This window comes from Chenopodium album, chromosome 10 (assembly GCF_948465745.1).
Source record: "Chenopodium album chromosome 10, dcCheAlbu1.1, whole genome shotgun sequence".
NCBI lineage: Eukaryota > Viridiplantae > Streptophyta > Magnoliopsida > Caryophyllales > Amaranthaceae > Chenopodium > Chenopodium album.
In genome coordinates this window covers 58345164-58415417 of record NC_137843.1, presented here as the reverse complement: position 1 = coordinate 58415417, position 70254 = coordinate 58345164, and the positions used below count along the sequence as shown (strand labels likewise).

At 35.3% G+C, this 70254-nt stretch overlaps 9 protein-coding genes across 10 annotated transcripts; 4 read left to right on the top strand and 5 right to left on the bottom strand.

Annotated features, from left to right (window-relative positions):
* Window positions 1–2730: 2730 nt before the first annotated feature.
* LOC145564329 (protein BOBBER 1-like) lies at window positions 2731–6569 on the bottom strand. The gene is made up of 6 exons (XM_081624644.1): window positions 6049–6569; window positions 4613–4785; window positions 4476–4524; window positions 3557–3723; window positions 3298–3381; window positions 2731–3178 (listed from the first exon to the last, which is right to left on the bottom strand). The coding sequence occupies exons 1-6, from the start codon at window positions 6422–6424 to the stop codon at window positions 3140–3142; spliced, it is 888 nt and encodes a 295-aa protein (XP_081480770.1). The 5' UTR covers window positions 6425–6569; the 3' UTR covers window positions 2731–3139.
* A 1254-nt stretch (window positions 6570–7823) lies between these two features.
* Window positions 7824–12051, bottom strand: LOC145564328 (wax ester synthase/diacylglycerol acyltransferase 5-like). The gene is made up of 7 exons (XM_081624643.1): window positions 11704–12051; window positions 9239–9832; window positions 9002–9068; window positions 8783–8886; window positions 8440–8661; window positions 8212–8349; window positions 7824–7985 (listed from the first exon to the last, which is right to left on the bottom strand). Exons 1-7 carry the CDS (start codon window positions 11932–11934, stop codon window positions 7824–7826), a joined length of 1518 nt encoding a protein of 505 aa, XP_081480769.1. The 5' UTR covers window positions 11935–12051.
* Window positions 12052–12653: 602 nt separating this feature from the next.
* On the bottom strand, window positions 12654–15385 carry LOC145565559 (wax ester synthase/diacylglycerol acyltransferase 11-like). Its single transcript, XM_081625522.1, has 7 exons — window positions 15170–15385; window positions 14452–15045; window positions 14272–14338; window positions 14076–14179; window positions 13743–13964; window positions 12925–13062; window positions 12654–12815 (listed from the first exon to the last, which is right to left on the bottom strand). The coding sequence occupies exons 1-7, from the start codon at window positions 15383–15385 to the stop codon at window positions 12654–12656; spliced, it is 1503 nt and encodes a 500-aa protein (XP_081481648.1).
* Window positions 15386–16837: 1452 nt separating this feature from the next.
* LOC145564327 (F-box/kelch-repeat protein At3g23880-like) lies at window positions 16838–18307 on the bottom strand. Its single transcript, XM_081624642.1, has 2 exons — window positions 17078–18307; window positions 16838–16988 (listed from the first exon to the last, which is right to left on the bottom strand). Exon 1 carries the CDS (start codon window positions 18290–18292, stop codon window positions 17192–17194), a length of 1101 nt encoding a protein of 366 aa, XP_081480768.1. The 5' UTR covers window positions 18293–18307; the 3' UTR covers window positions 16838–16988; window positions 17078–17191.
* Window positions 18308–30565: 12258 nt separating this feature from the next.
* LOC145564325 (serine/threonine-protein kinase TIO-like) lies at window positions 30566–43103 on the top strand. The gene is made up of 22 exons (XM_081624641.1): window positions 30566–30884; window positions 30981–31055; window positions 32122–32214; window positions 32456–32530; window positions 32695–32787; window positions 33289–33352; window positions 33614–33698; window positions 33850–33922; window positions 34013–34081; window positions 34179–34259; window positions 34344–34449; window positions 34556–34666; window positions 35225–35363; window positions 35810–35978; window positions 36556–36654; window positions 37853–38380; window positions 38474–39622; window positions 40178–40411; window positions 41267–41410; window positions 41599–41679; window positions 41812–42000; window positions 42627–43103. Exons 1-22 carry the CDS (start codon window positions 30795–30797, stop codon window positions 42870–42872), a joined length of 3993 nt encoding a protein of 1330 aa, XP_081480767.1. The 5' UTR covers window positions 30566–30794; the 3' UTR covers window positions 42873–43103.
* Window positions 43104–43566: 463 nt separating this feature from the next.
* Window positions 43567–47699, bottom strand: LOC145564324 (uncharacterized). The gene is made up of 8 exons (XM_081624640.1): window positions 47585–47699; window positions 46591–46672; window positions 46414–46493; window positions 45614–45694; window positions 45355–45405; window positions 44664–44741; window positions 44396–44449; window positions 43567–44033 (listed from the first exon to the last, which is right to left on the bottom strand). The coding sequence occupies exons 2-8, from the start codon at window positions 46643–46645 to the stop codon at window positions 43824–43826; spliced, it is 609 nt and encodes a 202-aa protein (XP_081480766.1). The 5' UTR covers window positions 46646–46672; window positions 47585–47699; the 3' UTR covers window positions 43567–43823.
* Window positions 47700–50014: 2315 nt separating this feature from the next.
* On the top strand, window positions 50015–51824 carry LOC145564323 (GDSL esterase/lipase At4g10955-like). 2 transcript variants are annotated; one of them, XM_081624639.1, is made up of 3 exons: window positions 50015–50127; window positions 50367–50488; window positions 50722–51824. In XM_081624639.1, exons 2-3 carry the CDS (start codon window positions 50397–50399, stop codon window positions 51713–51715), a joined length of 1086 nt encoding a protein of 361 aa, XP_081480765.1. In that variant the 5' UTR covers window positions 50015–50127; window positions 50367–50396; the 3' UTR covers window positions 51716–51824. The 2 variants fall into 2 exon arrangements, with proteins under 2 accessions (XP_081480765.1, XP_081480764.1); XM_081624638.1 differs by lacking the exon at window positions 50015–50127 and having other exon boundaries at window positions 50260–50488.
* A 2089-nt stretch (window positions 51825–53913) lies between these two features.
* LOC145564322 (GDSL esterase/lipase At4g10955-like) lies at window positions 53914–55882 on the top strand. Its single transcript, XM_081624637.1, has 2 exons — window positions 53914–54008; window positions 54476–55882. The coding sequence occupies exons 1-2, from the start codon at window positions 53914–53916 to the stop codon at window positions 55464–55466; spliced, it is 1086 nt and encodes a 361-aa protein (XP_081480763.1). The 3' UTR covers window positions 55467–55882.
* Window positions 55883–56395: 513 nt separating this feature from the next.
* Window positions 56396–58725, top strand: LOC145564321 (GDSL esterase/lipase At4g10955-like). The gene is made up of 3 exons (XM_081624636.1): window positions 56396–56669; window positions 57003–57123; window positions 57661–58725. The coding sequence occupies exons 2-3, from the start codon at window positions 57035–57037 to the stop codon at window positions 58640–58642; spliced, it is 1071 nt and encodes a 356-aa protein (XP_081480762.1). The 5' UTR covers window positions 56396–56669; window positions 57003–57034; the 3' UTR covers window positions 58643–58725.
* Window positions 58726–70254: the final 11529 nt, after the last annotated feature.

The window sequence follows — 70254 nt, the reverse complement described above, 5'->3', positions numbered from 1 at the left end:
AAATAATTTTCTTATTAGTTGTGGAAAGGTAAAGTATTGTGTAGAACGGATTCACGTGAGTCCAATCATACAAATTTAAAAAAAGAAATAAATAAATAATTGTCAGAAATTAGATAATAATGGTTAGATATTAGATTGTAAATATCAGAAATTAGATTATAAGTGTCAGAAATTAGATAATAATGGTCATATATTAGATTTCTTTTGTTTGATAATAAGTTACGTTGGTCAGATATTATATTTCTTTTGTTTGATAATATGTTAGTATGGTCAGGTATTAGATTTATTTTGTTCGATAATAGATTTAATTGGTCGGGTATTAGATTCTTTTTGTTTGATAATAGGTTATATTAGTTAGGTATTAGATTATAACAATGACGACGAACTTGTTGAACCTTCATTAGAGAGATGAGCAGAGAAGAGGGAAGAAGAACAGACCAATTAACGAACAGATCATGGAACTTAATTTCAAAACTAGTTTAGTTCAGGAAACAAAATTGTTTTTAGCAATACTATATAACTACCCATTGAGAACCATCAGATAGCCTGCTATATAACTGCAGAACCAAACATACATGAGTGCAAGGCATGAACGTATAACCTCCTTCCTGGTCATCCTCCCCTCAGAGATTACCATAATTGATTCAAAACTAGTTTACTTGCTACATACCGCAAAAGGAAACATACATGTAAGGAATGAACATTATTTACCACCCTCGGGTCTACTACCCTCTAGACGATATAATTCCATAGAAAACCGAAAAATTAATTTTACCTGCTCGTGTTCTGGTAGATGGGGAAGAAGACGAAGAGACGACTCGAAGACGTCGCCATTAGAGAGAGATGAGCAGAGGAGAGAGAAAGAGAAGTGGAGGGAAGAAAGAGATGGTGAGTTGGCAAAGGATTTGGGAATGGCGACGAAAAGCGGGTGGTGGAATTGGCTGACTTGGGTGGTAGTGGATGGGGGATGAATATGTGCATTATAAACCGGACTCACGTGAGTCCGTTCTACACAAAACCTTCTCTTGTGGAAAAGATTACAATGAACGTATTTTGGTGACTATAAAATTAGAGCAAGAAATATTATAAAATATTACTTTATTGGTTAACATAATTACATAAACTTATGATTTAGGTAGATTAATACTAATCTTGCAAGTGTATATGATGCATGTTTTATATATATATAAAAAATCTTAAAACTTACAATATTTAGATAATAATAAAGATAGGATTATAAAAAACAAACTTTGCTTTCATATTAATTTTATTTAATTATTTAATATTCTTTGAACATATCTCTCTAATTTATTTCAAAATCAAATTCATTTGTATAATGAATTAACAAGTAAATTTACAACCGATATTTTAAATTTTTACGAAAACTAAACTTATTGCTTCATCTCTCCTTTTATTCTCAAAATCAAATTCATTTCACTGATTTGTAATCAAATCATCTGAAACAATATTACGACACACACCCTTTCTTAAGTTTGTCGATTGCCATCAAAAAAATTTTGTTGAGTTTTTCCATTTACATAATTAAGAAACAGTTTAACAAAATGGTTTCTAATATCACTCACCCACTTTTAAATGGAATATTAAACAGTTTATTTTCATCATATGAATATTACTCCGTATATCTTAAATTTTCATATTTTATAGATAAAATTTTTTAAAAATTAAGATTTTTTTTTTTTTTTTCCAATTGAGTTTAAGCATCCACAAGCCTATTTGTTACACACGCCAGTGTGGTTTGATGTTAATTTCCCTACCACACTCTTATTAAAGGAATTACATACTAGTATATTAAATTGGACGAGGACATAAGTGTTTTATGGGAGTGTTTACTTGTATTGAACTCTCAATTTCAATGTACAAATGATCCTTGATGCCTATTAATAGGCCGCGTCCGTCCTACTTACATAGAATAGAAAGTCCCCTTACCTCCTCAAGAAGTCTCATAGGTACATTTTAAGTATATTAACGTATGTACAAGAAGTCACATGAGCATTCTATAGTCACTTATGGTAGATTACTTCTCCAGTATGCCTTGGGAACGCTCTATTAACTTTTGGAGAGAACTAAGCTAGTTGTTGCACCGTCAATGATTTTAGGTACTTAACTCATAAATCCATCATCTTCATTAAGCTAAAATACTACGGTCTCTCAAATCCCGGCCTAGTTCGCATATATTTGTGCCAGGCCACCAAATGTCCTATTATTATACTATTGCAACTTGGCTGATCACTAACAATATTTACCTTTTCCTAAATAATGCTCTACAGAGGAAGGTATTCTTAGCAGCCCCCTGAGCATCCCCTAGGCAAACAAGTGCAAGAGTTGTGATTTGATTAATGTTTATTTATTTAATAGAGGTTCATTACAATACTAATATGTTCATTCATATATTTATAAATATAATCATTAAAAACTACTTCGTATATACCTACTTATTCGTATTTTATTACAAGTTCATTATCCTAGTGGAAAGATGCACACGGATTGTATTACAATTCGTAATGCTAATTTCACTTTTTATTATTACTCATTATTACCTAAGAATCAAATATTGGCAAAATATAATGTGTAAAATTTATTTGTAGTATACTTGATAATTCCCAAGCAATTACAATTATAGAAGTCTTTAGAATTATGCAAGTCAAAAATCTATCATAACAATAAACAATTACATAATAAAGTTCGTAGGCAAATTAATAAGTCATTGCCATATTGATGACATGATATAAGTTTGTAAATGAAAAGTTGTCATGATATTTCCATACAACCCCACAGATGACACCACTTTCAGGTGTTAAGTTACCACCTCAATCAACAAATCATGGGAAAGTTATAATTTCCAAATGTAGCAATCTGCAGCACAAATATGATTGCACAGCCACAAAACAAGAGCTGGAGTCACGCTAGGCAATTAAGCTTTGTTAGCAAACCAAAGATTGCTGGAATGTATCTATACCCAGTAATAACAGATTCTACCCTAGATATCGAAACTAGTATAAACAAGTTCAGCATCAGACAAAAAAAAACCTGTTTCAACTCCAGCTGCTGGTTCTCCAATTTCATGACTACAGTAATCAACCCAAAAAACTGAATCATATTCCATCATCACCATCACCATCTAGTTGAACTTTGCCTTTGAGAAGTCCATCTCTGGATGCTGCATGATTTCACAAGTGAATTTTAGATATGAGATCCTTGATTAATATAATTTCATTTGTAAAAATGTACATTTCACTCCTGGTATAAATTACAGGGGTATCAAAACAACGTATTTACCTCAGCCATAAACTTCTTCAACAGCTCTTGCTTCTGCATGTCATCACTTGTTGGCAAGCCCATTTGTTTCTGCCTTTGGTCAAACTGCACAACCAAAACATGATTTTTCATCAGTAAATATACTGTGTAAAACGCAGATCTTCACAAAAAATTCATGCAAGGAAATTAGGAATCACAATTCCTAGATTACTATACACATGCCAAGATAAGTAGGCCAGTATTTTTATTTTTTTTTACTAAAAAAGTCATCTAGTCTTACCATCATCTTCTCCACAGTTGATCTTGTTTCAGGATCCAAGTCAGAGAGCTTGCTGCTTTCAGGTTCAACTTTCTGTGTATCAATTTCAGGCTCACCTTTAATCAGACATCTCCACCAATCCATTTGGTCGTGCTTTGTCAAGAGAATTGAGATAGACTTTTGATCCTCTGAAGAAAAACCAGAATAAGCGTCAGAAAGATAACAATCCAAGCATTGTGTTTTATGCTCACAATGTGTGCTAGGCTATGTGTGTGTACATACATGTATTGTGGCATTGAGACCTAGAGCTTTAGAACAAAATGTAACTCTGGCCTAGTGGAGATAAGTAAACCAAAATTCAAATTGGGGAGTACACCACTAGTTCCCCACCAAGCATAAATGGCAATCCATTTCATATATCCCAAAAAATGAGCCATGATCTTCCCCAACAAGTAACCTTTTAATCATAGCAACACACTTTATCACCATTAGCTAGACTTACCTCAATCATTAAACTACAAACCCTTTCTTTCCCCTTCCTTAGACAAGCCCTATTTGGGAGGTTGAAACATTGAGCAAGGGGGTTGGGGAAAGTAGGGCTCTCATGAAAAAAATTTACATGAAAGAGGTGAACAACAAACCTAAGCTCCAGGCTAGAAAATTCATGAATAACAGATACAGGCAAACAAAGAAACAGTTATAAATCATTTTAAACTTCAACACGACTCTCTAATTTCTACTTGCCAGCCATCAAAGCAATTATGATATGGGTGAATTATCTGGGGTGATTTTAGGAGTATAAAACTGTAGAAAAGAGCTTCCGTATAAAGTTTTATGTAAGAAAAGGAAATCAATAGATAACTACAATAGTTGGGTAGCCATTATATTTCAAAGGCATGATTATTTCAAAGATATACAGGTTCACAACCACAGAACATACCCAAGCTCCAAAAACAGTCATCTGGCTTCACAGGCTTATAAAGATCACCCTGTAACAAAAAATACTACAGGTCAGAAAAGAAGATTTAAATTGTTACAAGGAAAACAAGTGGCTCAATTTGATAAGAGAGAGCTTACATCAATAATAGGAGGCTGGCCCTTGAGACCAACTTTCAAGTGATTCTTTTTAATCTCGCAAGTGATGGACCTTGACTTTGTCCCAGGTGGAACGGGTACGCTTACAGTAACTTCTGGCAAGGACTGTACCCATGAGTAGTTCTCCAAATCTTGACCATTCCCTTTGTTTGGTTCTGCACCGACGTATTCCAAAGAATAAATAAGAATGGTTTATTTAAAAAAACCATATCAACTCCTTACAAAAACACAGCAATATTACACATGAAAAACATCATTCTACCATCTTGGAAGTGGCCTCTCAAAAAGAGCCATCGCAAATGAAAGGTAAAATAGAAAAAAAAAAAAAAAAAAAAAAAAAAAAAGGAATCCGAAGAGTAATTCATGCTTTAGTTGTTAAAAATGAGCCATTATCTGAAACTACAATTTATGCAAAGATTGGCAGCTAAATTTCTCTTTTGGGTAGCTAACTAGCTACTAGGAATAACACATCAATTAATCAATTATGATAGCCAGCTCCCAACTAGAAATACGCTGCATATTTTCTTTTGGGTAGCTACATTTTTTAATGCAGTATCTTAATTACTCTGTACTTCATAATCTTGGGATTTGATTTCATGTTTGTTGTATTTAGCATTGGACCTTATGAGTTGAAGCATAACAGCAGTGCTACATAATAAATTAAAAATACCAAGCGCAAGACCATGAAATAAGTTACCTAGTACCAAAGCTGCTAATAATCAGTCCCTCCTAATTGTTATCCCCTTAAATTAGTTTGCCTTGGCAATTTCCCTCATCATTCTAATAGCTCCTCTAAATCTAGAGGATTCAATCTAGTCCACCCCAAGCCACCACCACCCTGCCCTGATTAAAATTTGGGAGCACATGCTTCTTTGATTAAGAAATTAAGCAGAAGGTGCTCATAAACTAGCTTTAATTTCCCAGTATGTTTCTACACTAATTTGTTTGATTGAGTACAATTCTCAAAGGATGCTTTAGCATTATTATCTTAACAGCTAGAGATTAATCAAAAAGATTAATTAACATTAATCAACTAGAATCATGAATCAACAATCACTCATTAAAAATCAGATTAATTAACGCTCATTCATCAACAATTACAGATAAATCAATGTTATCAACAAAAACGCTCTAACCAAATCAATACTTCGGTCCCAAAGATCCACAGTCATATACTCACCAAGCACCAAATACATAATCACTAAACAGAACAATACTTAGAATAAACTATATTAATTCTTCCTTAATTAAGCAAAACTTAGGGCAAATCATAATCATATATTAAAATCAACAACAAAAATTAATTAGGTCAGATTCTATTCATCAAAAAGTCAAAATGAAGAGTAAAATCACCAACATTGCGCAATAAATCAATACAAAATTCAAAAACTCAAAGATGAAAGGAATAGATGATAAACCTATATACTTAGATTTCTCTGTCTCCTTCTCATCATCATCGTCGACATCCATAGAAGACGCATCCTTCTTCTCCGAAGCAGAAGACGACGCAACAGCAGCAGCAGCTGCTTCCTCCTCCTCCTTCTTCTTCTTCTTCTCAGCTTCAACCTTAAGCTTCTCCCTCACATTCGTAACCAAAGTAACAACCTCCTTCTCAGACGAATCATCGGCGAAGAAATCCGTCTCTTTCGCAACGAAATCAATGGCGGATTGAAGAAACCCTAGCGGATTCGAAGGATCGAGAATTGTAGAAAACGGCTTCGGAGTAGGCGGTGGTTGTTGTGGTTGTTCTTGAGGTTTGTGCTCTTCTTCGACGTAATCTGAGAGAATCGCCATTGTTGTCGGATTTTGAGGAGAGAGAGAGAGAAAAACAGGGGTTTTCTTGGAGGAAGATGAAATGAAAAGAAAAAGGGAAGAATCGAGATGAATCAGTAATAACGAGGGTTTTAGAGGGATATTTATATGGAGAGAGAAAGAAGTTGAAGGGGCGATGAAGTGTAAAGTGGAGGGATTTCTTGAAAAGTTTGAGAGAGTAGATCAGTAGATGATTCCAGAAGGTCTGTCTATCTATCTGTCTTTGGCCTCTCTGGCTCTTTGCATCTCTTGGATAGTCCTAGACTCCTAGAGGTGTCAATAGGTATTACTAGTACAAATATCCGAATATATTGTACACTCGTAAATATTTTGTTCTCATTTTTATGGTTGTTTTTCATTTAATTATCTAACCTTGAGTTAAATGGGTGTACGATACACTCGAGAGTATATAACAATCTCTCTATTATATGTAACAACTATTTTTAGTAAATGTTGCACGTAATATGAAACAGATGTAGTAATATAAGAAGTTAAATTAAGCTGAATTATTGTGTCAATACAAGTCAAAATACAGATTGAGAGAGTTTTTTTTACACCTTTAATCTTATTTGAGATATGTTTTGTAAAAAAAAAATGACATAAATTTCAAAAAATATACTCTATAACAATTTCACAACCTTTATATATTCTATAAGTCAAGCCTCTAGTAGCAAGTTTTTTCTTTTGTAATGTGTCTTGTAAACTCTGATTTATTTATGTTAATTCAGCCTTTGTTAAAAAAAAATCACAATCTTTTTGACATTAATATTATGATTAGCTTGTTTACTGTGTTTTATTACGAATCTTATTATCTACGAAATATTGGGTGAAGGTAATATTTTATGAGTACAAGATTAATGGTATGAAGAATTGAGTTGAGATTTTGGCTTGATAAAATATTTGTTTGAGAATTTGAACAAGTTGTTACCCTTAAATTTGATGTTGTTGCATTGGCTTGTTGCCATTAAGTTCAATCTAAAGCCATGTCTTCTGAATTCTCACACCTTGTTGGCTTGTACCCGTCAAAGTATTAATTAACATTGGCAACAAAGTACTACTATTTCATACTTGCTAACTTGGAAAAGTCGTTCAAATCACAATTTATATGAAGCAGTCAATACACTTGAGTACTTAAGAGTTAGACATAGCCAATTAGAAAAGTGCTAATTTTTTTTATCACTGGAATAATATTTGAATTATTTCATTTAAGTGAAAGGAACATGTAACATTTCATTGTGTGTGTATATATATATATATATATATATATATATATATATATATATATATATATATATATATATATATATATATATATATATATATATATATATCAATGAGTATTGCTCCAAGGGGGAAAAAATGGGTAAATAGAACATGGAAACTAAATATTGAAGTTTTTTTTCTTCTGGACTGCTTGCTTTACAACTTCAAGTGATTCCGCAACATCATCACATAGTTGTTGTGGTTCAGGGATCACATTTTGATCAACTGCTAGAACCAAAGTCATTTTATCCATGTAACTCTGAAAATGGACGGTTAAAGCCTGCACCAGGTAAAGTTAACCACATCAAATTGAAAACAACATAATTTGACCTATATACATCACATAAACGATCTCAATCTTACAAGATTCATCTTATTACTCGTACACACAATGATTGCATGTATAACACATGGGATCAATATAATATTTGACTATTTCGTGATTTATACATATAACTATAATACTACAATGTATTTGGATAATAAACCTTATTCAGGCTACATACTTGTGGGTGTCCATAAACACTAGGAGCAAGGAAAGTTATGGGATGACCATAGAAGCTTATTTCTTCATTTGGACCGACCACATTTGACAAGGAAAATGTAGTATTGGATAGAACTCTGTATACTATAGCAGCAGCCACCTGTAAAACTATGTACTTAGTAAATATTGCTTCCACAAATTTAGGAATTTATATTATCAAGTTGATTTTGAACAGGGTAGAGATGCATACCCTTAGGCCGAAAATCTTGAGAACAATTTTACCGCTTATGAATGTGGCAATCGCTTCAAGAGATTGTTTCTTCTTGTCAATGGTGGCTTTAGCACTGCGTATGTAATCCAATGGATCTTCTCTTAGCGCGATGTGGAAGGGAACGAGGATGTAACCTATCGAGTTCCCCCATTGCCAGTTTCTCGAATTGGGATCATCTGTTTCCATTTGTTCTGCTAAATCCTATACACTTATGTTAATGATCATGTATATATGCTGCGTATGTGAAAATAAATAAAGTCTTTTCAATAAGATTTTGGGCACAAATTAATGTAGAAAATAATTGTTATTGTTATACTCAAACCTCAAGCGTGGAAGTTGGTCTGATATTTACAAGGAGTGTTGATCTAAGACGAATATGCTTTGGCAAATTATTCTGTTGCACCTTTTCATTTCCCTTGGACTCACCTGAATTTATATATGGATCGGACATACGCATTAGCTATCCTTAGCAATGTAAATTTTTCATAAAATCATAACTTTACAAAATTAAACGATCATGTAGTAAAGATGAAGGACTAACCATACTTCCTATTAAGGTAACGTGATAGCCCTGCTTCAGTAATACCCAAAACAACATCGTTTATTGTCTGAAAAAAATCAATATCACCCCAAATTGTGTAATGAACTTAAGATTATCATACAAATGTTAGTCACGCCAAATAAGTTTGAAAGCTAACAAGATATCAATCTATAAGAACTTATGAAAGATGCATTACAACATCCTAATTTATTTTTTTGTAACTGAAAGAAAACGTACCACATTCATGTCGTTCTTCACAAACTTGATGTCATCAAAACTAAGAGTTCTATAAACAAACTTCTTAGGAGCCTTTCCGGTCCCAGAAGAGCCTTTTAAATGAGTCATGGTGTCCTTAAGAAACACCATTGTGGCAAAAAACATGCATAAATCTATGATAGTGTACCAAAACATCTTGAAAGCAAGCAACAACCACATCAAGCAGCCCCATAAACAAAATGATGAGCTATTTGTTGTGTCATCTGACTTCTTCGTATCCTTTGTATGAAGTGTAGGCAATGCATTAGGATCAGAGGTTTTTCGAGTACAAGCAAGTACAAGGGACATAAGAGAGATACCATCTCCTACGGAATGGTGTATTCTGAATACAGCAATCGAATTAGCATCCTTTGTTTTGATGCTTAGAATGTGGATCTCCCATAATGGCTTGGTTAAGTCCATAGGAGTTTGAGCAAGGCTTGAAACATAGTCTTCAACAAATTCATCGGGTGAGTCCATGTATGAATCTAAGCTTGGAACAATAATGTGGTTGTCCACGTCCACCTTGGTTCGGGTCCATCCAACCGGTCTACTAGGTTTTTTGGGATCAAATACCTAATTGTCAATCAAGATGGATTAGTCTAGCTCCTGAAGGTAATCGTTAATGTGAATTCAAATATTAGTTAACCGATAAACAAATAAATTAGTTAAGACTTAACTCCCAATGTCTCCAATTGCCGTATTTTCTCTACTTATACTACAATGCTTAACTAGATAATAGATTGTTGACATATATCATGCATAAATTTGTAAATGCACTCGAGTGTATGAGTGTATCAGAATATACATTGCACTTGGAACGTTAACCACCATATGGTCCATATCAAATTGGAAAGCCTTCGGGAATTCTGCCCTCTAGTACAATTCGGAAGGCCAACACACTACCTAATGATAAGAAGGCCAATAGACATCATGGTAAATCTATCTGCTTCATGGACAAGCTAACATTTGTAATTATTGTAACACAAGTCCTCTATTTTCGCCCTCACTTTCAAAGTAACTAGCGCTCGAATTTTGGACTGAACTGATCTAAGTGAGACTCTAAATCAGTAGATTGGTTCTTCTTATCATTTTCTTACAAAATAAAATAAAAATGCTTACTATGATAAAGCTAAATTATGGTGGTTGTACGCTTTATCTAACCCAAGCCGTCATCTATTGGACTATGGGTCACCAAGGCCAACAAATAGAGGATCATGAATTCATGATTAGCCCATTCCAATTTAAATGGATTTGTCGTTAAATAGAATCCCATTTCAATCGAGGGCAATTTTGACATTTCATCAATTGATTGTAAAAAGAAAGAACCAGCTTAGCTGATTGACTGATTGTAGCTTACTTTGACTAACCCTCCAAATAAATAAATAAAAAAAGAGCTTACTTTGACTAACCCAAGGGTCACAATGTCACATAGTCTTTCCCGCAGCCCAACACTTTGACTAGCATATTCCATATTTCCATTAATCTCCATAATTAACAAATTGTTTGATACGGAGTACAATTCAAACTCTTCATGAAGTTTTAGTTTATGAGTTATGACTCTTATGACTAAGGGTGTATTTGGTAAAGAGTTTTTTAAAGAGCTTTTAGCTTGTTTTGTCCAATTAGATGTTTGATCAATTAAAAAAGCTAATTTGGGTGTTGGTAAATAGCTTATTAAAAGAGCTTTTTGGGCTAGAAAACCTCTTTTAGAGAAAGCTCATTATAAGAGCTTTTTAAAATTAGCTTATTATGCAATTAGGTTTTTGTCTCTTAATAGCTATTTACCAGACATTTTTACACAATCAGCTAATCATAATTAGCTAGTCAAACCATTTAATATAACTAGCTAGTCAAACCAGCTAGTACAATCAGTTATATCAATCAGCTACCAACTAATTACCAATCAAGCCCTAATATTCAAAATTTGGAATCAAATTTTGTATATACCACTCTACTCAGGGCTTCCAACAACATGGCAATATGTAATTCGTCATTTTTTTGTTTTAAAAAATATTACATAATTCAAATTTACTGTACTTAAACCAATTTTAAAATTAAATACGTAGTAATTTGCAATTAAGCCTAAATAAAATAAACTCGATCTAGTTCAAACTTATTTAAAAGTCCCCGTATACTTATCCAAATGGATCCGAGTAAAAAACCTACCGACTTGAATATGATCCTACCATAAAGGACCCAGATCATAACTCCATACCCGAAGCAATCTATCCGTTAGCCTGATTAGCCACCTCTAGAGCACTCGTATATCAATTATTGATCTAACTTAATCATGCATTCTTGCCAGATATGAAAAGCTAAAAAAAATAGTAAAAAGAAATTAAAGAATGTTGACTTCTTTATAGTGCTAACAAAAATAAGCAACGTGTAAGCACGAAAAACCAGCAATAAGATGAAGAAAAAATTAAATTAAGCAATAATGTTACCAGTTTGCTAGAGAAACGAGGGTGCTTAACAATAGTTTGATAAATCCCTTGTTTAAGAACTTCAACGTTGATCAACGTCTTACACCCAACCACCGCCACTATGCAGCAGTTCATCTGCGGCGCATGGAACAAACGTGTCGCCGGACTAAGTGGCTCCTCCACCTCCTCTTTCACCCCCGTCGTCGTCCTAGTTGTGTTGATGGGGACTAACCACTTATTAACACATGCCATCTCTTATTTTAGTTAGTTAGTAGCGTAGAAGATAGAGAGAAAATCATTCAAAATTTCTTCTTTGCTTTTTTATTGGGTTTTGAATTTTTGATTGAAGGGTTTTTAGTTGGTAGAGGGGAGAGTTTTTTCTTTATGAATACATGTTTTAATACAACAACTATACAAAAGTTGTACTTTTATTATTGATTTGGAGAGAGTCTTTCTCTCTATGAATCCCACCTAATTTGGTCTTTAAAAAAAAAATACTTGGTCCATACTCTATGGTAAGATCTTGTTAAATTTGTCATAAAAATGTGCACTTTTGTTATTTTCATTATTTTTATATAAATTTTTTTATTTGAATTATTGTTTGGAAGTCTAGATGTTAAATTTTATTTTTTTTCTCAAACTTCTCACTACCTTAATGTTAATAATGTTTAGAAGTCTGGCTGTTACGAAATCAAAACAATAATCTACCAAAAAATAAATAAAAATCTAGTACTCCGTAACTTATAATATTTTTCATTATATCTTCTAACTTAATACGAAGTAGGAAATATAGTCATAAGCAAATTTAATCACCTTGAAATTTCAACCATATTGGCCAATAACCAATATGCAAAATGAATATAGAATACATCATTATTCATTTCAATGTATATTACTTCCAAAGAAAAATCAATGGGTATAGCTCTTCAATTACTTTAGCTTGTACGTTGTAATAAACTAGAACATGGATGCTAAATCTTGAAGATCTTTTTCTTTTGAGCTGCTTTCTTTACAAGTTCAAGTGATTCCGCAATATCATCACAAAGTAGTTGTGGTTCAGGGATCACATTTTGATCAACTGCAATAACCAAAGTCATCTTATCCATGTAACTCTGAAAATGGATTGTCAAAGCCTGCACAAAATAGACAAACTACATCGATTAAGCACAAAATAATAACTTGATCAACGTACTTCGCATATATGTACTATAAGATCCCAATCGTAAAGGATAGTGAGCATACTTGTGGATGTTCATAAACACTAGGAGCGAGGAACGTCATGGGATGACCATAGAAGCTTATTTCTTCCATTGGACCGACCACATTTGAGAAGTATAAGGTAGTGTTGGATAGAACTCTGTATGTAATAGCAGCAGCAACCTGTAAAACTATGAAGTTAATACTCCCTCCGTCCCTTTATTACATGTCCATTTCTCATTTTGCACGGGAATTACCTTTTTTGTTAAATTGGTATAAATCACCTTTTTTGTCCAACTTTTTTGAAAAACCACCTTTTATGTTTTCTTTTTACTAAATCACCTTTAAACTACCTAAGTTTTTGATTGCACCACCCCTAATTCAAATTTAACATATTGCATCTCAATTATCCACTTCTAAATCAACAACCACAACAAAACCTTCCCTTCCATCTCAACCATCCACTTCAATTACCTGAGTTTAGGGTTTGAGAATGAACAAAGACTACAATTAAATTTGTGAAGCAAAATTACGTTTGGTTTTTTTAAAGCTTTACTCAATTTAGTTGTGCATTTATATAGAGGGAAGGGTCGAATGTTTTTGGGATGGAAAAAATAAATGATTTAAGGAGAGAAAAACACAAGTTGTGGGTCCATTTGACATCTCAATTAAATTTTTCGTTAAAATTTAAAATAGAGGTGGTGCAATAAAAAACTTAGGTACTTAAAAGGTGGTTTAGTAAAAAAGGAAAAAACATAAAAGGAGGTTTTTTCAAAAAAGTTGGTCAAAAAAGGTGATTTATACCAATTTTGCCTTTTTCTTGTAATGCTATAAGCCTAGGTTACTATAAGTTGCATGCATACCCCAAGGCCTAGAAACTTGAGAACAATTTCAGCACATATATATGTGACAATTGCTTCAAGAGAATGTTTCTTTTTGCCAATGTTGGCTTTAGCACTGCGTATGTAGTCTGATGGGTCTTCTCTTAGCGCGATGTGGAAGGGAAGGAAGATGTGACCAATTGCGTTCCCCCATTCCCACCTTTTCGTATTGGGATCATTTGTTTTCATTTGTTCTGCTAAATCCTGTTGAGTACCCATGTCAATGATCTTAGACAATTTTAAAGCCTTTTTTGAACAAAATTTTGGTTGCAAAATGCAAATAGATGATAGAAATGAGCAATGTTGTACTTAAACCTGAAGCTTGGAAGTTGGTCTGATACTGATAGGGATTGATGATCTTATACGAATATGCTTAGGTAAACTATTCTTCTGCACCCTTTCATCTCCTTTCGACTCACCTGAATGTAAGAACGTATTACTATACTTCATAAATTCATTCAATTGAAATAATATGAACATTACTGATCATGTAAGAAAGTGGGAGACTGACTGTATTTCCTGTTAAGGTAGCGTGATAGGCCTGCCTGAGTTATCCCTAAAACCACATCATTAATCGTCTGAAACAAATCATCAATGTCCCCATTTAGATGTATAACAAACTTAAATTTAATTATACTTGTATTAGTAATATCAATTAATTTTGAACAATTTATAGACAAATAAAACGTACCACATTCATGATATTCTTGACAAACTTGATGTCATCAAGGCTTAGAATCCTATAAACAAATTTTTTAGGAGACTTTTCTGTTCCAGAAGAGCCTTTAAGATGAGTCTTGGTGTCCTTAAGAAAAACTATTGTGCCCAAAAACATGCAAACATCTATAAAAGTGTTCCACAACATGTTGAAAGCAAACAATAGCCACAAAAAGCAGTCCCATAAACTAAATGAGCTTCTTGTGTTAACCAATTTCTTCTTCTCATTTTCGGTAGGGAGTGTAGGAAATGCATTAGGATCAGAGGTTTTTCGAGTACACGAGAGTACGAGGGACATAATTGAGATACCATCTCCTATGAAATGGTGAGTTCGGAATACAGCAATCGAGTTAGCATCCTTTGTTTTGATGTTGAGGATGTGAATTTCCCATAATGGCTTGGTTAAGTCCATTGGAGTTTGAGCAAGATTTGAAACATAGTCTTTAACAAATTCATCTGGTGAGTCCATATTTGAATAATCCAAATTTGGGACTATAATGTGGATGTTCACGTCCACTTTGGTTTTGATCCATCCAATTGGTCTCCCGGGGTCCTTGGGATCAAATACCTAGATGATTTGAAAAGACAGAAAATTTAGCCTCATAGGTTATTGTTGAAGCCAATTCAAAGACTTCTAATATAAAGTCTTTGTTACAATTAAAAAAAGAACGGATGAAGTAATATATATTTACCAGTTTGCTAGAGATGTGAGGGTGCTTAAGAAGAGTTTGGTTAAGTCCTTCCTTAACAATGTCAACATTGATCGCGGTCTTAAACCCAGCCACTGCTACTATGCAGCAGTTCAGCCGTGGCACGTGGAACAAGCGTGTCGCCAGGCTTAGTGGCTTCTCCACCTCCTCCTTTGCCGTCCTGGTTGTGCTGATGGGCTTCAGCCACTGATGTTCCATTTGACGTTAATTAATAGTGTAGAAATATCAAGTTTCTTTTTCTCCTTATGAAGAATAATCTTACTCTCCCACCAAATTTGGGTCTTTTCTTTAATCTTGCCTATTGAATATGCATTTTCTATTATCTTAAATAACTGTACAAAAGATTTTAAGCATCCCAAGTGTGAATGTGAACACTAAACAGTTAGTTAACCATTAAAACCTACACCACTTTTGGTACGAGTAGTATTTAAGCACCATTTTCCTTAATTTATTAAAAAATAAAAATAGTTTTGGCAAAGATAAAATACTTGTATAAATCTAACAAAGGAGCAATTACAAACTTTTTCAGGGTGTATTCCTCATCCTAACTCTTAAAAATCTTTAACACATAAAAAGTACTTTGTTGTTCGTACAAAAACCAATTTGACACAATTAAAGTTTCAATTTAACAAATAAAGAGGAACGAAGAGAGTATTGAGTAATATATCTACTCATGCAAGTTACTAGAAAACTAAAGCATCCTCTCAAATTAGAATAAACAAGTACAAGAAGTAGCTGACTCCTAATTTAAAATTTGTGAATTGTAAAAATTAAGTACGAACATCAGAGATAAAATTGCAATTAACGCTTAATTATTACAAGTACATAGCTTAAATTCATCAGGGGAAAAACAGAGTAGAAGAAAATGCATACCCATGCAAAGGTGAAGGCTGCCAGGTCGATTAGCTTTCTTTGATCCAAAGTACTAAATGGTATTTTCATTTCTCAAATTAAATTCTTTGATTTTCAATTAGCACACAATAATGTGTATTTTGTAATGAATAATGGACAAAAGTTGCACACAACAACTAATTTCATTACTTTGCCTCTTCTATTTACAGAGTAATTACTTAAATTAAGCATAAATTTCTACTCACAATTTATGCACCTCGCTCTCTAATTGCATATTTGCATGACAAGTAAATTGCATTGTTGCCGGGGATTAGTTGTATAGTTTGTGAGAAAATTAGGGTTCTAGTAACCAAACCTACTCCTTTTGTTTCATATGATCATACTATGTAGCTTTTCCGAAGTATGTATAGTATTGTGGAGTTTTGATTGTATTTACTGGTAATAGGCATGTTGTTTATAATAAAAGTTAGCATTATTAATGATATACTTTATACAATATTATACAGTGCATACTTCGTATTTGTTATAATCCTTATTACAAAGAATAATTCATTTTTCCGAATATATAGAGTTTAGTCATTTTAAAATGAGGTGGTCAGTGTGTGGCATTCTTTAAGCAACAATTTCTTATTTTTCATGAGTGGTTAGATTGTTACTTAGTAGATATGTGAATATGTGATGCAACATTAATATAGTAGGCAAACTCAGCTTTCAAAGTCTGTAAAAACCTCTAGCTTTCAATAGTGCACCACAATAAACAGAAACAAAGGAATATGCCCATATACCCAAGTTCTAGTTTACAAATAAACCAGTTAACAAACCACTTAACATTAAGCACAGAAATTAAAGTTATGCTCTTTATTCTCTGCAGTCAGTATCTTCTATGTCAGTTCAACAATCTCAGGTTCAACTCCAAATCTCCAATTTCTTTCGATACAGCTACGCTTTCCTGAAACACAACAGCACAGCTATATCAGCTGCAGATCAATTACAGGAAGCTAAAATGTCTAGCAGCAACAAAGGAAAATGAGAAGCTACCTGTCTTATTCTTTACTCTTTAGGCATCTCAGCAAAAGCCAAAGGGGAGATCAGGCTCGGAGTATAACTCAAGACGCGAGTGCTGCCTTGTTCTCCAAATGTGACAAGCCGAGTCTACTTCTTAGGCGAAGAGGTTGGATCAACCAGTCCTAGTTCGTGATCACCTAATTGTATGAAAAACTTGCCAGCCATAGCGACTCCAACCACATCACAACAAGAACTTAGATTCATGTCCCTATATAATCCAATGTATTCAATCTGTCCCTTTTGCTTTAAAATCGATATGCTCACATCACCTGCACTTGTAAACCGGCCCATGGCCAAGGATCCTCCCATACAGCCTAGGAAGCGAAAGCCACTTAAGTACGAGTCACCAGGAATCAGACCGCGGATTTCATCAAACCTTTCATGGACTAAATCAAAACCCAAAATGCATTGTTTCTCACCACGCCCTCGCTCATACATGATCCAATATAAAGTCTCATTGACCAAAACTCCAGCTAAACTAGGCCTCCCATGTAGGGAATACCCATGAAGCCTCTCATCATGAATTTGCTCCCATTTTCGACTTCTCAATGAGAAAACATGAGCTATGATAACTCTGCTCTCTTCGGCCACACTTATTCTAACAACCTTATAATCATCACTCGAATGTACATACCCAAACCCCCAAGTAAAATTTCGAAAACCTTGCAATAAAGGGTACGAAAATTTAGTCCATTGGTGTATAACAGGATTCCAAATGATCAAATAACCCAACATAGAATACAAGCACACTAACCCATTACATGATCCTACAAGAATAATCTCATCTTTCGACGACAAACCATCAAAATCAATGCTGAACTTAAACAAACCCTTTTCACAGTTAGTATCCAATAATTCACCCTTATCATCATCATCAAAAGAATATAAAAAATAATTACTTCCAGAACAGATAAGAACACAATTTACAGGGGAAAATGAATGTTTAAATGAAGATAACTTGAAATAAGCATTACCAAAATATGAAGAGGAAATAGAAGAATACCATTGTTTAGAAATGGACTTATATTGAAGTATAGATTTGATTGGCAACCTTGTAACAATATCATATACTATAAGATCATGAGGGAGGTCCATTTTTTGAAAAAATGCAACACCATTTATTTCATCAATATAATTTTCTAAATTTTGCTGCATTTCTATTGGCTCATCGTCGCTCATTACTTCCATTGGCAGCTACATGAACATGCTCCACTATTTTGTCTCACTTTTAACTCAAAGATTCACTTTCTCTCTCCGTTATCTTGCGCAACTTGTCCACTAGATAGATTAAATATTTTATCCTAGTTCAAATTCAGGATTTTTGTTATGTGCTTGAAATTTTAAAATTATAAGTCATAAAGGTTCCATAAAATTATTTGCTCTAGATACAATGAACAATTTTTTGTGTGTTGACATTATGACATGAATTGATGTTACTTATTAAAATAAGTAAATTGCATACATGATGATTTCTTAAATTTATTTTGCACGAATTAAAATTAAAAAAAAAAAAAAAAAAAAAAAAAAAAAAAAAAAAAAAAAAAAAAAACTATGCTAAACACTTGGATTAGATGTAAATGTTTTATCTGTACCTTTTTTTTTTTTTTTAAAATGTAAAAAACCATTTGTCTATACTTATATAGTCATACGCAAAGTTGACAACTAAATCAACATAAACCCATGCCTGAACAATGTGTGATTTTGGTATGATATATAACATGAATCAAACTTGATAGTAATCGATAATTGATTTAACCCAATACTATAATTCAAGCCTAAACCTGCATGTAACAACTAATTTGACCCAAATCAAGTATGATTGAAACATCCTTTTTTTTTAAAAAAACTATGTTTGAAACATAATCCAATTAGAACATGAAACCTGTTTGGGCTAAGTCCATTGTCCTAAGCCCATTGACCTGGAATTACGAAAATACCCCTCCATTATCCAGCCCATCATTAGTCAGCACCAAGTACGGATTTACCCCTAATCAATCCAACTAAGTACAACTTCTGCCACCAGAAAGTACATCTATAAATAGCTCTCCAATCATTAGCAATGGTAACTTTTTCCTAATTCTCGAATTCTCTCTCTACTTTCTCTCTCTACTTTCTCTCTCTAAAGTACGATCGCTGACTTAAGCATCGGAGGGGCTTTCCCGGGTCACACCCCCGGGGCAGTTAACCTTCTCTCTTTTGTAGGCCTAGCTCTCGGACAGCAAGGCATAGCGGAGGGAAATTCGGACATTATTAGGACTTTGCCTTAAGACATCTTGACATTATTACCGTAACCCCGAGGAATACTTTAAGACTCCCAGGAACAACTCTGTTTTCCAGAAACAGGTGGCGTCGTCTGTGGGGATAAGTAACAAAAAGTCATGGTGAACACTAGGCGTCCCCGCAGTACATACCAAGATGCTACTAGGCGAGCTCCTATTCTCTCGGCTAGGCATGCTCATGTAGTCGAGGAGATAATACCCCAGGCTCGCAGTGACCCCGTCGGGGAAGTGACTAGCCCCCAGGTGGTCACCCGCCGAGACTTGGATCAGCTGGCTCTCCAAATCAACAAAAACTTGGAAGAAAGCCTCAGGGCACTTGTTAACCCGGGCGGGGGGCAAGGCGGGTTAGGGAACGCTCAACAGCTTAACCTCCAACCTCATGTCTCCCAGCTCGATCAAGCCTCCTCCCGTCCCCGGCATCAGGAGTCTCACCGCTCTCAACCAAGACAATCTCCCAACTCCCGGCGGGGGTCAAAGCAACCCACCCAGCCGAGAGATGCTAGAGAAATAATCAATGACCGAAGGCTGAGGGAAGGAACTTTGGATGCCCGTCAGATAATCAACTCAAGGAGGGATAATTCTAAGGAAGAAGAGGATGTACCCCCGAGAGGTCGAACAAGAGTTCACTCTCACCGTGGTTCCACCAGGTATCGAGATAACACAGCTAACTCAGCTACTTCAAGGCAAAGAAGGACTTCTCCTAGGCCTACATCTTCACCAAGAAGAAGCCCGGGGCTCTCTCCACCTCCCAGGACAGGAAGACTTGGGATTGTCAAGAATATCACCCCCTTCAGTGAGGAGATCATGAACACACCCATTCCGCCTAAGGTCAAAATCCCCACGTTGGACCCATATGATGGAAAGACAGACCCGAAGGACCATCTGAACGCTTACAAAGCACAGATGGGAGTCCAAACGGGATGTGAAGCCTCGTGGTGTAGATTCTTCCCCACCACACTCAAGGGTATAGCCCAGGCCTGGTTTAACAACCTTACCCCTGGGAGCATTAAAACATTTGACATGCTGGCTACTCAATTCACGAAACACTTTATTGCTGGGAGTAGACAAACGAAGACCAGCGTGCACTTGATGACTGTCAAGCAGGGAGAGAATGAAAGTCTGAAGGATTATATCAAGAGGTTCAACACCGAGTCCCAGCTTATCCCCGACCTCCAAGATAATGTTGCCTTCACAGCCCTTCTCTTCGGGCTCAAGTCCAACAAGCTGAAGTTTGAACTTGTGCATGATAAAGTCAGTACCTTCTCTGAAGCTATGGAAAGAGCTGAAAGGATCATTGAAGCTAGTGAGGTGTGCAAGGCACCCTTGGCTAACAACAAGGGGAAAAGAAAGCAAGAAGAAAACTATCATGAGAACAGGAATAGAAGGCCAAGAAGGGCTGAGAGTGATGATGAAGGGCTCAAGTACAATGCTGATAGGCGTGAGATCTATTTGGACATAAAGAACAAGGCTATCCTCCCCAAGCCTAATCCAATGAATACACCAATGGAGCAAAGGAACAAGAGGCTTTGGTGTGAATACCATAGGGAGTGTGGTCATGTCACCCGGAATTGCAGAGAACTCAAGAAAGCCTTAGATAAGCTAGCAGAAGAAGGAAAGCTTAATCGTTACTTGAAAGACCCTCCAGCTCAGCCGATACCAACATATCTATCCATGTCATAGCCGGGGGATATGCCTCTGGGGGCTTATCTAATAGAGCACGCAAAGGTCATTTGCGATCGCTAGGGGAAGCTATCTATGATATTGACACCCCTTCATCTACCCCGAAGGACCCTCTCATGGTCTTCGGGGGGGATTCGGCAAAGAAGATTCAAAGGCCCCATGATGACCCTCTGGTGATCAGCATGAAGGTGGCAAATGCCAAAGTCAGGAAAGTGTTGGTAGATAGTGGAAGTTCAGCTGACATAATCACTTGGAATTGCCTCATGCAAATGCGTTTTGGCAAAGGAGATCTCCCACCCCTTGACAAGCCCTTAGTAGGATTCGGAGGAAACCATGTCTACCCTTTGGGTACAATCAGGCTCCCAATCCGCCTAGGGGAGAAGAAGAAAGGGAGAAGCTTCGTATTCACATTCTTAGTTGTGGACACCCATCTGCCATACAACATGATCATAGGCCGACCCCTGCTCAACGAGGTTAAGGCTGCAATCTCAACTTATCATCTACTCCTTCAGTTTGAGACCGATGATGGCTCGGTAGGGAAAATATATGGAGATCAGTTTGAGGGACGAAAATGCTATGTAGATAGTCTGAGGCAGCTTGAAGGCTCAGATAATCAGGAAGACAAGGGGGCTAAGCGAAAGGCAATGGATATAGATGACCCTCAGCTCCCCATAATGAACATATACATGGCTGAAAATCCCAAGCTCTATGGCAGGCCTAAACCTATCGAAGAGGATGAAAGCATACCCTTGGGAGATGACCCCGCTCGGGCTGTGAGAGTGGGAAAGAACTTAGACCCCCAGCTCAGGGAAAGTATCATTCAAGTTCTTAGAGAGTACAAAGACATCTTCGCTTTTACAGCAGATGAAATGCCGGGCATAGACCCCGAGGTGATGACACATGAGTTGAACATAAAAGAGGGCTACAAGCCTATCAAGCAAAAACTCCGGCATGCTGGGCCGGAGAGAAACAAAGCTGCAGCTGCTGAGGTCAAGAAGCTTCTCGAAGCGGGTTTCATTCGAGAATGCCAATACACCGAGTGGTTATCTAATGTTGTGCTTGTTAGGAAGCCAAATGGCTCTTGGCGTATGTGTGTGGATTTTACGGATTTGAACAAGGCCTGCCCCAAGGATGATCATCCTTTACCTAAGATTGATAGGTTGGTGGATTCGACCGCTGGTCATGCCCTCCTAAGCTTCATGGATGCTGAGTATGAAGGTGCTAGAGAGCAAAAATCACTCATCCCGAATGACAGATTGGTCGGATCAGTTGGCTGACTTTGGAATTGAGTTTGAGCCCCGCAAGGCCATCAAAGCCCAGGCTTTGGCTGACTTCATAGCTGAATGCGCCCATAGGCCAACTCCAACAGACACCTCCGCCCCTTGGGCTCTTTATGTGGATGGGTCGTCTAGTAAGGCTGGAAGTGGGGCTGGGCTAGTTATCATCTCCCCGGAAGGAGAGAAATTTGAATATGCAGTAAAGTTTTCCTTCCATGCATCAAATAACGAAGCTGAGTATGAAGCTCTCATCTTGGGACTAAACTTATGCCAATTTATGAAAATCAAATCAGTTCAAGTATGCTCAGATTCACAACTCATCGTGGGGCAATTAACAAAAGAGTTTGAAGTAAAGGAGGAAAACATGAAGGCCTACTTTGAGAAGGCTGAGAGCTTGGCAAAAGCGTTTGAAAACTTTGAGATCAGGCACATCCCCCGTTCAGAAAATCAACAAGCAGATGCTCTTGCACGCTTAGCAAGCTCAGCTGAAGGGATAGCTCCCAGGAACATCATGTGGGAAGTGTTGGAAAGGCCAAGTACCCAAAGGCCCATCATCATGGAAATTGATAGGGGGGAAACTTGGATGGACCAGATCATTCTGTGCTTAAAAGGGGAATTGCCTGAGGATACCCCCGACTTCAAGATGATCAAAAAACGGGCTGAATGGTTCGTGCTTCATGATGGAACACTTTATAAGAAATCTTTCACTCACCCTTTGCTCAAATGCATTACCCCGGAGGAGGGAAACTATGTCCTAAGAGAAATTCATGAAGGGGCATGTGGTAGTCATCAAGGTGGGAGGACTATAGCTGGAAAGGCGCTGAGGGCCGGATTCTATTGGCCAACCCTAAGGCATGACGCCATGAAAATTGTTAAGAAGTGTGAGAGATGTCAATTGTTTGCTGATGTGCCTCATATCCCGGCCAACGCACTCACAAGCATTCAATCAGTCTTACCTTTCGACCGGTGGGGCATGGATATCCTAGGACCTTTTCCTGTAGCCTCGGGGCAAAGGAAGTTTTTGATAGTGGCTGTTGATTATTTCACTAAGTGGGTTGAGGCCGAGCCCGTAGCAACAATCACCGACAAGCAAGTCCAAAAATTCATCTGGAGAAATATCATCACCCGCTTCGGGGTACCTCGCATTTTAGTCTCAGATAATGGCCGGCAATTCAATAGTGGGCCAACCATAGAGTATTGCGGGCGTTTTGGAATCAAAACAAGGTTTTCGGCTGTATGCCGACCCCAGACTAATGGCCAAGCTGAGGCAGCAAACAAAACAATCTTGAAGGGGTTAAAAACAATGTTGGAGGGTACGAAAGGCTCTTGGGTGGATGACTTGCCTGGGATTCTGTGGTCCATTCGTACCACCACCAAAGAAGCTACGGGGCAAACTCCTTTTGCCTTAGTATATGGAAGTGATGTTGTACTCCCCGTGGAGGTTGGAATCCCATCTCCCAGGGTAACCTTCTATGACTACACCCAAAATGATCAACTGAAGCCTATGGCCTTAGACTTACTCCCAGAGATAAGAGGAGATGCTTTGCTTCGCTCTATAGCATACAAGCAAAGAATAACTCGTTATTACAACAACAAAGTCAAGGCAAGACCCCTAGCTGAGGGTGATTGGGTACTCAGAAAGTGTGAAGCTGCTGGCAAACCCCCGGCATTGGGAAAGCTAAGCCCAAATTGGGAGGGGCCTTACAAGATTAAGGAGGTGATCCGCCCGGGGACCTTTCGCTTACAAACTCCTAATGGCAAGGACCTCCCCAGGCCATGGAATGCTGATAACCTAAGAAGGTTTTATGTCTGAACTTTCCCTTACAATGATGCCCTAGGGGCAATAAGAGCCGATACGAGGAAATCAGCTTTTTTATATAGTGCATCATTGTAATGTCCCTTTGCATCAATGTTAATATAATGAAAAACCCCTCAGCTGGGATGTTTGCCCTTATTTATTTTTGTTTTTACTTAGCCTATTTTTTCAATTTTCATATCGCTTGTTAGCATAGCACCATATGCCCAACATAAGGCACTTTGGTTTCGCTAAAATTTGTTCCAATGTTTGGGGCAAGACGCTAGCCTATACTCAAATATTTGAGATAGAGTCCTGGTCGGAAAATCACTTATAACTTGAGGCTCGTTTAGCCCTCAGCTTACCTCAAAGAGTTGGAATAGCCCAGCTCTCATACACCTCTTAAACTTGGGGCTCGTTTACAAATTTTATAACTAAGGGCTCGTTTAGCCCCCGGGTAATCATGCAATTCTTGTAGGAATAACATAAGGCTCGTTTTAGCCCTCAGCAAGCAATAATAGATATATTAAAGACTCTTCAAACACTAGGTACCTATTTTGGCCCCTAGGGGTAAATGATCAAACAAGAAACAAATAAACAGCACGGAGTAGTGAGGAGAAAAGCCTACCAGTTCCATGGCATCATATAAGCAAAGGCGAAACCGAATAAACGTTTACAAGTCATCCAAAAAGACAAAGTTAATGTTCGAAATTTAAAGCAAAGAACCATAAGTATTATACATCCCGGAAAATCAGTACATCAGCACATCCCGGAAAGTCAAGTCTGAACTGAAAGTTAGAGAAACTACTCCTGAGCCTCACCCTGCTCAGCTAGCAACCTCCTGTGCTCCTCCTCCTCAGCTGCGCGAACAAGGTCCCTAACCTTATCCCGTACCCTGGGATATGAATCCTGGAGACCAAGGGAAGTGAAAGCAGTCTCCATGTGAGTAATGGCGTCGGTGATCCCCACCTCAAAGGCCTCACTCCCTATCATGGCCTGATAATCAGCACAATCAGGACTCTGCTTCCATTCAGCAATCACCTCCTCCTGGGTCCGCTCCAACTTCTCCCGGGCCTCGGCCAGCTCACTCTTCATCCTCTTCACCTCGGCTTTCTTCTCCTTGAGCTCGGCGGCGATTCTTGCTTTCTCATCCAAGGCCTCCTTCAGCTTGGTCTCTGCGGCGGAGAGGCTAGACTTTCCGGCTTCCTGAGCATCAGAGAGCTCCTTCTTGGCCTTCTTCACCTCCTCCTGGGCCAAGTGAAGCCCCTCCTTGAGATCATGGATCTCGGTTCTTGCCTGAGAAAGCTCCATCTTGAGGCCTTTGACATCCTTCATGGCCCCCTTCCGGTAGTCCTCCGCAAGAACACTCAAGGTCATGCCAGCCTACACCAACACAAAAGACAAGGACAGGGTTAATACAACCTCAAGGATATAAGAACATAATGATATTATAAGATAAGTATACCTTCATGACACCATCAAAAGCGGAGGTAATGGCCCTGGAGGGTTTTGCCCTCATCACCTCAAAGTCCTTAGCCGTAGGGAAGCGGGACATGGTCTTCTTCATCATCTTCCTCCGACCCCGCTTGGTCAGGCCCAGAATAGACTGAGGAAAGTAGGGAGGAACCTCAGTGTCACCATCCTCCTCCTCATCATCATCTTCACTCGAATCATCAAACCGGGTTTGCTTCCCCCGGTCCGCAAAGCCCTCAGCCTCCAGAGTATCAATGTGCTGAGAGACCGCTGGTGAAGCATGCTGGGATCCCTGGTCATCCACTTCCATTGTCGTAGCCTGGGATGATCCTTCCCCTTTCTCGATGGCCTTCCTCCTGAGCTTGGAGTTCTTTGGGTTCTGAAAAAGCAAATCACAAGTAAAGTTAGCAAAAAACAAAAACATTTGAAGGAATCAACTTTAGAGTAGTAATGTTACCGGGGGAGGAGGAGGGATGCTCATGTTTCCCCTCTTCAAGGAGAGCTTGAGTTTTCCAGCTCGAAAGTTGATCTGAGACATCTTGTTTTGAAGTTTCTCCGATAACTGGTTGAAAGCAACACCTGAAGACATCATTCATACAAGGTTGTTAGTCAATGATAAAGCCCAGGAGAAATCACAAAAAGTATAAAGCGTACATGAAATAAATATACAAGTCCTACCACTATCATAGGTGTGGCTCAGGCCCACGACACTCAAGAACCGCTCTTTCTTGAAGTGCTTATCCTTCACAATCCACATGGTGGGAAGCTTATCCTTGGACCCTTTTTCCTTATAAGATTGCAACCAAACAGCCGGCACGGCTTCATCCACTCCCATGGCAGGAACATTATAGTTCAAGCCAATCCTAGGTACACCACTATGATCTCGGGGAATCCTCCAACCCCCAGCATGGTAGATGAAAAGAAAGGTGTGGCGAAAACCCTTTTGACTCGTGGGTTTTGTGTTGATGGTAAGATAAAACTCCCTATCGTGAAAAGCATACCACCCGTGGCTATCTACATTACCCGGGACCTCCTGAAGCCTATGAGTGTTCCTAAAGGCGGTGACAGTGCAAGGAGCTCCAAGTAAACTACAAGTGGCTATGTAAGCATTTATTGTCAACCAAGAGTTAGGAACAAGTTGGGTTATACTAAGGTTATACTCGATCAACAACTCCTCAATGAAAGGATGAAGCGGAAATCTCAACCCATTATCCAAATCTTGCTTATAGACAGCTACACACCCAGGGGGAGGGTTATCTACAGTGCTATCACCCCTAGGAGAAGAAATGAGAAAAGGGTCCCTAATATGGTACTCAGTCTGCAAATGCCTAGTCCCATCCGACAAAGATCTAAGCCAAGTAGCAGAAGGGTGGCACATAGAGGGGCTAATCCTCCTCCTACTAGGGGGTTTAAAAGTCACCGGCGCCCCAAGAGAAGTGGAAGTATCATCCTCACTTGACATAGTCACCACACCGTCAACAAGCAATCTGTTCAAAGAACCTCTAGAAGTCGGTTCACGTGCAAGAGAAACTTCCCAAGGGGAAGGAGGTAAAAAATAATCAAAGCCTAAATCATGCTCAGGGGACGGGGATGACACACAAGGAAAAGGCACACCCAAAGGAATAGATGAATCAATGCTACTACCAATTACATTTGTTATAAGTACTCCCCCCGACCAAATTTCCTTAGACAAGTCGTAAGATGAAGGGCCGGGGAGAGAGTCTAGGTAATCTTGAGTCGCTTGGTCGTTCATAATACATGCATAGCTCAACTCAAGATTACCCCCAGGAATTTTTAATGTACATGCAAAAATACAACAAGCGTACCTCTAAGCCTAATATCATCACAAGCGCAGCCGAGGAACAAGCAAAGCATACACGGAGAAATAACAAACAATTACTAAGCATGGAGATATGATACTTAGAGCATAAAAAACTAAGTATAGAGTGCTTACCAAGTGGTTAGAGAGGCCGGAGAAGCTACCCCCAGGCAAAATCAAGTGAACCCCGGAGAGAAGCACTCCTGCAAATATCAACAAAAAGTTTCAAGTGTTAGAAAAATTCTCAAAAGGCAAGTCTAGCTGAGGGGCATGATTCGTTAAAAAAAAAAAAAAAAAAAAAAAAAAAAAAAAAAAAAAAACCCAAGTTCACCTCCCTCGGCAATCACCCCGAGGAAACTCACCTCGGCGTCTCTCAACCGAGGGCATAGCACCAGCCGAGGGCATAGCAGCACCGCTAGCCCCTCGGCACTCTCCCTCTCTCGCTGCGACACCCCGAAGGTACACCTAGCACCCCTTCGGCCTAGCTCTTATCCTCAGCCCGCTCTCATTTTCCCGCAGCTTAACTCCCTCTCTCTTCACTCGCATTTTTCTCTCGGCCTCACCTTCCTCGCACTCACCTCCCTCGGCATCACTCCCTCGGCCAAGCCCTGCTACTCCCTCCGCATCACTCTCTCGTACTCACCTCCCTCGGCCTCGCATCTCACCTCCCTCGGCATATACCCCGGAAATACACGGGTGCTGCTGGCCGAGGGGGCTACCCTTCCCCTCACTCCCTCGGCTTCCCCCTCACTCCCTCGGCATTTACCCCCAAAAATTCGGGAATAACTCATTACACCCCTAAATTTTGGCTGGGAGTAGCCAATTTACCCCGGGGTTAAGTTAGTTCAGGGAATTCAAAGCTTCAGACATGCACAACCCGAAGATTAAAAGCAAAAATTCAGAAAAAACCAAGCACAATTTCATACGTATGCAAACCAAAATTCACAGTCATACCCCCGAAATTCGAAAATTCTCAAGCAAAACCCCAAATTTCAGCTTGAACTCCCTCGGAAAATTCGAAAAAGCCACAATGAAAATCTTAATTTCGGCTGGGCATAGCCGTTCTACCCCGAAATCCCAGCAATTCAAGTCACAAAAATCAAACACAAACCCGAAAAATAAAATCAGTCCACACATCCAAAAGTTCGAAAAGTTGCCCATGAGAACCCCCAGTTTCGGCTGGGCATAACTGTTACCCAAGGGTTAAACCGATTCAACATAAAATTTCGTACTCATCCTAGCCAAAAATAAAGCTAAAATTCCAGAAAAACCCATTCAAAATTCAAGGCAGAAATTCAAAATTCACGAACACCCATCATGCATTTCGGATCTACGAATTCGGATTAAAAAAGGTGGAAAAATTCACATACCTCTTGAAGATCTTGATGAACTTGGATGAACACCGGTTGAGGTGACTTGAACACTCAAACTCTCAAGAACTCTTGGGAAAAATTGGAGAGGATTTTTGAGATTTTTCTCTAAGGCAAGTGAGGAGTGAGGAACAAATGAAGGTACAAGTGGGAGCTCATATGTCCCAAGAAAAAGAGATGGCAACTCCTCAAAACCCTGGTTCAGTTGGGCCTTGAAGAATACTTGAGCCCAGAACATCACCATGGAAGGATTAAAGCTTAAATACAAGCTTAATTAGCACTTAAACATCATCAACTTATCTCAAAAAGCCCTAAGGGTAGGGGAGATGGAGATAAGACATGCCTTCAGCAAAATACATGGAGCTGAGAAAAATTTTAAAAAGGAAAAAATTATCAGTTGTGCCTAAACCCTCATCAGGCTTAGCCCCCCAAACTGCTCAGTCATCCGAGTTAAAGTACTCTTAATGCATTGCTTGGGGCTGGTTTTTCACCCTTGCAAGTCGCTTGGGGCTCGTTTTAGCCCTCGGGTATACCTCGGGATTCTCTCCGGTATATCAGACAGTCTTTCTTATTTTTATTCCGCATGATATCCGAACTTCATGAGATCTCGTTCCCACATCACGCGTGGGGCTAAATGTTTGGGCTAAGTCCATTGTCCTAAGCCCATTGACCTGGAATTACGAAAATACCCCTCCATTATCCAGCCCATCATTAGTCAGCACCAAGTACGGATTTACCCCTAATCAATCCAACTAAGTACAACTTCTGCCACCAGAAAGTACATCTATAAATAGCTCTCCAATCATTAGCAATGGTAACTTTTTCCTAATTCTCGAATTCTCTCTCTACTTTCTCTCTCTAAAGTACGATCGCTGACTTAAGCATCGGAGGGGCTTTTCCGGGTCACACCCCCGGGGCAGTTAACCTTCTCTCTTTTGTAGGCCTAGCTCTCGGACAGCAAGGCATAGCGGAGGGAAATTCGGACATTATTAGGACTTTGCCTTAAGACATCTTGACATTATTACCGTAACCCCGAGGAATACTTTAAGACTCCCAGGAACAACTCTGTTTTCCAGAAACAAAACCAATTATAACCCGATGCAAACTGTTCTTAACTCAATCTGCGGTTACACATAACTTAATTTTACCCAATCATTGTTAATCACTTAATCTAACTTGCCATTGACTTGACTTGAAATTAACTTGAAAATAATTAACCCAACTTTTATTTAACTGGCCTAAAATAAACGAGTGAAACTAATGATAACATTAACTTTAAGTAATTGAGCTTAATATTTTTACAATCCTTAGATTGACAAAAATATAATCGACTGAATATTGTTTTGTAAATTTTGGTCTCAGTTTTGGTGTAACAATATATTGATACAACCTTGATTCAATTGTGTTATGATCTGGTTTACTTGTTATGGACTCCATATTGATCCCATCATTCCAGCCAAATTTGACCCAAAGCCTAAAAATGACTAGAATTAAAGTAAATTTAACTCAATTAAATTTTGATTTAGGTATAAACTCACCCCAAGACAAAACTAATTACTAACAAGTTCAAAATTGTTCCAACTAACCAACTCTAACCAACTAACCAAGCCCAAATTGTTCCAAAACTATATTGGTTTGACATAACATGATTCGAAACCCGATCCGAACTTGACTTAATTGCTCAAATACCCGTATTGATTGCTCGGATCAATTTATCTTTTGATAACGTCTAGCGACTAGACAAAATTTCAAACACATAAGATGACAGTCGACAGAAGTACTCGACAAAATTGAAAATCAAGAGAGCGGCAAAAATTCAAAAACTCCATTACGTTACTCCACAGTTAACGGATATCCATCAATCATTCCCAAAATCGCAGGATTTCGCAAACCCTAACTCAAAATTTCTGCAATTACGATCGCATTGCAACTAAATTCCAACATTAAGCTTATCGATTTCAAGCATATTCATCAAATTGCGTCAACAATCGGAAGAAATGGGCGTCGAAAACTATCATGTGATTGAGCTTGTTGGTGAAGGTTCTTTTGGGAAAGTTTACAAGGGAAGAAGAAAATACTCAGGCCAGGTAATTAGTGTTTTTTGAGTGAACTTTAAGTTTGATATTTTGATTTTAGGGTTTCAATTGGCAGATTGATTATTGATTTGGGTTTGTAAATTGCAGACTGTTGCTATGAAATTTATAATGAAACACGGGAAGAGTGATAAAGATCTTCATAATCTTCGGCAGGAAATTGAGGTGATTTTTGACTTTTTTTTTTTTCAAATGAAATTTGCACTAAAAATGGCAATTTGTTTTTTTTTTTTTTTTTTTTTTTAAATTTTTTAGTTATTGTACATTATACATGTATAATTTGGGCTTTGGATTTCAAAGTTTAATTAGTGTATTTTTGAGTCATCATATGTATATGGTTGATCTAAATATGGAAATACGACAGTAAAAGTGCTATGCAAATGATGAAAATAATTATACATTACTGTTACTCCATATAATTCTATGTCTAAGTAATTCTATGTCTAAGAAATGATCCCAAGTTTTAGTACGTGCTCATAAAGTCATAAGGTTATATTGTATATTTTTACAATTTTATGTGATCATATGGACATGTATTGTGATCATATGAATGTTTATTATGATGTAACACCATTCTTAGACTAAGCAAACCATACTAATGATTATTCTGAGTTTATAAACATTTATATTATGTTGGTAATTGTTAAATTGCCTAGCTGCAAGTAACGTGTTTGATCATTGTATGTTGTCGTCTCTATGTTTAATATTAGAGGCAGAACCGCCCTTTCTTTCCTTATCATAATCTTGTTACATGGTTTCAATGTCGAGAGAAAACTCCCCCCCCCCCCCCCCCAGTGTTGCTTAAATTCTTAGCTTTTAACCCGAATTTTGATGAAGGTTCTTGTACTAACCAAGGTTACGATTGGATAAGTTGTCCTACAATTTCACAGTGCTGCTTTATCAGCTTTGTACCAAAGACTTGAGTTGTACAATTTATAGAACTAGGTATCCTAAGATATATTAGAGCTGAAATTATATGACATAATCATCCATGTGCCATATGACATAACCCTGTTCATTGTTCTTATCCTTGTTGTTCGATTATGTGAAGGTATGCAAGTTATTTCTGTTTTATCTTCAGCTACTCTTTGTGTGCTCTCCAATACCTGTCTCAGTTCCATTCTAGAGCAATTAATAATAATCACCTATAGCTCTATTTATCTCTTTGATATTCACTTCACTTATTGATGTTTATTGTTAGAACTGACTCTTGTTTTCTTGTGAATTCCAGATACTCAGAAAGCTGAAACATGAGAATATTATAGAAATGCTCGACTCCTTCGAGACTGCACAAGAATTCTGTGTAGTCACAGAATTTGCTCAGGTTTTTTTCTCCTCCCTTTTTCATACTTCTGAACGGCAACTTGCAACTTTGCAAGTGCATGTCATTGCCACAATATTCTGTAAGAATAGTGCTAGACCTGAATTAATTTGGGGACCTTGATGCATGCAGTGAAGTGATATTAATGGTTCTCTTTCATACTGCACAAGTATGCTAAAGGTCTCTACTACATGTGTTTTTTTAGTATATTTTTGTGTGATGGATTTCATTTTTAATTGTCTAGGGTGAGCTTTTTGAGGTTCTTGAGGATGATAAGTGCCTGCCTGAAGAACAAGTTCAAGCAATTGCAAAGCAGTTGGTATAGTTTCATTATGTAATTTATTCATTATTTTTGTCTTCAAAGTGGCTCTCAGCTTCTATTGTTCCCTAGAGGCTACAACTGAAGAACCAAGTAAGGCTTGATAGATTTCTGCTTGAAGTGAATAGATTGGTTTTTTATTGTTTTGCTGGTCAAATATCCAGGTGAGAGCACTGCATTACTTGCATTCCAACCGAATTATTCACAGGGACATGAAGCCACAGAATATTCTTATTGGTTCAGGCTCCATTGTTAAGGTTAGGTATTCAGGAGCTATCTTTTTACTTCACTTTTTGTCTGACATATTTACTTTTGGCTCTTTGCCTATCCATTATTTCCACCCTCATTTTCTTTTGGTAATAGTTATGAATTGTTGAAGAAACATTATTTTCTGAGCTTTTCATAGTTTATATTTACATAGTCTAATGGATATGACTATAACTCCATAGTTGTCCAAATGTCCAATATGGAGACAAAGATTTACTATTGGTTCATAATGTACTTGTTTGGAATGTCTCAGTAATTTCTTGTGCCTTTTATTGTCATTGCGTTTCATGTTAAAGGTCAATTAAAAACAATTTATAATTTTATTGGCTGTAAGCACAGATGTAAGGCTTCAGACATCTAGTCCCCTTACCCTGCTGTGGGTGATCGCTTTTGTTTAGGCGATTGGGTAACATTTGATGTTCACTAATAACTTTATTGCCAATTCCTTTCTGAACTTCGCATTATCTTATATTATTTCATCTTTACTTCAGCTTTGTGATTTTGGATTTGCTCGTGCCATGTCAATGAACACTGTCGTACTTCGCTCCATTAAAGGTCAGCTTTGTGATTTGTTTGCTTTGCTAGTAATCCAATTTCCAAGTTCATTATGGTTGATGCAAATACACTTGTATTTCTGTGGACTTAATTTCTGTTTATGCTCCTCAGATGATTTTCTTTTACATTGTCAAAACCCTTGTTAACTCTCCATCAGGTCCAAAGAAATCAAAAAGAAAAGGAGTTATAGAAGCTGGTCTTTTATCTACAAATTATTTAACTGTGTTTCTTTTGCTCACCTTATGCATCTGACTGTTTCAGGTACTCCATTGTACATGGCTCCTGAGCTTGTTCGTGAACAGCCATACAATCACACGGCTGACTTGTGGTCTCTTGGAGTAATTTTGTGCGTATTTCGATGTTAATTTGCAGTAATTTTGTGCATATTCAATTCACCTCAACCCCCTGAATGATGTTATTGGCATACAACCTACCTTAAAATTATGTGTAGGAATAAGTTGATCAAACTTGAGTTTACTAACTTGCCAGTGCACCAGGTATGAACTTTTTGTTGGCCAACCTCCATTTTATACCAACTCAGTTTATGCTCTTATACGGCATATAATCAAGGTACATCTACAAACAGCTGATGCTATCAGAGTATCAGGGATATAAATTACAGCCCTGCAGAAATATGAGTTTATTTCCTTATATTTGCAGGACCCAGTCAAATATCCGGAAAATATGAGTCCAGAATTTAAAAGCTTCTTGAAAGGATTACTGAATAAGGTTATTTACATCCTCAATTTTCTTTTCTTCTTAGTCTTCTGAAATATCAGACTGGAACATATGCTTATTTTTTTCTATTAAAATTCTTGGGAATCAGGTCCCACAACAAAGGCTCTCCTGGCCTGGCCTTCTTGAGCACCCATTTATTAAAGATTCTTCAGCTGACTTGGAGACTAGGGTACGATAGTCTTATTTTGCTTGTGGAGCATTTTTCAAGTAATTTTAGCAAATTAATATAGGTCTTCTTTTAATTATTCCTCAGGAGTTACATTCTCCTACAAACCTGTCAACGGGGTGTTTAGCTTCTCGGAAAGGTGAAGCTCCAAATATTCCCCTTCCAGTACGCTCTAACACAATCACTCCTGAAAGTAAGGCCTTATCATTCATCATGTTCACCAATCTGCTACCATTAGCTTACTGTTAGTCTGTTAGCCAATCCTGATTTTCTGAATTGCATAACTGCTACTGCCACAGGTATAAATAATACTCCTTGTACTTCTGATAATGAAAATTCATCAGGCCCTCGTGATGACCAAGCAAATGAGTCCGACATGGCTTCGACGGAGCCATCTCTTGAGCTTACAGGTTACTATAACCTTATCATACTATGCTAGAGTTCTGTTGTCCTATTGACAAAATTTAGTCTAAATTCATTTTAATTATTGTTTGGCTGCTGATGCATATAATATGAATGGGATCTCTTTGGTCATATGAGCACCTTACGTCTGTTATTTTGAATCTATTACGTGTTGCCTCACAATTCAATTTTGACTGAAAAGATAATATTTGATCAGTCGGTTGAGTTTTTTTTGGTGGTAAAACATTGTTCCAGTGTTCATGTGACTTGGATCAATGGTGGTCACATCTGTTTAAATCTTCTAATCTTATGGAAGACAATTTGAAACATTCAAATCTATGTCTTCTTGTAAATGTCATTCTTTACCAACTTTATTTAAAGGAATTATGCACTAATAAATCTGTTATGTTTAATATACTTATACTGAACATGTATAATGCAAGCATTAACTTGCTGCTACTGTTTGTATCTATTTTGAATATTTTCTGTTTTACAGTAACTGCTATTATCATTACTTGTAGCTATCTATTATGTTCACTTATTTAGTATATGAACCCTTTATATAGGCAGTCAAACAGTAGATAGACTGGAAAACAGTTCTCGCACTGTCAAAGGTGCAAAAGTGATAGGCCAAAAAAAGGAGGCCCTGGCACTCATTCTGGAACCATTTAAAATTTTTTCTAAAGGAATGGGGAACTCTATCAGGTAAAGGAATGTTTGACCTCTTTGCTATAGTCATAGCTTCAATTTGATGGTATATGTTTGTTGGACCAAAATTTGGTCGAGTTTATTCTATAATCTTTATACAAGGTTTATATGAATAGTAGTTATCTGTTTTTTTTTTTAAAAACATTTTTAGTTTTCATTTTGTTTTATGTTTCACATTTGATTACGTCAATAGCATTAGTTGTAATTATACAAGATTTCTATTAATAGTAATAACAAAAAATTTTATTTATTTCTTACTTTTTATCAAACAAAAGTATTCTTATGAGTAGCTTCAAGCCTTCAACATCTTGAACATTAGAATAACAACATGCCTTAGTGGGAATGCCAGAAGAGATAGATGTCTAGGTCTGCTAAAAAATTGATTTTTGCGGGATGTGGCCTTATACAATATAACAATGTATTCTGTTTTCTAACTTTGGCAGGAAGGAAGACATTTTGAATTTGAATCAGTCACTGAGAATACTTTCAAACTTAGTTGCAGCAGATGCTATCACACATACCAGTCGGGATGAAATAATTTTTGAGCTTCTTGGACTGACTTCTGCTTTTCTTAGCCAAAAAAAGATTGATGCTTATGATTTGATTGCTAAGGTATGCGTTTGTTGTTTCTTTATTGGAACTAGACACTAACATGAACAAAAGAGTATTAACAGCTCCTCTTCTCAGAAATGAAATGTTCTAGATGTCTTGAAAAGTTTTTTCCATCAAAGTGTTTAACCATTTGCATCTATATGCACCAAATACCAATCCTCAAATCTTTTGGCTCTAATTATTGGCTTAATTTTTGTCATATGCATCATTGTAACTGGACATTGTTGGAAATACCAACGAGTATCCTGAATTTTTATGTATTCTTATGTGCTGTTGTGCACATATTCAGTTTGATGGCTTGCTTTTTAGGCCCTGCTTCCATAACACTCATTGGAAGAACATAATAATTACAGGCCCAAAAGCACAGACTTAATTGACTAGTGATTTTCTTTTAATTTTGGAAGTCATTTATTTCTGCTATATTTGACATCTAACAAAACCAATAGCTTTGATTTAAAATATCATTTTTTTAAAAATATACGTTCTTGCATCTCATCAGATAAAAGCGACCTCTCTCTCCCCACTCTATTTTCATGTGCAGAATTCCATAATTGATGAGTGCTTTCTTTCTGTGCAGAGTTTCTTGATTATTAGAAGATTAATTGATGGTGGTGGGGATAGCTTTGGGAGCTCATATTTTACCCAGTGGGTTGCGCTTGTTGAATTGTTTTTACAGGTAGTCTTCTAAATTTCCAGCAGGTTTTTACTGTTTTTAGACATCTTATTGACACAATAACTTGTGTATAATTTACGTGTAACAGTTATAAGCATTGCATTTTATACAAATTGTTTTAAAAAATTAATGCATGGGATTATTTGTTCACATTTTTGCTTAATGATGGATTAGCTCTATACTTGTGAGATTATAACATGTATAAAAAAGATGGTTTACCATTTCAAAGCCACTTGTGTATTTATGTTTCGACTTTTTTTATACTGAAGAAAATAGGCCGACAGGTGTTCTGGTGTTGTGCTTCAGTCACACTACCTCTGTTTTTTTAGTTGACACCTTTCTATTATCTCGCTTGCCAACACACTATTTCAACGATTAATATCTCGTTGTAAAATTATAAAAAGTGGATATTAATAAAATATACATTGAGACAATTCAAACAAGATCCCATGTAACTATGTTTTATAGTAACTAAATCACAAAAGCCTGTCAAAGTGTAATTTGTGAATGCTGCAAAAAGTCAAAAAGGGTCCAAAAAAAAAAAAAAACAAAAAAACGGAGGAAGTAGTATATTGCATTAGATACTGGGGCATCTACTTATTTGATTTACCCCAAGACCGCAATATGGGATACATAATAGTAATAGTAACTTCAATGCCATTAAGGCATTAATACATTATAATTGTGACACTGGAAAATTTTAATTGATTTTTTTTTTTTTTTTTTTTTTTGGGGGGGGGGGGGGGGGGGGGGGGGGGTTGTGCTATTCTATGTGTTAAAATTTGTCTTAGCTTCTCTGTAAAGTTAATTACTTAGGTTGGTGGTGCTTAATCGGTATAGTTGTTAGGTCTATTCTTATATGTTGTTAGATTCTCAATCAACTGCTTATAAATTAGTAAGAAATTTACATATTCTCTTTTTCTTGGTTCTCATTATTACGATTCAACTTGTTTATCGAGATTTAATTTGAATAATTTCTTTCAACCTTATGAGGTAAGTTTATTTATCTATCAAAATTGTGTTGCCCTTGTTTGTTGGCAAGGTTATAGAATGTGTCTTTATGCTTGATATGTGGTCATTTAAGAAGTGGAATTACTTTAAAGTATACTGTAGCAAATTGTTTTGTTCTAGTCCATTTCATTCTATGTAAGTACTTCAGCTAACTGAGTGAGTTTTCAAATGTAAAATTTTTTCTTGACAGGTTGTCAGTAGCTTTGAAGATCCAAGTGGTAGAGTTCTGTATGAATCTACCTCCTCTATTGCAGTCATGTTAAATCAAGTTACTTCGGCTATTAAAACAATTTCTCCTTCTGGATCTTCTAAAGCTATTGATATATTGAAGCAAATTCTTGATCATGCCAAAACAAGTGGTTTGGTTGATCACCTTTGTGTGTGCTTAGCAGCTTCAGGAACAAGTATGATTTCAGGTTCTGCTAATTTGTCACGTGTTGCTGCAGAAGGGTGCAGAGCTCTTTGGTTTTTAATTAATGGATTGGAGAGTTTGTCCCTCAAAGACAAATCCGGGACATTTCCACTCACTTCTTTGCGCAGCCATTCATTAGTCCGACTTGATATCGGAGAGAATGACAGGTCTCCGGATGTTGGAACTGACTGTGAGAAGGTTCTTGATGCTATTACGAGAGCATTTCTAGATTCCAAACCAGTTCACTGTGCTATATTATACTGCCTTCGTCAGCGTAATGAAGGCGTGCTCTTTGCTGGTATCCAGGTTTGATATTAGCCTTTGTCTCATTCTTCTTTCATCTTTTAGGTGAACTGGAAGTTTATTGCTGATAACAAAGTTTCCTTTTTTTTTTTCCAGCTTCTACTGAGGTGTTCTATGCGCAGTGAATTAATTCCGAGTGTGCTTTGTGGTCCTCCCAGTTCTTTGCCTGGCACAACTGAGGTAAGTGGTGGAGGGGATCACACTCTTGTTTCTGAGATATTCTCCATAATATCTCTTTGTGGATCATCCTTGAACAAAAATTCACAAATTAGTGAAGCTAATGGCTCTAAGTGCAAATTAGCTAATCCTCATGGACTTGCTTTACATTCATGTTTGCTGCTTTCTACAATAGCTCAATCTTTCAAGTCTCATGGGAAAAGACACTCAGCATCTATTCTGACTTCTTCTTCAAAGAAACAGCAGGCAAGGCTTTCATCAATTGCTCAACTTTTTTCTTGTGATGATGGAGTTCCATCTTCGTTTCACCCTCATTGTGCATCAGCCATGCTAGCCTATGCATCTATTTTATCTCTTGGGATTGGAACTTCAACTGAGTCTTCATTATTTGACATTGCAATGCCATATATCCCTCGAACTGCTACTCTTTGTGACCTTCTCAAAATGAATTATGGAGTTGAGCATGAGGGCAACTGCAATGCCACATATATGCTTTCTCATTGGCATGGGCTGAGGGATGGATATGTTGGCTTGCTTGATTGTAGATTAAAATTGGGAGGACCTTTAGCTGTCCAACAATTTTGTGCTAGTGGACTCCCACAACTTCTTATAGATTTTTTGGGCAACAATCCTGTTGTCGATTCTCATGCAGCAGATTGTGATCGAGTTGGGCTATCTCCTATTGGAGTTCTGTGGGCTATTTCTTGCCTAAGTCATTGCCTTCCAGGTGGCTCTGCAACTTTTCGACAGATATTACTGCAGAATGAAAATGTTGAATGCATTCGTGACTTGGTTTCTGATGCTCATCTGAAGCTCCTTAAAACTTGGGCGGGGCCTGGTGGGGGAAAGAGTGGATTGAGGGATATTATAAATGCTGTGATAGATTTATTGGCCTTTCCTTTTGTTGCTGTTCAAAGTGCTACTGGTTTGCCGTCCACCACTGCTTCCATGAGCAGTGGGCATCTCCTTAATGTAGGCTCACCTGGTGCAAAAGTATGCAGCAAAGACTCAGAGATTATGAAAGCAATCAAGGAAAACATGGAAAAATACATAAGGATTCTTTTAGAGGTTAGATAGTCTTTTACCTTTTCTTTTTCTTAAATGTGTGGCTGTGTGTCTTATTTTTTTATTATTTTTCCTGAACATTAGTTTGTGAGTTACCTTCTTTGGTGAATTGCTGCAGAAGCAAATTTATGGTTCTTTTTTTATAATCTATATGTGTACGTTTCCATTATCCTGCATGGTCTGAACTGAGAATGAAAATGAATGACTTGTCTTTTTGTAGGAAGAATACTTATCATGCTCACGTACATGAGCAATGAGTTATGTGTGGTTTTACTGCTGTTCTCCATGAACTCATTGTAGTACATGGAGTGCATTAGTAAAAAAAGTATGCATGAATGTATCTCTTTGACTCTTTTACTGTTGCATATGCATGGGTGATGAGTTATATGTTGTTTAGCTGCTGTCTATGCATCTTTCACAGCATTGCTAGAGATAAGCATCAAGTATGAAGTGTATCATATTAAAGCAACTTCTTGAAAAGCTTTGCCAACTTTCCTTATTTGGCTTTTATGCTTTCCCTTAACTTTTTCATATTTTTTTTTCTCTTCCTGGTTGCAGACAGGGATACCTGTCATAATTTTGCGATGTGCTGATGGTTTGGAGTTGAAGGACATGCAAAGAACAGTGGCATTTCTTGCAAAAATGACCAGCCATAAACCATTGGCCATTCATCTTGTGGGGAAGGGGATGCTAGAAGCTTCCAGAATAAGAAGATTGTTTGATGGTTCATGTCCTAAAGGGGTCATCCTGGATGTCCTCATGATAGTTTCTGAACTAGCACGCATGGACAAGGTTAGCTCTTTTACAAAACCAGATTCTTGTACTTTTTGTGGTTTATTTGAAGAAAAATTCTGGTATTGGGTTTCAGTTCTACAGCTTCTACTCATAAATATCAAATTCTTGCCTTTAGATTGTTGTATAAGTGTAGAATTAGTATTTTAGAAAGTGCAAATGTTCACCTGAGACACTAGGCTCTGTCAACTTGACATGCTAGAGGATTAACAACTTCATGGCTCTAGAGCCTAGATCAAGCGATTCTGCTAAATTGCATTCCATGTATCAAAAGGTTCTTGAGGCGCTTTTCTGAGACCTAGTCATGTACTTTTTCTTTTTTGTGTTTATTACCTGAAAGAGTTCATGGATTCTGTTGCTGTCTTATGATTTTTTTTTTTTAATTAAATGAAACTTCTGTCTTACCATCTCCACAACCTGTGGGATGGTGTCATAAGACTCATAACTATTTTATTTGTGTCTTTTGAATATGGAATATGTGCCTGGCAGCCTTGCTTTGCCTTGTGCTCAGGCTCCCAACATTATTTCCTGAGTTAATAATGTCTTCTGGAACACACTTGACTGCCTTATACATAACTGACATAATGCCTTCAATCAAAGCATAACTATTACTCTTTGGGGCCTTTTGGGCTATAGAATACAAATCTGTACACTAAACTAAAAGATGAGAAATTTCTTTTCCCAACTTAAAAAACTAGGTAGTTGTTTTGTTAAGAAATGATTGTTTGAAGCTCTCACCGTCCCTCTTAAGTCTTAAATGCATGCATAGATGACAGCTTAAGACTGTCCTTATCTGCTGAAAAAAGAAATAACATATAGTCTGGATTCAAATATTGTGTTGTGTATGCTTTGCAGGGTTTCTATGAATACATCGACAAGGCAAACATTTTGACACGCTTAAAGGAGTTCCTCACTTCTGAAGATTTTGATTTACGTGCAAAGGCTTGCAGTGCTTTAGGAAATATGTGTCGACATAGCTCTTACTTTTATGATTCACTGGTAGGTTAGACTGGAACTTGCTCCTTTTAGTTTTTTTTTTTTTTTTTTTTGGTCAATCAATCCTTATGCTAATAGGGTTTTTCTTCCAAGCTAAATGATTTGTGATGGCATGATTTTCTTCCTGGCATTCTTTAATTTATAGTTTATTCCATGTGTTATTGTGTGTTTCCTGATTGTTTGATGTTTAGGCAAGGCATGGTATCATCAGTTTACTCATCGATCGATGTGCTGACCCAGACAAGCGTACCAGGAAATTTGCCTGTTTTGCTGTAAGTTTTTGTCCATTTCAACAACTATTATCGTGCTTCACATAGCTGCTGCCACTAGTGTACATTTACTTTTGACTACCATCTTTGTACTGTAAGAATTCTGTGATATGAATGTTACTTTTTTTGTTTCAGATTGGAAATGCAGCTTACCATAATAATTTGTTGTACGAAGGACTTAGAAGTTCCATACCTCAACTAACGATTCTGCTGCTTTCTCCTGAGGAGGATAAGACAAAAGCTAATGCTGCTGGTGCTCTAAGCAATCTCATTCGCAATTCCAATGAACTCTGCGAAGACATTGTGTCTAATGGTGCTATACAGGTTTGGTTCATTACATTTTAATAATAATATGCTTGCTTAAGGTTGTTCTTGGTTATTTTATCTGCAAATGTTGGCCTGGGTCTGGTTGGGGAGTGGGCATTAACAATTGTCTTTATATAAATCTGGCAGGTTCTATTGTTGTGGTATTTCATAGGGATGAATAATATGAAATCAGAAAAGTTGATTGAGAGGATATAATGAAAGAGTCGAGGAAGTAAATTTTGGACTTTTTTCACTGTTTGCTGTCTCAGACTTAACTGTTTCTCAATTGAACAAGGTTGGAGAGAAAATTACAGGTTTAGTTATGTTAAAAAAGTTTCCCGTACTAATTAGCCATAAAAATAGTCTCAAATTAAAAATCCATTATTATCAATATGAAACATATAGATTTTGTTAAATTGCATATGCTTCTTTATAGACCAATATAGAGGGCAGAATAATCATGTTAGTTTATGATTTTGAAATGTCAATGAAAAGTTACTCTGAGATCTCATTTGAAGTTTGTTTTATTTTGCAAGTATATATGTTTAATACAGATTGGTTTCTCAAGTAATATATGCTTTGACTTATTGCATTTCTGTTTTGAATAATAGTTTTCACTTCCATATCTGCTTACAATTCTGCAGGCTTTACTTAAGGTGGTCTCAGAGTGCTCTACAGTAGCCCTGAATCCTCCTAGAAAGGATGCTGTGAATGAGTCTCCTCTGAAAATTGTTCTCTTTGCTCTGGCGAAAATGTGTGCACACTCACCTTGCAGGCAGTGCATTCGTTCTTCAGAGCTGTTTCCTGTGGTAGCACAACTTCGTCAATCACCTGAAGATTCTATAGCCAAGTATGCATCCTTGATTTATGATAAAGCCAATGGAGTTTGAATCCTGACTTACAAATAGGACTTATGTGCCCATGAAGTAGCATATCAATGAACAATCAGAGATTCACCCTGATAAATCGGTGCCAGCAACAAGATGCGATGCAGCTTTGGACAGAATTATGAGATAAAATGTAAAGGACTCCGGATGATGTTTCCTTGTATCAGAGTGGAATGCCACTCTTATCATCATTGTACATATGCTTTTTGCTATTATATATGAAGATCACCATAATTTAATTATCAGCATCACTAATTTATAGTACATTCAAAAACTGATTCATAGATTGAAATACGTGGCCTAGATAATAATTTTCTGTATAAAAAAGTTACAACTTCATATATCAATTATAAAACCAGCTGCTTCCACTCACGGAGATTAAGATAAAAGCAAATGCTGCAGCTGCTCTATGCATAATTGTGCAAGTTGAGGGCTTGTTATTCATTCTGCTGGTTTCCGAAACTGTATTACATTCAGGGCTTTGGTTTTCCAGTGTATTAGGTTAGGTATCGTTGTTTCAAAAAAAAAAAAAGGTTAGGTATCGTGTTATAAAAGAAGCTCCTTGAGTATTAGGAGTATTGTTATGCAAGTTTTCTTTGAAGAACAGAAGATTTGCAGTTCTATATATAAAGGTAATTTCATAATTGAGAATTTTAGAAATGCAGGGTTGTGGTAATATAATGACATTAAACAAACTCCAAATTTCAAATTTATAATTGTGACACCAACGATTATAAGGCATATCCGTGTATCAAAGCCCTAGATGGCCAGATCACTCAAAATGCCTCGTCTTTGACAGAACTTTGTTTCTATGATCTAAAACGCAACTTAACAGAACTTTAAAACCACATCAGCAATCAGAGACGCAAAGGCAAATAATCTACACTATAGTTCCAAAATACAAGATTTTAAGGCTCCTTATGAATTTCAAGGAAACCAAACTAATTAAGAAGTTTAAAAGAACTCATCATCATCATCATAGTAGTCGCACTCATCCTCTTGATTGTTATATTCTGAATAGTTTGGATGATCCTCCCGGCCATTTTCTTCATCCCCAGTTTCATTTCCAGCATCATCCTTCACCTGAGTTCCAATTGAACTTTCTCCCAAATGTTTGTCCAAATTTGGTTCACTCTGCCTCTTCTTTGAACTATCTGAAGGCGACTGTTAAGCAAGCAAAGCATTAAGATGTTGCTATAAAGGAATCAAGACAGTGATCTATAGCCCATACTCCCATAGTAAATAATAGTCAACTGTACAGAAAACTTAAAAAAAAAAAAAAAAAAAAAAAAGAAAAGAAAAATCATTGCAGCAGTTGAATACTTGAAACATAATGGATGATTTTTCAGATAAATCCCCCCCTTTTCCTGAAAATTCAAATACAACCAGAAAGTCAAAAGGAGTTCAAAAGAATCTACAGGTCTACAACGCTCTTCTACCATGACCAGATTCTTGAATACATATGAAATGTACATAGTAATCCAAGCTTTAAAAGAAAAGCGAAAATTAACAAATCCAAGACTTACAGGTTCATCTAGCACTTTGGACAGTGCATCGTAATTGATTCTGGAGTTGGGCCTCTGAAAGAACAATCATACATAATAAGAGAGCAGCTTCTGAGTATTGGATGAAACACGAATAAAATTTGAAGCATAATGCAGTATATTACATGAATTACTACATCAGTAAGGTACATTTTATTACAAATGAATTCAGGCTCCAATTTTTGCGAAAATATGGTGGCTTTAGTCTATTAATTTAATGGAAAGCTTTTCTTTTAAAATTCAAACATACCTTCTTAGGCGATGGTGGACGAGTTTTAGATGTAGACTGGGCTTTCTTTACACCTGTTGTCTTCTTATTTCTGAGATCCTGCAGACAATTTGTCCATGATAAGCAGCAGGAATAGACTTTGCAAGAATATCCTAGCCAAAAAAATCAAGAAAAATTAAAGGCTAATATAAAAAGCTCTAGGATACACTCATACCCTTAACAATAATTGAGGTCTGTTATAGCTAATGCTCCTCCCACCTTCCCCCTTCCCACACACCCAAATAAGAATGCGGAAAATTGTTAAAAAGACAATTTTATAGCTTTACAGTGCCTCGATTTGTATCTCCACACATAATTCTGTGAAAAATTGATAGTTCTAACACGTCATTACACCTTAATAGCAAAAATCCTTACATTTTAATCAGAAGATACCTTCTATAGCTGGTAACACATTCCAAGAACCCAAGTATTACCTTCCAAACTTTTGGAATCCTGTACGCCCAAGCTCACAACCTCCACATCATAATTTGACCTGAAGAAATGGTCTGAGCTTATCACTATCCAATTGATGATTAAATTGAATTTCTAGTTCATGTTATCTAGGAGAAAACTTTTCCACTGGTTGGTCAAATATGAATATAGTGACAAGAATGCACTTGGAGCTAAAGTGTGCAAGAGCAATAAAGATACTAAAATATTTAAAAGAACTCACCCTTTTGAATTTTGTACCATTAGCAGTAGCAGCAACTCTTTCGGCTTGTTCCTGCATACAGACAGAGGTATAAGCTGATTAATGTGTATAGATTACTAACTTTGCTCAGTTAACAAAGATCATAGAGTGACAGTCAATTCCACATCAGACTGATCAATACGATCTCTTCCTTAATTAGTGCAAACTACATGTTCAGCCATAGATATTGAAGCTAGTACATTGACAACATGGTGAATGATGACATAAAATATCAGATTACCTGAAGATACTTCTTATTCATCATTTCCCAAATTTCTTTCCTGTAATGCTTCTCTTTCTCATTATATAAGTAGCTCCCAACCTACAAAATCCTCATCGTAGGACTAATTTGTTAGTCACCAAAAAGGACAATATGAAGTAGAAAAAAGCGTAAAATAATAAGACAATTAGAAAGAAAAACTTGTTTAAAAGGCTCAGGTGTAAAATGTACACATGTCACTTGAAAGCATATAATTTGTTATAATCAAGTTGTTGCTATTGTTTCTCAAAATTCTTAAAAAATTCTCAGAAATTAAGCCACAAGCATAAGAGTATATGGAAGACAAAGCAAACGATAATGCATGTTCAGTGCTTGCCACACCACAATTAAGTTTAGTTTCAATGTTTAATGTTCTTTTCAAGATTGCAGAGTCATCGGCAGGATATCAGAATATTTTACAGGGAAAAAAAAAATCGAAAGAAAGAAGGCCAATATTGACTTGCCAATATTCTCTTATGAGCTGTCTATAAATAGGCTTCACAGGAAAGCAACATTCAGAGAACAAATGTGGACTTAAAGTAGAGTAGATTGGATGTTGATTGTCACATTGCCCTTGCCCAGTTGCCCCTCATAAACGATACATTTCTACATTGTGCACAGTTAGCTCGTGAAAATTGTGGCGCAATGACAGTGGTGAGTTTCTAGTGAAGCATGCCAAAGTATTGCCTTGTTTTTTTTTTTTTCTTCAACAGAAAAAGCTAAATTGAATCACATAATGATAGACTGATAGTCATGCAGTGAAATTAGCAAGTATCACTGACCTCGGCATCATCAATGTCAGAAAGGCTCTCTAATTCACCTTCATTATGCAATTTGTCATCAGAAACGTCGCTTGTATCATCTGCACAAAAAATTCTTCATTGATTACAAAAAGGAGTGGTTAAATGGATACAAGGTATCATAAGATGAGCAGAAATTGTAAATGAAGCTTAAAATACCTTCAGAATCAGTCGTTTCCAACAGTTCGCTATTAGATACACTGACATCGTCCATGTCTATCTCAAGGCAACGAAACACGAACTGGCATAACAAAATCAAACTTCAGATAAACTATGGATGATCCAACACACTATCATTTTACTCTTAATCAATCAAAGACAACAGAAGCAAAAAAAACAGTTCATCCCTTAATACTAATGTGTTGAAAAACAATAATCGATATAATTATGACACTTAGACAATTTATAACCAATGCTAACAATGTTAAGGAAAGTAATTGAAATGCAGGGCAATGACAACATACATCCTTTCTCCTATATGATTCACCAAAACAATGCAATGTGCCCAACAACTTAATAAGCACAAGTCAAGAACTTTTTCGAACCCAAAATCTCCTCAATAATTTTCTTCAATTCCCAATAAATCCCTTCTAACAACATTGAATAACTCAGCATTCATACACCCATCAAGATACCAGCTTTATATGCTCAAACTTCCAAATAAAAAAATCCCAAGAAAAAAATTACTAACAGTATGACAATTCTAACAGAAAACAGCTTCCTCAGGAAAAATTGCTATATGGATTAGTGGCATCATAACGTAAATTACAGAAAAAGGGCACATAAAATTTAACAATATATTCATTTAATCATTTATAGATTCATTCATCATTCATACAATAACAGTTGTTTTTTGGGTAATGTTACATGTAGTCCTAAGGGCTATACATAAGCATTAAATATACTCTTGGAAATTGTATAAAATTAGGAATTTATGACAAAAACACGCGTAAATTAATGTTATTAGTGTTTATATTTTGATGATTTCTTAACTTTTTACGATATTCAAATGTAAATTTAATGATTATATGTAGCCTAAGGGCTATGTATAACATTTTCCTTGTTTTTTATTAACCCCATAATATAGTTTCTTGGTTCCTCCAAAAAATTGCAGACAAGAATAAATTAAAAAGAGAGTAGTGTTTTCGTGTACCTGGGTTTCAGAGGAGAATCGCCCTGCTGAATTGAGACGAGGAATTGGAAGAACAACAACCGAACAGTGATCGGCGTCAGTTAGATTAATTGATTTTCAGCTCAATAAAAAAAAGGTGGGTCGGGTCAAAAGTTTGGATCCAATTGTGTCAGTCATTCTTAAATGGGTCATATACAGTCCGTATTTGGTTTTTTTTTTAAAAGTAAGAAAAAGGATCTTAATTAGAATTCAACGGTTATTTTAGTCTAATATTTGTAAGTAGGGGTGATAATTTGGGTCAGCGAGTCGGGTTCGGGTCAGATTTCGAGTTGATTTTGGGTTATGCTTAGAAACTATTAAAAATAGTGTAAAATTTAATATTATTATGAAATATAAAATTTGGGTCAAATCGGGTTGAATTCGGATTGTTCGGGTTTGGGTTGGGTCAGATTCGGGTTTCTCTCAATAACTTCGGGTCGGGTTAGGGATTGCCCGCCCTATTTGCGGGTTAGACCTTTTAAAGTAAGAAAAAGGATCTTAATTAGACCTCAACGGTTATTTTAGTCTAATATTTGTGGGTTAGACCTTTAAAACTGAGAGGGAAGGATAAGAAAATATCCACCCTTAAAGTGTTAATAGTAAGGATTAGACCTCTAACCTTTTTCACTAAATCAAACTTAGCTCGGTGCGATTTGTATTGACTATAAATTTATACATGTATCACAAAACCCATCTAACTCAATTGATTTTATGTGCATTTACAATAAGTACATACTCGACTACTCGTAGCTAAAATTGTAAATTTACACTTTTAATAAATCCTTCGTAAATCGTAATAAATATGATTATACAAAGCATGTCTTTGAAACTGGTATAATTATTATTCATGATGCTCAGTTTGAGTTACTTGGATTGTTTACTAGTTTGAGTTAGTTTCGTTCTAGTGCTCTAAGAGGAGAATCCAATTATCCAATCATGAAGCTACCAAGTCATTTTTGGTGGCTCTGTTTGTTTGTGAGCATTTTGAATATAAGGTGTCTCATACTTCCTCTAACATTTTAAATGTTTTGTGCGATTGTGCACAAAGCTTATGTTGTGATTTGCCGTAAACTATAATAATTAATCTATGTATAATTCAAAATATACGGAGTAAAGAAAAGAAATTAAGAAAAACTCCAAAAGCATACATCTATCATCTGAGTTTAATTTACCTTTTGCTCGTTCTCCTCTCTTTGAAAGAAGAGCAAGGGACAAAAGGGATAGTGAATTTTCAGGGAAAAATAGTGAAAACCAATTATAACCATAACTAGAAATGTGACTCTCCAATTTATCCAAAGGACGAATTTTGTCAACATAATTTGGGATTTTATGAATAAATATAGGGTGCCTTGAGAAATGAACATATCTTTCCAATTTGTTGCCTCAATATAATGGTTGGTGACCTAGCATTGTCTATTATTTTCCGTAAATATGTTTCAATTAATTAGTGATGGTTTTCATTTGTTACTATTGTTATTTTGTATTTTAGTAAGCAAGGTTTGCTTGGCTTAGTAAGCAAGGTGCATCATGCCACAGTTTGATTGATCAAGTACACACAAAATAATTTCCTACAATAAGAGAATTGTGACCACATAAATGCTTGTATAAATAAAGGGCAAAGAGTAGAAAGACCCTTAAAATAGTGTAAAGTTGCAATAAAGAACATTGTAACACGGATTCTATTTATGAATTAATAAAGAAATTTGTTGTCTTTCTTAAAGAGAATATCATATTCAATCTCTAAAAGTAAACAATTACGACAATTACATTTTTTTTAGGATTAAATTGTTGAACTGGCTCAACATCATAATTAATCCTTGAATCAATTGAATGCATAATTTATATTTTTTATTTTATTTTTAGTTAACTACCGGACTTAACTATTCACAAGGATATCAAAATGAACTAAACTATTCATGAGAATTTATATAGAGTTTATTTTATTATTTATAGGTAAGGAAAAGGCGTCCTATCAAATCAGAACCTAGTCTCTTATATATATACATATATCATGTTAACCCGAATCAAATTAGCAGTCAAGCCTCCTTGGAGAGTAAGAGGGGAGGGAAGAGTGTATTTAGGATACAATTGGACCACCTAAAGATCACTCCTTTATTTTATTTATGGGTTAGGTTAGGTGTTCTACCACCCCTAATAAGAAACTACTTATAGTGTCTTTTTAAATTCATAACAATATTTCTAAACAAAATGAAGTAGCATTCTTCCACATCAGCCCATAAAATAATTTATACTCCGTACCATAAGTCCATAAATGTATGTATGTAAGTGTAATGTGAATATTGTCATATTTGGCTCAAAGGAAAAAAGGTACAAAAAATGTATAAAAACATAAAAGGACACATGTCACACTTTAAGTCATCAATTAATCAAAAATACAATTTCTAATGGCATCTTGGGAGGTCCTTTCTCTATCACCAATAGTCGATGGAGTGATCTTATATATATTCCTCAAGAGAAAGCTTTGATAATGGCTTGCTTTTAACGCCATGCACTAAAATTTTAAGGTATTTTCTTTCTTTTTTGGAATTTTGGGTGTAAACTATTTAGGTATATTATAAATTATATTGTTATTTTCTTATTAAACTCCTTGATTTTACATGAAATTGTTTTTTGTTTGATATATGTTTTCATGAAGAGGAAAAAATAAAAATTAAAGGTGTTCAATTGTTTAGCTAAATTGCATGTTTGTGAGTGTTTAATGATAATGGTAAGTAATTATGTGTGGACTTGATTTTATTGGCAGGATTTTCTCGTGCGAAGTTATAGATGAAAGATGAAGGGGAAAAGAGGGGATGATAGTGATGCAATATTCTCCAAGTGGGAATTTGGCATTTCTGGTCCGGTTCATCTCACTTCAGTTGATTGGTAGTTATCTCTAAACTCTCGTTTTCTCTTGGTTTCAGTTGATTAGTGCGTGGTTGTTTGATTAACATACATATAATAATTGCACTGAAAAGTTAAATTTTTTAAAAATAGAAACGTTGTTTGATTGACAATAATAAAAATTAAATTTTCAAGGAAGTTAGTTATATATATTTTGGTCCATCTATTATCAACTATATTTGCTAATATTGAATCATATAATAAATTTTGCGTAGGAGAAACCCCGATCACAGAAGATCAGTTGTAGCTAGTTTGATTCAAGGAGTGTACGTGTTAGAAAGAGACCGCCAACATAAGAGAATAGGGAACAAAGCATTAGCTCCAGCTTGGTGGGATTACTTCCATTTTGAATGCATCAAAACTCTTAAAGATCAAATTGATTCTTCCATATTTGGAGCCATATTTGAGTACAAATCCCATGCTCTTATCCCTCAACAAGGTGTTCCCCCAAGGTATGTCATTGTCTTTCGTGGCACTCTCATGGAAACCGTCACACGAAAACGAGACCTCTACTTGGATATCCAACTCCCCTTCAGTAGACTAACCCGGGACTCCCGGTATCTAACCGCGTTTCAAGAGATAGAGAGCATACTCGAAATAAGTCCTAAGAATGTTTTGTTAGCAGGGCACTCTCTTGGGGCAGCTATTGCACTCCAAGCAGGTAAAGACATGGCTAAAAGGGGATGTCATATTGAGACTTACCTTTTTAATCCACCATACACGTCTGCCCCGATAGAAAAGATAAACAATACGTATATAAAAGGCAAAATTCGTGTTGCTAAAAGTATAGTTACAGCAGGAATCTACCAAGTGGCTAAAAGAGGTATTAAAAATTATAATAACTACTCGACAAAACAATATGACACATATTTGTCGCTATGTTCATGGATCCCTAACATATTTGTAAACCCTAGTGATCCAATTTGTTGCGAATACATCGGGCATTTCGAGCATCGAGGAAGGATGAAGGAATTGGGAATGGATGAAGTTGATTTAATTGTTACCAAGCATTCATTGATGAGTATGTTAGTAGGTGCACTAGGAAAAGATGGTGAGCCACCACATCTAATTCCATCGGCATTGCTTACAAAGAACATGAAGGATGTTGTGCAAAGTGTCAAGGATGCTCATTGCGTTAATCAATGGTGGGAATCACATTCATATTGGCACTCTAAGATTTATGTGTACGAAGAGACCAATTGTATGTGACTATGCTTGATCCAATGCAAGTAAAGAGCTACTATAATTCGAAATGTATTGTTGTTTAATTATTTTGGGTTATGTAGTAGATGTTTGGTAATTCAATTATTGTCTATTACTTGCGTCTTTGTATATGTAAATGATTATTTTTTGGACTAAATTGTTTGTTAGCTCAATTAAATAGTTCAATTGTGAAAGACTTAAAGTGAATCAACATCTCAATTTCATGCATATTTTATTTAAGGTGAGGTTTCATCATGTTCTTAACTTCATTATAAAAATAGTTCATTCTTTTTTTCTTTTTTTATGTTTAAAATCTATTAGTGAAAAAAATGATGATCAAAACGTAAAAAACAAAAGAAATAAAGGGACTACAAAATAGCAAATTAGTTGGATAGGCTAGGAATTAAGGATAGATTATTTCTAAAAGTGTCTTACTTTTTCTCCCAATATTGTAATATAATTCTAACCTACGTCGTACACCCTAATGATGTAGTCTTCTAATTCAAACCTAACACCATAAGTATGTATTCAATCTCAACTTCTTCGATTGAAACTATAAGTATACAAACTAGGAACTTGAGAAACAAGATTGGTTAAGGCGGTAAGGTTGGTCTCAAGTTTGAGGTCACCTACTTCTCACCTCCCCCTAATTAATCATCCCATTATCTAACATTCCTAATTAATATAGAGCTCCAATGTAATGCCACCTTGTATAAATCGTATAAAAATGCATGTGTAACATGTAAGCTAAGACTTTGTAACATTACCTTGCCTCACGTGGCTAAATTCTTGTCTCTTAATAATTATATAAAAGAACCAATCTAGTTAAAGAGCCACTATGCTAATCATTTATAATTATATACCAATTAGGCAAATACACTACTTAGTCAATCGTTCTCCACCTAATTGAAACAAGTCATGATGCCATTAGATGGTAAAAAGTCATACCTTGTCCAAGAGGGTAGCTTCAATTCAAAAATAATAAAAAAGAATTCCATGATTCAATTCCAATTTAGCAACTTGTATGAAATTGCATGTTTTTTTATTGAGTATTTTGAGTGATCTTTGTTGGGTCTTTATTCCATGATAAGAATCACTACTCTGCCACTACTAGTTATATACGAAGTATTTAATTAACATCATATATCCACGGTGATTAGAAATGTTTTAAATCATGTTTTTTAAACATCAAACTAAACACGATCAAAGAGAACCAATTCGATCTATAAGTTGGAAACACATAATATTTTAATCATTCTGTTTTGGTCGAGCTCACTCCAACATAATTAGGTTTTGTTAACTGTCATTACAATAATGATTACTGGTATCACTATTTTAAAATCTTAGAAGAGTTTACAATTTGTGTCACGTCAATGCGTGCACTTGATGATAATTTAATAACATGTTGAAAATTCTTTATCATTTACATGCTAATTCTAGATATTTCGGATTTGAAACTAAACAGGATTGTATGAACCTTTAAAATTGATACAGTTCAATACGAGAATTCGTACTATCTTCACTTTTGTAAAATAAAAATAAAATGATATTGATGCATACTTTCTCCGTTCCTATAATGTACCAAAAATATAAGCATTTAGACCTACAACATACTTCTACCATGAATATACCTGTCCTATTCACCATTATAATTCATGAGAGTTAACAGAACTTGTCTTCAAGACTCTCTCTCTCTTGGGTTTAGAGAAGAAGAGGCAAAATTCATTGACTTTATATTAAATTACACAAATTTAGTCAAGTCAGCTCTTTAAGCTCGAGATTTAAGTCTACTCACACCCAAAAGATGAAGCTCATTCCACCATCATTTTAAAGCTCCTTCTTCTATTCCAAATGTAAGGGAAAATATTAATTTTAAGCTCTTATTAGAGGTATTTTTTTTTTTACTTTATGATCTTCTTTTTCTTGTTTGAATTATGTTATTCACATAGCATTGCTTTGCTTGATCATACATACTTTAAAACTTTGCCAAATCTTTGATGATAGTTTGATTTTATTTCCATTCTTCAAGAAACTAATTAATAATGCCCATGAAATATATTATATGTTACTTGCATAATTATTGATTGCTTTTATTATCCATTATACAAGATACTTATAATAATCTCTAAAAATGTATAAGTTAATTAATTAATGCTGTGATGTTGCTAATTGAATTTGTTCTTAACTTCTTGCTAATGATTTAGATGGAGTACAATAAAGAGGAAGAAAAAGAGACGAAGCCCTCTAAGAAGGAGATTTTTGGCATTTGTGGGCCCTTACACCTTAATTGTGTTGATTGGTACTTCACTTTTTCTTAATCCCTTTAATTTGATAGTGAATAGATGTGAATGCCTTTCTTGGTCCAAATGAGTGAAAATAACATTATAAGTTACTAGGATAAATTACAAATAGGGAAGAAAGATGGTAAAATATAGGGAGCCCTACGTTAATCTCCGAGATTAACATTTCAAGTTAATCTCCTCTCACAACTTTATGTATTTGTTTTCGTGCTATTTTACTATTTTACTTTTATTATTTAAAAAATAAAAGTAAAACAATATATTGTGAGAGGAGATTAACTTTTCATGTTAATCTCAGAGATAAACTTGAATTCTCCCGTAAAATATGTTATACTCCGTGTTACTTTAGTCGGTTGCTAAAAGTAGAATATGTCATATTGTTTCATTCTGCTTTGATAGTGGATGATTCTTAATTGGATATATGATTCGTTGCATACCTATTGCACCACCTTTATATTAATTGCAGGAGAATACCAGATCATAGAAGATCGGTTGCGGCTAGTTTGGTTCAAGGAGTGTACATTTTAGAGAGAGACCGCCAACAAAAGAGAACGGGGCACAATGCACTAGCCCCAATTTGGTGGGATTATTTCCATTTCAAATGCATCCAAATCCTTGTAGATCAAGTTGATTCCTCCACGTTTGGAGCGATTTTCGAGTACAAGTACCACAAACCTAACTATTATCACCCCATGACATCCCAAAGTGTACCCCCTCAATATGTTATTGCCTTCCGGGGTACAATTACCAAACCCGATACACGTAAACGAGATCTCTACTTGGATATCCAACTCGCCCTAAACGGGCTAACCCGTAATTCTCGATACCAAACAGCACTCCAAGCAGTAGAGAACCTAATGGTCAAAGTTGGTCAACGGAATGTTTGGTTAGCAGGGCATTCTCTAGGGGCAGCAATAGCCCTACAAGTAGGAAAAGAATTGGCTAAAAGAGGTTGTTACATAGAAAGTTACCTTTTTAACCCTCCATATACTTCTGCCCCGATTGAGACACTCAACAACCCAAATTTAAAAACGGGTGCCCGTATCGCTACTAGTGTTATAACAGCTGGCCTTACACTTGCTCTTAATAAGGGTACAAAAAATAAGTACACTACACAACAACATGACCCATTTACTATACTTAGTTCTTGGATCCCATACTTGTTTGTGAACCCGAAAGACCCGATTTGTTGCGAGTATATCGGGTATTTCGAGCATCGAGAAAAGATGGAAGGATGGGGTATAGGTGGGATTGAGAGAATTGCAACTAAAAATTCAGTAGTGGGTTTATTATCAGCTGCATTAGGAAGAGAAGGCGAAGCACTACATTTGATTCCCTCAGCATTTGTTATTAAGAATATGATTGTTAAAGAACAAAATCTTAAGATATCTCATGGAATTCATCAATGGTGGGAACCTCATCCATTTTGGCAGCCTCAACTTTACAAATTTAACTGACATGAAGAAAAATGCAGGGGAATTATATGTTATTTTGAAAATTCATGTAACTACAAAGAAAGAGTTGTTATTTTTTTTTTTTTTTTTTTTAATATATCAATGTATAATCATTGGTTAAATTTTGTATGGGCTTGGGGAGTTGGGGCAACCTATATTCCTGATGACTTGTTTGCAAGTGTAACTTTAACTTTAAGTGATGATCGACTTGTTTGCAAGTGTAACTTTAACTTTAAGTAATAAGTAACGTGATATCATCTGCAGTGACGGATTTAGGGTTTTGTCCTTATGGGTTCAAAATATAGTGGAATAAAATATCATAATTCAAAAATAAATTTTTTAAAATGATAATTTTGATGTGCAACACATAGGTATTGAAGGTTCATTTTGAGGTGGTTAATCAATTAGAATTGAATTTAGGGAGAGACAAATGGATATTTTTTTTGATTTGACACGTAATTTTTCCAAAAAAAATACTTTAAACCTTTCATCTCCAGATTGTAAAAAAACCAATATATATCCATATTAATATTTACAATATTATTTAACAACATTTATCCAGTACCTATAAATAGCTAATTAGCATGATCATTTTATATGTTTTCTAGTTGTATAAAGCGAAAAAGGCTAAATTAAAATTACAAAGCTCATAAATATTACTCGTAAGTTCAACTAACAAATAGAACGAAGGTAGTAATCTATATAACACGTTGGACAACTTTCTCAATTTCTCTACAAAACCTTTTCTATTCAAGGGTGTTCCTTTTGCTCATAACAAAAATATTGAATGAGCGGAAAGTAACTCTAAATAGATCTTACATCCGGGTGCACATAAATAGAAATTCGTTTTGGCATTTTAAAAAACGAGTAGGCTACCGCGTTTAAAGCCTCATACCACTTCTTGGAGGAAACTTCCAAGTTGTTACTTTTTTGCTGGAAACTTTCTTTGACTTTGGAGAAGAAGCAAATCTCTTTTAATTCATTTATTTACTTCATGCTTTTTCTCCTTTCATTTTTTCCATAAGAAAAAAATTGTTTAAAAAAGCTTAGAATAAAACTGGGTCAATCACTAAAAATTTAATTTAATTATTTTTATCATAAAAACTAGATTTATACTCCTTGATTTGTCTCCTCCATTCTTTCATAGAGCAAAATTTCTGCTCCATCATATCTAGCGCAACTTTTAGCACTCTGCTGCATTCTTTGGTAAATTTCTTGGTCATCTTATTATTATTTCTGTTAATATAATACTTGATCTCATATATATTAATAATTTGATTAATCATGTTTTTTTTATATATATTTTGCTTATTGTATCTGCATATTATGTGTAAATTCTTCAATTTCTTGTTCATGATCCTGTTTTGACCCGCAAAAACTCTAAATTATGTTGCTTGTCGTATTTTTGTGATAATTATAGATTAATTGGAAATTAATTTGTTTTATGATTAATTAGGAAATAAAGGGTTGATTTGAATAGACAGATTAATCTTAATTAATGTAAAATCTAATGTGATGGTTCATTGACTTTGGAAACAGGGTTGAGAGTTTATTGTTGAATAAAGAGAAAAATGAAGGGGGAAAAGAAGGAAGAAAAAAAGCCAGTGGAGAAAGAAAATTTTGACATTTGTGGCCCTCTCCACCTTACTTCCGTTGATTGGTAATTATTTCATTTACCCCTTTTTTTAAATTTATATTGGTCAAAGTTTAACATTTTTTACCGCGGTTAGTTAAAATATGATAACTAATCTAAATTATAGTATGAGAGTGAAGGATAGCTCAAGTGGTTAGAGCTTTCTTTTCGATTCTAGGAGATATTGGGATCGATTCTCATCACTTGCCCTTCTGGCTCTTTAACACATTCTCATTTTCTCTCAAATCAAAAGGTAGGGAGAGAAATCGAGTAGATTAGGAAGAATGTTGCTAAGCTAATTTGATGCTAGGCTACGTACCAAAAGTAGTTATAACTCTATCATACTTCATTTCTATTTAAGTTTCTCCTAAAATCAAATAATCACTTTCTAGATTTAATAAGTTATACTTTGTTTTTAATTTTTTGCATATCAACCTTATCGATACCTTGATTACCTTCCAAAAATTTCAAAAAAATCGTAAAATTAAGAAAGTTGAACATAAAAATTTGAACAATAAAAGATAGCTGTTGAATATTGATACTTGTCAAACCTCATTATTGTAGGAGATTACCGGAACATAGGAGGTCTTTTGCGGCATGTATGGTTCAAGGAGTGTTTGTTCTAGAGAGAGATCGCCAAGAAAATCGAACAAATCATGATGCATTAGCCCCAATTTGGTGGAATTTTTTTCATTACAAATGCTTCCAAACCCTAGTAGATCCAATCGATTTGTCAATTTTTGGGATCATTTACAAGTACAAACCCCACATACCGAACATTTTTTCTCCAACGGGTACACCCCCTAAGTATGTCATTGCATTTCGAGGCACGATCGTTAGACCCGAGACTCGAAAACGGGACTTCCACTTAGATGTCAAACTCGCCTTAAATAGGTTGGCACGAGACACGCGGTACCAAGCCGCATTTCAAGCAATAGAGAGCATAATAGCCAAAGTAGGCCCTAATAAGGTTTGGCTAACGGGGCATTCCTTAGGAGCGGCTATAGCGTTACAAGCGGGCAAAGAGTTGGCTAGACGTGGATTTTGCATAGAAACTTACCTCTTTAACCCTCCTTACATCTCTACCCCAATTGAGAAACTCAATGACCCAAATATAAAAAATGGGGCCCGCATCGCTCATAGCGTTTTAAATGCGGGCCTTTCTCTTGCTATAAATGGAACAAAAAACAACACTACACCCGAACAAAAAGACCCTTTTACAATACTTAGTTCTTGGACCCCGTACTTGTTTTTGAACCCGAAGGATCCGATTTGTTGCGAGTATATCGGGTATTTCGAGCATCGAGAAAAGATGGAAGGATGGGGAGTGGGTAAAATTGAGAGGATTGCAACAAAGAATTCGGTTTTGAATTTATTATCGGGTGCATTAGGGAGAGATCACGGTGAGGCGTTACGTCTTATACCATCAGCTTTCGTTACTAAAAACGTGGTCGTTAAGGAACAAGATTTGATGGCTGCTCATGGTCTTCTTCAATGGTGGGAACCTCATTCGCATTGGCAATCTAAGGTTTATCAGTTTGATTGAGTTTCCATTGATCGAGAGTGGCAAGAAAGTGTTGAACATTTGAACTAAATTTACAAGTTTACAACTACTAACAAATTATGACAATTTTGTGTGAACTTTTTTTAAGTGTAATTATGCTTGATAAAATCTGATATGCAATTGTGGATAGATACATATTTATGATAAATTGATTTCTTTTGTTATTTATATTATTGTATCTTAATTATACACTTGCTTTGATGTTATTATTATTATTATACTTAATTTATACTCTCTCCGTCCCTATTTGATAATCACTTATTTCCTTTTTGGTGTCCAAAATGTTAGTCACATTTGTTTTTTTCAAGTACCATTAATATCAATTTTTTACCAAAATTCTCTCCAATTTGCAAAAAATATTTGTGCAAATTTAAGTTTTTCATGTAAATCTTGTTTTTTCATGGACTCTAATTACATTCTCTCTCTACTTTTTTGCATGTCCAATGTAAAGTTACTTTTTCAATGTACTTTTGTTACCTCTTATTCATATTTATTAATTCCCGTGAAAATGCCCAAAAGTAACTATCAAATAAGGACAGAGGGAATATTAAAGATAAAATCTAAATATTCATTAAATATGAAAAATAATTTAACACTATTAATAAATTTTATTTTATCGAAAAATTAAGAGATACACTATTGAAATTTATCGAAGTTATGCTTGTACGGTCTCACACCAAAGAACAAGTATAATCAAAGAATGCAGAAGAGTTTAATATAATCAGTTAGAATATTAGATAATAGGTAACCTAATCAATTTTATTAATTGTCAAATCTAATAACAATACTATAATAATTTTTTTTATTAACTTATATAGCATCCATTTTATCAATTGTCATATCTAATAATATTAGCTCTATAGTAATCTTTTAATCAACTGCCATAACTAACAATGTTGTCTATGTATTTATCTTTTTTATGTAGGTTGGTGAACAGCGTTGATAGTTGATTCAAGAAGAAAATTAGTGACATTCTAAATTTTGAAATATTTATTAAGAATCAAAATCACAAATAATTTTATCGATATATAATATATAAGTAAAAGAATCTATACATTCTCATCTTAAGATACATAAATACGATATAATTTAGCATTCTTAGCATTAGTGGTAAAGAACTCTTTATTATGAGGCTTCTTCAAAAAAAAAAAAATATAATTCATTAGGTAATTGTTTTGTAGGTTGGATTTAGCTAAGCTAGTACCATACACCGTCACATATTGACTAGTTTAGCTAGTTACAATAGGTCAATAGTATATCCACATGTATGCTCCACTCAACAACTACCTCTCATTATTTTCTATATCAAGTGAGGCTTTCACAAACAAATAACACGCAAAAATACGCATGAGGCTTTCGCCAACAAATAACAAATACACCCTCTCAATGCTACCATTGCACCACATTTAGCCAAGGACAACTTGTGTCTAGCACAAAGGCTTTCCCCCACCCTCTAATTGTTTGCTTTGGGAAGAAATAAAGTTGATTGAAAGCACATGCCAGTGATTGATAAAAATTGATTGCATTTGTTTATGTAGAATTGAACCTTAACTTACTGTCTATATATATAGGCCACTTTTTCCTAAGCCTAAAATTAAACATGGGCACGGGCCGTGCCCGTGCCGCCGCGGGCCGTGCCTGGCCGTGCCGGGGTGGGGGCCGTGCCGTGCCGGCTCCGCGGCGTGCCGTGCCGTGCCATGCCTACACCCCAGCCCACGGCACGGCACGGCCCACGTGCCTAGCGGGCCGTGCCGTGCCGGGCCGCGGGCCAAACCGTGCCACCCTTTTTTTTTTTTTAAAAAAAAAAAAATAAATGATAAAAAAAACGAATTAAAAACAACAATGCATATAATAAAAAAAAAATACGAGTGCGATAATCCGAAAACACAAAAAATTGAAGAATAACTTATTTTATTATATGACGGTAGCCGGTACGAATGTACGATAATTCAATAATACAAAATTACAAATTAAGTAATGATAATTAAAAATCGTACAATAGTGTATGAATATTGAATAACTTCATTTATTATACGGAATACGAAGTTCGATAATACAAAAAGAATACAATAGTGTATAATGTAAATATGTAATCATGTAATTATTATTGGTCGTCTTCGCCTTCGTCTTCATCTTCGCCTTCGTCTCCTAGACGTTCAAGTTCATCCGCCAATTGAGTGGATTGAGAAGTATGAGAACTAAAAGAAGTCGACGTTCCTTCATCGTCGTCGTTTTGTGCATAAGTACGATCTTGAGAACGAGTTTCGGCATCCAAACAATCCTTGAAGCAAACACACATTTCAAGTGTTTCGGGTTTTAGTCTTGTTCTTCTATCGTCTAGAACTCTTCCCGACGCACTAAAAGCTCTTTCGGAAGCAACGGAGGAGACTTGGATAGCAAAAATATCACGAGCCATTGCGGACAAAATTGGATGTTTCACGGCTTGTGATTTCCACCAATCGAGGATGTCGAGGCCAAACTTCTCTTCATCGTCCATGCCTTTCATGAAGTCGTAAATTAAGTACATTTGCAACTCCGAAACATCGCTTTGTGTTCTCCTAGATGATGATGATTCTGTACCTGAATACTTAGACATCAAGTTAGCAACTTGTGCAAATAAACCTTTGGCCCGTTTACTTACATTTTTGGATGTTTGAGAAGGGGCAAATCGAGACACGGTTCCATATTTACTTTCATAAACTCTATATAAATTAAAAAACTCATCCGTCACCTTATTCTTAAAAGTTTCAACATCATCTTTAAAATTCATGTAACTATAATAAATATCAATTAATAAAAAGGTGCCATCATATTTTTGTCTAGGATCTAAAATAGAAGCAAAAATATAAATCATAGGAATATCGGTGTAATATTTACGCCATTTATCCTCCATGGATGGAAGATATCCACGATAAACATGTTGTGATCGGTGTTCCGCAAAAAGTTGTGCAAGTAAACATGCATTGCTAAGAAAAGAATGAGCACAAGGATTATATACAGAAGAAAAACAATGTGTCATACCATATAGTAATTGTAAAAACTGCATATATTTTTCACAATTAGCCCAATCATCTTCTAGTAAAGCATTTTGTGGAAATTTCATATTATAAAAAAGTGTTAAATGAACCTTGTACTCGATTGCCCGACTCAACATTTCATAGGTGGAGTTCCACCTAGTTGGACAATCCGGTGCTATTTTTATGGTTTTTATCCGTTGTTGCCTGCAAAAACCTTTCCATTCTTGATATCTCATGTTAGAGCTATTAATAGACATAATAGCATTCCTTATTTTGTGATAAAATGGACCAATTGCTTCTGTTCCATCCTTCACACACAAGTTAAGAACATGACAAATGCATCTAACATGAAGTGCATCTCCATCTAATATAACATCGTTCAATTGGGATTTGACCAAATTCGCACTATATGTCATAGAAGTTGCATTATCGAAAGTCATAGACATGATTTTATCCCTAAGACTATATGCATCAATGGCTTCCATTAAATGATGTGAAATGTTAAGACCGGTATGAGGGTATTCAAGCATTTTGAAATGAATGATGCGTTTTTGTAACATCCACTCATTATCTAACCAATGACAAGTAACACATAAATAGTGAAGTCCGTACCCACCATCCCATACATCGGCGGTTAAAGAAACTCTACTAGGAAGATTAGCTAATTCATTTACTAATTTCAATTTGTACTCTAGATAAGTCTTCATGGCAGCAGATCGAACGGTTTTTCGGGAGATTTTTTTGTGTTTTGGTTGTAGTGCTCGGTTAATATAGTTGTTGAAGGCATCATCTTCGGCGAAAAGAAAAGGTTGTTCTGCATGTACAATCATTCTCCCAAGTTCATCCCTATCTCTCTCGTAATTGTAAATGAAACCTTGTGGATGGAATTGAGAAATTTTAGGTTGGGTTGGATCACTAGATGGTCCACCACATTTTTTTGTATGTCTAGTAAGGTGTCCCGTCCCTCCCTTGGTATCGGCCGAGAAAATTTTACCACAAGTCCGACACTTGCATTTTTTTCCATCTTTACTTAATTGATAATGTGCCCAACATTCACTCTTTCTTTTGGTTTGAGCAAAATCCTCTTCGGTACACCACTCTAATATGTTAGGATTTTGGGTGGATGGTTCACTCGACCCGGAGGCTTGTGTTTGGCTACCTTGGGAAGGAGGAGGAAAAGGAAATTCATATTGTTGAAATTGGGTTTGTTGAAATTGGGTCCAAGGAGCCATATCATCCATTTGTTCTTGCCCTCCCGTGTTTTGGGGATGAAAGAAAGGGGTGGAAGTGTTTGGAAAGGGCATGTTAGGAGAGGGAAAGGGCATGTTAGGGGGGGGCATAGACATTGAAGTGTTTGGGTTTGGTGATTCCCTACGTTTTGACTTGGCTTTTCTAGAGGAGGAGGAAATGTTCGGGTTTGATGCCATGATTAATTAATAATAATAACACAACTAACAATAACAAAGTAACAATTAACAACAATAATAATAACAATAACAATAAGAATTAATTAGTAAGTACTTTTTATATAAATTAAATTTTTAAAAATAATTATAATAATAGTAGATTACTTGGATCAATGAGATCCCAGGTAGGAGAGGTTAGGAGCGACGTTGTCCAGAGCCCCGCCTTAGACAGATTTCAACAATCCAAATAACCCTCAATTAAAATAGAAAGTAGTTTTTATATAATTAAGTAGTTCCAAGAATACAATAATAATAATAATAATAATAATAATAATAATAATAATAATAACAATAATAATAACAATAATAATAACAATAACAAATTAAAATAAAGTTGAGTTAGATCTTACAATGACGCTTCAATGCTTTCCCAAATTTATAATTTCTCGAACTTGTTAGATCTTACAATGACGCTTCAATGCTTTCCCAAATTTATAATTTCTCGAACTTATAATTTCCCGAATTTTTAATTTCCCGAATGTAAATATAACAATTTTTTTTTTTTTTGGTAGTAGACTAATAAAAGTAATAATAGTAAAAATGTAAAATTTATAAGAGAGTAGGAATTTTTTTTTTCTTTTCACAAAAAAGAGCAAGATTGTATGATTTGTAGGAATTTGAGAATTGAGAATTTAAGAGTAAGAATATTAGAGAATAAGAGAGAATAGATGATTTGATGAATTGTGATATTTTTGGAGGAAAATATGAGGTATTTATAGGGAATTTGGGTGGGAAAAGGGGGGGAAAACTAGCCGTTTTAGAGCTGTTGGAAAACGGCCATAAACGGCTAGTTTTCCAACGGTAAGGCACGGGCCGTGCCGTGCCTAGCTTCGTGCCGGGCCGTGCCTGGCCGTGCCACGTGCCGTGCCGGCGGGTCGTGCCAGCGTGCTGGCCTACGTGCCGGCCACCGTGCCAACCCGCCGTGCCCGTGCCAGATTCCAGATTTTTGTTCACGGCACGGCCCACGGCCCACAGGTGGGCCGCTGTGCCGTGCCGTGCCGCCACCCGTGCCCGTGCCGGGCCCGTGCCGCCCGCGTGCCGGCACGGCCCGTGCCCATGTTTACCTAAAATCTCCATAATTCTAGGACATTCTAGCCTCAATATGAAGAGTTTTACACCCACGTACAACAATTCCCCACAACATTCTACATATATACATCCCATAAGTATGCACAACTATACTTTCGACACTACTAATGAAGTAGAATATACAAGACTACAAGAGCATACAAAAATTCTCCAAAAAAAGAGTCTACCACGTTTTAGATGTATGATTAGTAGATATCTTTCATGCATGCACCAGCAACTGACATTTCTAGATCTCCTTCTATATAAAGGTAACGTGACCATTAGCTTCATTGCGCCAAAATATAATGGTCACCAAAATTTAACCACTTTGGGTCTTAAATTGCTCCATTATTATGTCACTGTAAATTGGATGTTTCATTGAAAATACATGGTATTTTAAAAAAAGCTTTATAGTCTAGATAATTGTAGCCTTGATAGGCAATTAGTTGATAGCAGATTGATATAATTTGTTAAATTAACTGGTTTGACTAGCTTGTTATATTAGCTGATTTGAATAATTGGTTGTATAAAAGTATTTGATAAACAACTGTTAAATATTAGTTGTGTTTAGTGTATGTAATAGTGTAATACGAGTAACTAAAAAACTAATATTAATAAGCTCATTTTCTGATCTTTTTAAAAGCTCTTTTGCTAAGCTATTTACCAAGCAATTAAATTAGCTTTTTCATTTAATCAAACATCTAATAGGCCTTAATAAAAACAAAGCTTTCGAAAAAGCTCAATACCAAGCAAGGACCAAGTGTTTCTTAAAGTGTTTTAAGGTTAGTAATACTACTACATGGGAACTATGGGTGGACCTTTTGGTTGTTTGGTCATATGGGCCATATGCCATATGATGAATTGGGCTCCGTAATATAGAAATATTATTAACCTTATTAGTTTGTATTAAGAGACAATTACAAAATAATTTCTTTCACTTTGAAGATTAGCTAAAAATTGTTCATGATCAACTACCTCTATTTTATTTTATTTATTTATTTATTTATTTTTTTGACAGGATCAACTATCTCTAATTCTCTACACAGATCGAGTACCTTAGGTTTTTTTTTTTTTTTTTTTTTTTTTTTTTTTTTTTTTTTTTTTTTTAAGAAACTTATCTTCTGAGCTTAGTTTATGCTACGTATTGTACTACTACTATTTTACCCAGTTAAGATCAATTACAATTAATGCGTCATATATATATGTATTATGTACGAAGTATAATGTTAATGTATTTAATGGATACTAATTTGCTAAAGTTAGCTAAAACTGCAAGAAACAAACAGGATGGCTCAAATTTTCCACCGACAATTATTACGAGTAAATCTTAGTTTGTTAATTAATTATGTAGTAATGATTTATCTCAACAAATTCACAAATCTTTTTGCAAAGAGTAGTATGAATAGAAGTTGGTTTATATAACTTGATTGTTAAGTTTTATTTTAGCTTAAAAGCGCATCAAAGTAGCAATAATCTCATACTTTTTATAACTTTTACTATCATTATATTGCTGGCTTAGCATCACCATATTTACGTACGGTACATTATTTCATCGATCAATTAATGAAAACATTTCTTACATTTTTATTAGGTCGTTCATATTCTTCTCCTTCATCACCGCGCATTACACATAAAGGTTGTGAAAATATGGAATAATAATACTCTGCACTATATTCGTTTCAAAAAATTTCATGCATCATTATGATTTAATATGTTAAATGCCAAACGCTAATACGCTATTACATGATTTTGACTACTGATTTCTGTAAAGATCACTAAAATTAATATTTGAAAATATTTATATGAAACAATAATCTAATGACATTTTACAATTGATATTTGTTAAATATCATCTTTTTTAATTAATATTAGCAAAAAAGGACATTATAGATAAAAGAAGAAATGTTTGTTTGACACCCTGTAATAATATAATAATGCTCCCATAAATTTCCTTTGGAGTAGAAATAGAAATATTTTTATAAAATTGAAAAGACTAGCTATAAGTATTACTCCACAAGTTGTTTGATGAAGAAATTACAAAGTAAGGAATAATTTAAAGTGGTTAAGGAATTTATCGTCATCATGTAGAGATCAACTTCAACTTCAGCGCCCTTAATTAGTTAATCGTCATTGGTTGGTTTTGGTGGGTGAGAAGTCTACTTTTTTTCTAATCAAATCACAAGAAAACCAATCTTAGCTTTATTTTATATGCTTCAAGCAACTAATGCATGCCTTTAATTAGCATCTAAAAATAATTTCTTGTCTCTTCTAGCTTTCCATCATCATCAACTTAAGGCCTGTTCACATTTACTGAATTGAGCTGAACTAAACTGAACTGATTAGAGCTAAACTGAACTGATTGAAGTTGAACTGAACTGAACTGAACTGAATAGAGCTGAAATGAATATTTTATGAGATAAGGAAATTAAGAGCTGAACTGAATTGAACTGAATTAAGCTGAAGTGAACAGACCCTTACAATAACATCAAGAAATATAATAATATATCCTCGATAATTTGGCAACTATAGTGTTAACTAATCGTATGTTGTTATATTAATGGTTGTAATGTTGAGTACATATAATTTAATAATTGAATCTAAATTAAATCCTTTTTCGTCAGGATCACAATTTGTGTATTATGTATGTATCATATTTTTAAACGGGTTGATATAAATTGTAGTTTATAGTCCACCAGTTTTAATTTTAAAATTCAAAATTACAGTATCATCACTAAATCGATTTGTAAACGAGCTCTAACAATCTAATTCATTATTATTTTCCTCTCATTGTACATATTTTGGATGAAAATATGAAGTAATTATATACAGTGGGAAAAATGACGGCATAGTATTATTAATTTTGGAGCAAATTTCAACAAAATAAATAAATTAATCAATATTATTATCGATCGATGATGTAGCTAGAAAGAGGAAATTCAGATGTTGAATCATAGCAATGCATAAAGGTATTTCTCCTCCAATTCATGATGATGACAAAGGAAAATGTTATGGAAAAAAATTGACTTTAAGTGAAAAAAATGTATGATTCTTAATACATGCATTGATAAGATGATTGACACCGAAAGATTACGAGATAATATATTCTCTCTTTTTCAAACCCCACTAATGTAATGCAAATATGCCTTCCCTTTTTCTATCTAGCTGCGAAAGTTAAAGATCTTACGTAAACATTAGGATTATTTTTCCCTTTCTTTTAAGGTGTTGCACTATTAGTTACTAATTAATTACATTTGAGTCAAAATTCAATTCCTTAAAAGAAGATAAATCGAACTAATTAGTTTAATCGCCTAATAAGGTTTTTACTCATATTTGTACTGGATAGCTCACTTCTGTACTACAATAATCAATTTTTAATGTTAGTTCAATTACACCATTCTATTTATGTATTCCACTTTTTTGTGAACTTGGAGAATGCATTGGAAGTCAACGAACAAACAAATTATGGCAAACATATTAATAAGCTGAAAAGAACACCACGTATGTTAATAAATGGATTATAAATTAATATAGAGTACTAGATTTCGTAATTTTTAGTATTAAAACATAAAGGATACGTATGTGTTGAGACCTTTTACAAGTATCAATCTTGTAAGAATAATGAACTCTTTATTCAATCTACATAATACAAGTATGTTAATTTTCATGCATGAATTGTACTTCGTATGTTTGTTAACTTTTTTTAGGGTGATGCGGGCATATATGTTTCTAGGTCCACAAATAATAGCTCTTAGGATATTGACTTTTAAGTGTTTAATTAATAGCAAGCAAAATACCATGTTATGCACCTTTATTGCTGTTTTTCTTGGTATTTATGATAATAATCTTTAATTTATTTGTCAATATAATTACATTAGTCATGTTGATGTAACCTCCTTTATTTGTCATACAGCTGGGAACTAAGTTCTTAAATTAGCACTGTTGAAAGCTACAACCTAGCTAAATAGAATTTTCCACATTTTCACAAATTAAAGTTGATTAATAAGGTATAGGGTCTTTATACAAGCCAACATCATCTCATGCATGTTGGATGACTAAGATCCTTATATATTTATTTCTTCTTTACACTTGTTAAATGTTATACAATTATGTAATAATTGTACTATGTTTTTCTTCGGGAATAAAAAGGAACATGCAATAAAAGGTATGATCTCCGTAAGAGATAATTGAAAAATTTATCCCTACAATAAAATGAATTCTAAAACGAGAAAGGAACGAAATTACATCAATATTGAGGAAGCATGCAGTCAAAGGAAAAAAAATGGTATGTATTAGCGACATTAAAAACAATAAATTACTACCTTCGTTATATATTAGTTGTAATTTTAAAATATTTCAGGTCTCACAAATAATATCACAAATTTACAACTAATAAGATGGACATACATGAGTAAATAAATAAATAAATTATGTTATTCGATCTCCAATTTATTAGTACAAGAGACCCTAGTTGGCATGAATTAATTTTTTATATTACACTAATTGCGTAAGCAATTGGTATGATATTGATGATGGTTTTAATTGAAACAAGCTTGACGGCAAATTTATTTGACACTACTGGCAAATCTTATGAGGTGTCAATTCGATGGATTTCACAGTCTAATACGAGTAAATTGAAAGCCCATAGTTGAGACGACTTCGCTCACTTAATGACAATTGACCAAGTTTAAGAAGCTACTAATTCTTAGTTTTATTATCAACATAATTGCGACACTTAGCTTACTTTATATCAGTCAATATTAATCCATGTTTTGTACAAATTATATGGATTATCTAAAAGTAATTGACATAATTTGGGATCATGACATCTTGTTATATGTTTGTGCAAGTCCAGTTAAACTTGTTTCACATTTTTAATACATAAACATTTGTCTATAGTGCAATAATTAAACTTGTTTCACATTTGTTAATTTAAATTATGCTTCATGACAACATAAAACGAACTCGATCATCATATAAATAAATCTCTATAATCACCAATCAAGAGTAATATAATATAAGTGGCAACTCATGACACAACACAAATATAAATGAGTCAACTTGAATCTAATTTAATTAGATAAAAAATTTATATCTTATAGTTAACAATTTGGTCCTTTTACTTGTAAGAATTATCACGAAATTAAATCCAAATCAACACAATTCGTTTAATTGTCAGTTTTATTTAAAAGTTAAATAAACAATTGGAATTAGATGGAAATTTTGATATCCTTTTCCTAGTGTTTTCTTATCCTTTTGACTCCTTAGGCACAAGGTTTCTTAGCTACGTAGAATAAAGAAGTTGAATCGAACTTTTCCAACACCTAAAAAAAATGCCTTTTTTCTGTTTTAGGCTTAAATGAAAACAATGGCTTGATTCATATATCAATGTTCTGGAATCTATTGATAATTGTGTGTAGAATAGAGCTATAATAATTGACACTAAAGTTAATTTGTCCTCTATATTGTTTTTCGTGCGTTTCAATTTCGACCACGCCGACAAAAATGACTACGATTTTATTCGTCTTTTCTTGCCCCCTTTCTTCTTTTCTACGAAGTATTTTTAAACAGAATTATTGTATACGAAGTAATTTCTTCCCATTATTAGGTCATTATTTGTTACTCCATTTGACTTACCTTTAAAAGGCAGGGAGCGTTAATCAATTTTATTTATTTATTTATTTATTTTTTTACTTCGAAAAGAGCAAAAGATTGAACTGTAAAGTTTAAAACAATTTGGTGTCAAAAAATTAAACTGCAAAGTTTTAAACAATTTCAGCCTAGTAATCTCAAAATTACAAGGTACACTAAATAAGCTTGATATGAAAGTATACACAATTTACTTTATTTTGAGAGGCGGTATGAAAGTATACATTGTTGCACACAAATTATTACCTGAATAAATGTGTCTTTAATACGTATGTTGTATATTACGTATTATATTTCAATATAGAGTATAGAATTTAATATATAATCATAATTATGACAAGTTAATAAAAACTATCTAGTAATGTTATAAATTATAAGTATGTGTTATGAGCAATAA

Bases quoted from the DNA above. Each gene is read 5' to 3' on its own strand.
- LOC145564329 (XM_081624644.1), bottom strand. From the start codon at position 6,424: ATGGCGATTCTCTCAGATTACGTCGAAGAAGAGCACAAACCTCAAGAA. The intron at 4,525-4,612 runs GTAAGCTCTCTC...TTTTTGTTACAG, and splicing joins GCCAGCCTCCTATTATTGAT to GGTGATCTTTATAAGCCTGT. The intron at 3,382-3,556 runs GTAAGACTAGAT...TTGGTTGTGCAG, and splicing joins CAACTGTGGAGAAGATGATG to TTTGACCAAAGGCAGAAACA.
- LOC145564328 (XM_081624643.1), bottom strand. From the start codon at position 11,934: ATGGCATGTGTTAATAAGTGGTTAGTCCCCATCAACACAACTAGGACG. The intron at 9,069-9,238 runs GTACGTTTTCTT...GATTTTTTTCAG, and splicing joins TGAAGAACGACATGAATGTG to ACAATAAACGATGTTGTTTT. The intron at 8,887-9,001 runs GTTAGTCCTTCA...ATATAAATTCAG, and splicing joins TTACCTTAATAGGAAGTATG to GTGAGTCCAAGGGAAATGAA.
- LOC145565559 (XM_081625522.1), bottom strand. From the start codon at position 15,385: ATGGAACATCAGTGGCTGAAGCCCATCAGCACAACCAGGACGGCAAAG. The intron at 15,046-15,169 runs GTAAATATATAT...CAAATCATCTAG, and splicing joins CTCACATCTCTAGCAAACTG to GTATTTGATCCCAAGGACCC. The intron at 13,965-14,075 runs GTTTAAGTACAA...GGTACTCAACAG, and splicing joins GACCAACTTCCAAGCTTCAG to GATTTAGCAGAACAAATGAA.
- LOC145564327 (XM_081624642.1), bottom strand. From the start codon at position 18,292: ATGGAAGTAATGAGCGACGATGAGCCAATAGAAATGCAGCAAAATTTA.
- LOC145564325 (XM_081624641.1), top strand. From the start codon at position 30,795: ATGGGCGTCGAAAACTATCATGTGATTGAGCTTGTTGGTGAAGGTTCT. The intron at 34,667-35,224 runs GTTACTATAACC...CCCTTTATATAG, and splicing joins GCCATCTCTTGAGCTTACAG to GCAGTCAAACAGTAGATAGA. The intron at 41,680-41,811 runs GTAAGTTTTTGT...TTTTTGTTTCAG, and splicing joins GGAAATTTGCCTGTTTTGCT to ATTGGAAATGCAGCTTACCA.
- LOC145564324 (XM_081624640.1), bottom strand. From the start codon at position 46,645: ATGGACGATGTCAGTGTATCTAATAGCGAACTGTTGGAAACGACTGAT. The intron at 45,695-46,413 runs GTCAGTGATACT...AGGATTTTGTAG, and splicing joins CTGACATTGATGATGCCGAG to GTTGGGAGCTACTTATATAA. The intron at 44,034-44,395 runs GTAAGTCTTGGA...CTTGCTTAACAG, and splicing joins CCAAAGTGCTAGATGAACCT to TCGCCTTCAGATAGTTCAAA.
- LOC145564323 (XM_081624639.1), top strand. From the start codon at position 50,397: ATGAAGGGGAAAAGAGGGGATGATAGTGATGCAATATTCTCCAAGTGG. The intron at 50,489-50,721 runs GTAGTTATCTCT...AATTTTGCGTAG, and splicing joins CATCTCACTTCAGTTGATTG to GAGAAACCCCGATCACAGAA.
- LOC145564322 (XM_081624637.1), top strand. From the start codon at position 53,914: ATGGAGTACAATAAAGAGGAAGAAAAAGAGACGAAGCCCTCTAAGAAG. The intron at 54,009-54,475 runs GTACTTCACTTT...TATTAATTGCAG, and splicing joins CACCTTAATTGTGTTGATTG to GAGAATACCAGATCATAGAA.
- LOC145564321 (XM_081624636.1), top strand. From the start codon at position 57,035: ATGAAGGGGGAAAAGAAGGAAGAAAAAAAGCCAGTGGAGAAAGAAAAT. The intron at 57,124-57,660 runs GTAATTATTTCA...TCATTATTGTAG, and splicing joins CACCTTACTTCCGTTGATTG to GAGATTACCGGAACATAGGA.